This window comes from Clupea harengus, chromosome 6 (genome assembly GCF_900700415.2).
Source record: "Clupea harengus chromosome 6, Ch_v2.0.2, whole genome shotgun sequence".
NCBI classification, from domain to species: domain Eukaryota; kingdom Metazoa; phylum Chordata; class Actinopteri; order Clupeiformes; family Clupeidae; genus Clupea; species Clupea harengus.
Window position 1 is genome coordinate 9,373,455 of NC_045157.1, and position 70,070 is coordinate 9,443,524.

Below are 70,070 nucleotides of genomic sequence, written 5' to 3' on the forward strand. Positions count from 1 at the left end.
TCGGTCTCTCTCTCTATCTCTCTCTCTCTCTCGGTCTCTCTCTCTCGGTCTCGGTCTCTCTCTCTCTATCTCTCTCGGTCTCTCTCTCTCTCTCTCTCTTTCGGTCTCGGTCTCTCTCTCTCTCTCTCTCTCACTCTCTCTCTCTCTCTCTTTCGGTCTCGATCTCTCTCTCTCTCTCTCTCTCTCTCTCGGTCTCTCTCTCTCTCTCTCTCTATCTCTCTCTCTCTCGGTCTCTCTCTCTCTCTATCTCTCTCTCTCTCTCTCTCTTTCTCTCTCTGAGTGTGTGTGTATGTGGACATGTCACAAAGATCCAAATAAAACCAGACATAAAGAAACAAGCAAAGAAATGAACAGTTGATTGATTGATTGATTGATTGATGGATTGGTTGGTTAGTTAGGTAATTGATTGATTGATACTCACTAATGTTTAGCATCTCATGCCTATTCTGATGTGTGTTCTTGTGTCTCACTTTTCCTTTTAGGTATTTAAGCTACAACAAGATTTCTGTTCTGATGCCTGAAGTGTTTCAGGACCTTCACAACCTGGAGTGGCTGTAAGTGTTCCCCCGGTGTCCTCCGCCTAACACGGCCACCAGATGATGATCAAAGGCAGCGCTAGTGGAAATGATATGCATGGCGCTCTCCTGCCTTAATTACAGTCTCCTCGAGGGGGAAGTGAGCGTGTGAGAGTGCTTGAGTGTGCTGCTGTATCTCTGGTCTTAAATGAGTGTCCGCTTACATCTGTAGGATTCTGGAGAACAACCGCCTCCAGCGGGTCACCTCGACCACCTTCCTTGGCCTGCACTCACTGGTGTTGCTGTGAGTTCTGTTCTTTGATAACATCACCTAAAATGAGCCTTGCCTTTGTGTAGATGACTTCACACTCTGTATACAGGCCATTGAAATACACATTTGTGTGTGTGTGTGTGTGTGTGTGTCTGTGTGTGTGTGTGTGTGTGTGTGTGTGTGTGTGTGTGTGTGTGTGTGTGTGTGTGTGTGTGTGTGTGTGTGTGTGTGTGTGTGTGTGTGTGTGTGTGTGTGTGCCTGTGTTTGTTTGTGTGTTTGATCCTCAGGGTTTTATTGAACAATAATCTGTCTCGGCTGGATGACATCTGCCAGGAGATGCCCAGACTCAACTGGCTGTGAGTTCTGTGACTAGTTGTTGAATAATTGTTACTGTTGGCTTTGTTACTGTTAGTCTCACTAATGTTATCATTAATGTTAGCCTTGTTACTGTTACTCTCATTAATGTTAGCCTCATTAATGTTAACATTACTGTTAGCTGTGTCCTTTGTAGATGTAAGTGCTGTATGAGATGAAGGTTGTCACATGTAATTCAAATGAATTACATGTGACAAATCAAATGCTAAAACAGGCCAGTGCAGCAGCTATAGAATTCATATGATGTGGCTTTAAACCTAACTGGTTGTTCTCTCTCAAGTTCTCTCTTTCCCTTCAGCCCTCCCTTTATATCTGTGTGTGTTTCTTTTTTCCCTCACCCTCTCTCTCTTTCCTTGTGTCTGTCTCAATCTATCTGTGTGTGTGTGTTTCTTTTTTTCCATCACTCTCTCTCTTTCCTTGCGTCTGTCTCTATTTATGTATGTGTGTGTGTGTGTGTGTGTGTTTCTTTTTTCGCCTCACTCTCTCTCTTTCCTTGCGTCTGTCTCTCTATATATGTGTTTGTGTGTGTTTCTTTTTATCACTCTGCCTCTTGTTCACTCTCTCTTTCTCTCATTTTCTTCTTGCAGGGACCTGGAGGGCAATCAGATTGAGCGGGTGGGAAATTTGACCTTCCGTTCCTGCAGTATGCTAACTGTGCTGTGAGTCGCCATGCTATTGCCCCCTCCCCCCCCCCATCTGAGTTGAATTTAGGACATATTTTTGCGCGTGAAGCAAGCACTCAAGTTGGAGAGTGTTTATTTTAGCCGAAGGAGAGAGAGACCAGTGGCCTGTTTTTGTGAGCATTTCTTCTGCAAATTGACTTGTGTTTTGGTGTTTCTTTTCTAATCTGCATTCATATTTTTGTGTCACTTCAGTTTAATTCAATTCCATTTTCTGTCGCACCCCAGCAATGAATAGCAATGAACCGGCTGCATCATTCAAAATGGGGGTTTTGGCCGTTATTGGGCAGTGTTCAAGGATGCAATCTAATAAATAATACATACTCTCAAGACCACCACCCACCCATCCAGAAATAAATCAATGACAAACAAGATCGTGTTTTTATCTTGAAAGCATAGCTGTGGTGTTAAATTTGTTGATGTCCCCATACAGAATTTATTCTAAAAAGGCAAATATGTCAAATGTCTAAAATCAATATTTGGGTGAAGCATGGCTTTTCATCTCTGCATAATGTGTGTGTGTGTGTGTGTGTGTGTGTGTGTGTGTGTGTGTGTGTGTGTGTGTGTGTGTGTGTGTGTGTGTGTGTGTGTGTGTGTGTGTGTGTGTGTGTGTGTGTGTGTGTGTGTGTGTGTTTTCATGTGTTTCTTGCAGTGTGTTACAGCGGAACAGAATTAGTCATCTTCATGATCAGGCTTTTTCTCCTCTTCACAAACTTGGCGAGTTGTGAGTTTGACTCTTTCTGAAATCTCATCCCCTTTCACTGAAACCCTTTTAACATTCCAGAAAAACAAATTGCCATTTATTTTGACCTAATTTTATTAGCCGTCACTAATGATAAACCCCATACTCCAATTAAAAACTTAATTTATCTGTAAAGCAGCACTTCCAGCAAAAACAAATATACCATTCTGGGAGGGGCAGATCTGAGCAAATATACCATCGCAGAACGGAAATGTGTCTCTTGAGTGTGATCTGGTGGGGCTGCAATGCAAATGACTTCATGTGTTCCTGTCAGTAAAGGGTCTGTGTTTTTTTGGCAGGGATCTGTCCAGTAACAGCATCACTGCTTTCCCCTCTCACTTCTTTGTACAGCTGGTAGATTTGCTTCAACTGTAAGTGTACACAATTTCCCTTTGATCTGGAGGTTGACCTCTTTGCCTCATTATTTTGCTATTCATACCCAGTCCCAGGAGCCTTTCATCTTTTTTAATGGAATATCGAATATTTCCAGAAATGTGATGGTTGTGAATGACATATTAATGCCTTTCTCTCTCTTTCTCTCTGCAGGAATATATCCTACAACCCCATTCTTGACCTGGAAGTGGATCATTTCGACAACCTGCATAAACTGAAATCACTGTGAGTGATCTGCTCACCTCTACAAATTTCCAGGAGTGCAGATTTGGGCTGACACACATTTAGAACAGTAGATCCATTATGTAGATCCATCCGTCCTTTTTACTGAGGGAAAGACGGACGAGGTGAATAACATTTGATGATTTGATGAAGATTTTACACAAGTTTGCTTAAGGATCCAATTGCTGATACACCTATAGTAACAAAACAAAAGCAAAGACTTCATAATCCCCTAAATTCAGTTAGAATACCAGGGGCGTGCTGTCCTACCTCACCATTCAGCTGTCAGAGAAGCACAGGGAACCCTCATAATAAAGAGAGAGAGAGAGAGAGAGAGAGACAGAGAGAGAGAGAGAGATGTTGATGTTTGAAATAGTACGTTCTTGAATGGGCTCCTGTATCATTGCTGAACACAATCTCCCAGCCCACATGAAACAGCGTAGACAGAGAGGTTGTTTTTGAAAATAAGGCATCCTGAACGGGCTCTTCTGATTTAGCCTCAGCGTGCTCCTGTAGGGACATCTCATTTTAGGGCACACATCAAAGCACTTCCCTGAGAAGAGTGTGTCTGGAAGCACATGTCTGCGCTCTGAAAGGAAGGCAAAGTAAAGAGAAAGGGAGGCATAAGAGAAAGAGTGGCTGCTCTGCAAATGGCTCTTTGTCTTTCATAGCGTGTGCAGCTCCGGGACTAATGCAGTGTTCTTTCTACAGGGTCATCGAGGGAATCGAGATTGGGAACATCCAGAGTCGCATGTTTGAGCCCCTCAGAAATCTCACACACATGTAAGTCTCATGTGTCTAAGTGCCGGACACCTCTGTACTCATTCACATAACTACGTCCCTGGGTGAGCTAGGCAGGTTTAAAGCAACACCATGCAACATTTTGCCACTTTTTTATGGGCTACTTTTTATGGGCTGCTACTGGTATCATCTTCAATTTCATTTGGATGGAATATGGTCATGTATAGGACAGGCAAACATACCTCTGTTCCTACTAGCCGCCCAGACTACGCACTATGTAGTTATGTGGTTGGGGTCGGAACACCCAGCAAAAATGTAAGAAAATCCTTCACAGCACGACATCGCCAATAATAGAGAGGTCCATAATTTATCAGCACCTCACTTTGCAATACGCCATCACACTCACACTAAAATCTGTGAGGTTGCTTGCATTAAAGGTGTATTGCAATTTTATGATTAATGCCCCAATCTCCCATTTGTTCTTATGTCTCTAGTGCGGAGACTCAGCTCTCGACTGTTCTTAGAACCTGTTCTCTGTTGTTCTCAGAACCTGTTTTCTGTTGTTCTCAGAACCTGTTTTCTGTTGGTCTGAACCTGTTTGGTTCTTTCCTCTACTCCTCAGATACTTCAAAAAGTTCCAGTATTGCGGCTACGCTCCACACGTGCGCAGCTGTAAGCCCAACACCGACGGCATCTCCTCTCTCGAGGATATGCTGGCCAACATCGTGCTCCGCGTCTTCGTCTGGGTCGTCTCGGCAACCACCTGCTTCGGCAACATCTTCGTCATCTGCATGCGCTCCTACATCCGCTCCGAGAACAAGCTCCACGCCATGTGCATCATCTCACTCTGCTGTAAGCTCCAGACGTGTTTACTTTTAGTGGTTTGTACCGTAATCTCATATTAATATACTTTTAGTGGTTTATACAGTAATCTCATAATAATATACTTTTAGTGGTTTGTACAGTAATCTCATATTAATAGGAGTAATGAGGCATCTCACTCTGCTGCAAGCTCCAGACGTGTTTACTTTTAGTGGTTTGTACAGTAATCTCATATTAATATGAGTAATGTGCAAGGTTCTGCACCAGACTGTGCTACCAGATCCATACCATCTGCAGTCCTTTGGCAGGTCGATAATATATCTATAATTATATAATGTATATATATAATTTATATATAATATAATATATAATTATATAATATAAATAATATAATTATAATATATAATACAATATTGTGTGTATGTGTATGTACAACCACAGTAACAGTATGCGCACGTCAGAGATATCTTTTTTTTATTTCGAATAATGCCTTTCTGGTTTAGCCATGTTCCCCACTGGTCCGCCGTCCCTCCACACTCACTCCCTTACCTTCAGATCAGCTCCCTTGTGTCCCTATAGCTTCTACTCCTCTGCCCTCGTGTCCTTACAGCTTCTCCTCCTCTGCCCTCGTGTCATAGCTTCTACTCCTCTGCCCTCGTGTCCTTACAGCTTCTCCTCCTCTGCCCTCGTGTCATAGCTTCTCCTCCTCTTCCTTGTGTCCCTATAGCTTCTCCTCCTCTCCCTTGTGTCCCTATAGCTTCTACTCCTCTGCCCTTGTGTCCCTATAGCTTCTACTCCTCTGCCCTTGTGTCCCTATAGCTTCTACTCCTCTGCCCTTGTGTCCTTATAGCTTCTCCTCCTCTCCCTTGTGTCCCTATAGCTTCTCCTCATCTCACTTCCTCAAACTCCTCTCAAGTTTCCTCTTGGCCCGGTGGATTCCCAAAAGGATCCCCCAGTCAGCTTCTTTGCTCAATCCCTCCACCTCCTCTCCTCTGAGCGCGGTCGACTCCTCTGGGAACGGGGCCATTTCTTACGCTAGGAAAGTTGCCATTTCATATAGCTTTGATATAGTATGGATCTTTGGACTTCAAAGACGCAATGTTGTGGAGGTCCTCTGCATGATGTATGTAAAGTCCGGGTTAGCGCGTTTGATGCTGTTTTGAAACGTATGTAGTGTAGACCATTCCCCCATTTGAGTTTGGTTTAAAGGAAGCGCTAACGTATTCAGCTTTGATGTTACAATGTGGTGCCAAAGCGAGACGTCAAATTGAATTTATCACTAATTTATTTAGCTTCTGATGAGTCCAATCTGCGCTAATCTTGCATGTTGCTGAGCTGTCAGGTTGCTTTAATCTCGCAGAGAAATATCAAGGCCCGCGGACACCACCTCTGATGTCACTGATGAAGTTTGTGTTTGTATGATGGATGGCCTGGTTGCTATACCAACACAGGCTCTTGACACCTGTCACTCACACCTCTGCCACATCAGCTGGTTCCCCGATACTGTCAGCTCACAGTAAACACAAGACAAGATCCGTTCTGATTGAAGCGCTGTCTGTGTGTGTAGGCTATTTAGACCCCAGTCAGACTCTAAGCTGCTGTCGAATAGTCTTTTTTGCTTAGGAAGGTTCCCAATTGAGTGAAATGAACCAGAAGCATCTGAGTGGCAACCATGATGACAGCTGGTCAAATTCTCTAAATGCTGAAGGAAAGGTGCTTCAATGCTTCCTTTCTTATCTCCTTTAGCATAGGGTACACTGGACCATCCTTTCTTATCTCCTTTAGCACAGGGTACACTGGATCATCCTTTATGAAAGGAAACCGATCAAAAGGACTAGTCAATAACATCCACCGTCACATAATTACGTAATCCACTGTAGGTGGAGTCGGATTCTCTTAGCACCGTGGTTGTCTTTTCCTAAGCCCTTATGAATTCTTATTAATTCTTCTTAACATCTTTCCTTGACCTCATGACATTTTCCAGTTCAAGGAAAAGTGGTCAGAAAAGGACATAGGATGGAATTCTCTTTGAATATTCCACCACAGCCTGCTCAATTGGAAAGGTCGTCACCCATCGCTCTCTGCTTGTCTGGGTAACCTCTAGAGCAGTAGACCAGACTGTCGTCTATAGACCTAGAGACCAGCAGGTGTCACCTTCAAACCTTTACAACAGCCTGTGTCATGTCTAACCTGTGTGTGAGTTATGGTAAATAACACACACAGTCAGACCTGTAGACCAGCCTGTGTCATATGTAATCTGTGTGTGAGTTATGGTAAATAACACACACAGTCAGACCTGTAGACCAGCCTGTGTCATATGTAATCTGTGTGTGAGTTATGGTAAATAACACACACAGTGACTGATTCCTCCTCCTGCAGGCGCCGACGGGCTCATGGGCGTATACCTATTCATGATTGGCGCGTACGACCTGAAGTTCCGTGGCGAGTACAACCGGCACGCGCAGGCGTGGATGGACAGCGCGGCGTGCCAGGTGGTGGGATCCCTGGCCATGCTGTCCACGGAGGTGAGCGTGCTGCTGCTGACCTACCTGACGCTGGAGAAATACATCTCCATCGTCTACCCCTTCCGCTACCTGACGCCGGGACGTCGTCGCACCGTCACCATCCTCGTGGCCATCTGGGTCCTCGGCTTCATCATCGCCTTCCTGCCGCTCGTCTGCAAAGGAGCCTTCCGGAACTTCTATGGGACCAACGGCGTGTGTTTCCCCCTGCACTCGGAGCAGAGGGAGACGGAGGGCGCGCAGATCTACTCCATCGTCATCTTTCTGGGTACGGTGGCCTGGTGGGGACAAGAGGGGGGGGGGGGGGGGTCTCTGCTAGAGGATTGTCTTTTATTTAATCCAGATCGACATATATAATTTTATGTTAGGGTTTGGTATTGACTCAAAACCAGCTATTGTTACTATTCCATTGGTACGATCAAATAGCAGTTGCACAGAAGAGAAAAGTTGTGTTTTTGATGTCGGGCCATAAATTGCACTGATTACGACTGATATCCAAACTTGCATCTGAATTTGTGTTAAATGTGTGTGTTTATTTCCCCTTTGCATAGGCCTGAATCTGGCAGCCTTCCTCATCATTGTGCTCTCATACGGCAGCATGTTCTACAACATACAGAGAACGGGCACGCAGACCACCAAGTACAGCAACCACATCAAGAAGGAGCTGACCATCGCCAAGCGCTTCTTCTCCATCGTCATCACAGACTCCCTCTGCTGGATCCCCATCTTCATCCTCAAGATCTTATCGCTCATGCAGGTTGAGATTCCAGGTAAAACAGGCAGCACTGAACACCAGCATATAGGACCAGCAGGTTAGCTGATTGGGTTAGAGACTCATAGGACTAGGTTAGAACAGTGTCAGATTAGGACCAGATTAGGGCAGATTAGGACCAGAAGAGAGTCAGTTTAGGACCAGAACAAACCAGATTAGGACCAAAACAGATCTAGACAAGATCTGATATCTGCATTATTATGCTTTGAACACCTGGGAAGAGCCTGATCCAAAAGCTCACCGTAATGCACAACACACTGCTGTGTGAGACTCATATCAGGAGACTGGAGTGTTATTACAAATTAAACTTTCCATTACATGGGGGGTTTAGTAAAAGCCTGTGTATACACTGAGAAACTCCTTTATGATCTCTGAAGAATATCAACCAATGGTAAAAAAAGATCAGATACATCCAGACAAGTCAGTGTGTTAGAACTGAAATAACTTTCACAGATTAAGCGTGTGAAAAGTGAAGAAGTGAAGTTTGAATTTTAAACTCATTCACATAAGAGTCCTCTGAAATGTTCTGCCAATAATGAGCGAGTATGAGCTTGTGCTTGGACATTGGAATACATTTCCCACTCTGACAAACTTTGAGCCATTAGGTCAGAGGTTAGATCCTCAGTGACGGGAGGACAGGTAACTCTCAATAACTACAATTCTTCTCTTTCTCTCTCCCCTCCTTTTCTCTCTCCCTCACTCTCTCCTGTGTGTTGTAAATAATAATTTACATCAGGGTCATATGATTTGCACAATCTAGCATGGAGGCATTGTGGTGTGGTGTGGTGTACAGTACTTTAGAGTGCTGTAATCAGTTGAGCACAGCTTTTGCCATAATACGATTAGTTCAACCCCTTCACACATTAAAAACTGGTACTGGTTGCTGAAATGACAAAGTATTTGCTATGACAGCCACAGTCATTTAACATCGTTTTCCTCTCTTTCCCACTTTTCTTTGCTCTTCTCTCTTCTGAACCTTCTCTCCTCTTTTCCTCTCCTTTTTTTGCCTTCTACTTTTCTCATTTTCTCTCCTCTCCCCTCCTCCTTTTTCTCTCCTATTCTCTCCTCTCCTCTCCTCTCCTTTCCCTTCCCCTGATTTCTCTCCTCCCCTCTCCCCTCCCCTCCTCTCCTCTCTTCTCCTCTTCTCTTCTCTTCTCTCTTCCTCTCTCCCTCAGGATCCATCAGTTCGTGGGTGGTGATCTTCATCCTGCCCATCAACAGTGCCCTGAACCCCATCCTGTACACACTGACCACACGGCCCTTTAAGGAGACACTGGTGCAGGTGTGGGCCAACTACAGGCAGCGGCGCCCCCTGCTGGGCAGCCGCCCCGCGCACCTACACCCCTTTACCTGGCTGGAGATCGCACCCCTGCAGGAGGGAAGCCAGGCCACCACGCTCGCTCTCACCTCCCCAGACTTCCAGCCGCACCCCACATCCTGCGCCTCCTGAACCACCTCCCAGCTGCTTCCTACAGCCAGGGCCAATGAGACGTGAGATACTAGTGACCCCACCCCCCCTAAGGGCCAATGAGATGTGAGATACTAGTGGGCACACCCCCCCCCCCCCAAGGGCCAATAAGACGTTAAATGTCATCGCCCCTCACCCCCACCGCCATACAACTATACTACTTATCTCACCTCAAGGACCACCGAGCGTCTGCCAGTCCTTTGCTGTTTACACTGGCTGAGTTCATTAGGCATATGTTGTGTGTTTGTTGACGTTCACATTCCACGCTCACGTTCGGAGACAGGGTATCAAAGCATCTCTACACGAGTGGGGTGAATGATTTTGATGATTGATGCGGATCAGCATTTGATTGACAGGTTTTACCCACTCAGGCATCAACCTAAAGGGACCCAGCACCACCGATTTACTGTATTTATTTTCTTCCTCGAGGGGACGACTGGGAGTTATGTAAGCTTGAAAAGCTTAATTGGGTGTTTTGAAAGACAGCATCAATGATGAGACACACGGCCCTGTGAAATGGAACGAACTGTGCCTCTTAAAAGCTGCCTCAAGACTGGAGCTCAATCAAGCCATTCCACATCCCAGTGGCCATCAGGCTGCCATCTGTCACTGAGATTCTCTGTGGCGTTAGTCAAAGTTCAGTGCGTTACTCAGTGCAATATTCAGTGCGTTTGTGCCACTGAAATGTGCCGGAGGAAAGGCTCCCTTTGTGTGTCTCTCCACATCCATTAATTGACTGATGCCTTCTTTTATGTTTATTGGTGGATCAAAGACACCAGCTGGTTGTCTGATTTTTGCAGTGCTTGATCTGAGAAACCTGCTAAAAAAAAAAAGACAAACAAACAAAACAAAAACAAAAACAGCTGAGTCTGATCCTGATTCGGCCCACATCCACTGGGTCGGTACCAGAACTGGTCTACAGTCAGCTGATATCTGGAAACCAATACACTGTGATAGAGCTTATCTATGCTTGTGTGTGTGTGTGTGTGTGTGTGTGTGTTGGGGGTAACTGAGTCTGTATCTGTCTTTGTGTGTGGGGGATGGGGGGGGGGTGGGGGGGGGGGGTTCAGGGGATGTGACGCTGTGTGTGTGCAGGAGGGTGAGGGTGAGGTTGCTAGTGGTAGGCTTGAGCTAGCTATGGGGATTTGGCATCCACACTTTGTGGTGACTCACAGTGACTCCAACTTGAAAGCAGTTTGGGATAAGAGCACACCGTGGTTTCAGTCATAGAACACACACACACAGAGAGAGAGAGAAGTTTGGGATAAGGACAAACCAGTCATAGTGGGGATATCTGGATAGTGGCGCCTTCTCTTCTCACACTCTCTCTCTCACACACACACACACACACACACACACACACACACACACACAGAGAGAGAAGGACAATTTTAATGTTCTGTAACCCATCCTTTGATGACAGTTCTATTATCTGTGCCATTTTATGATAATTGTTAAAGCCATTAGTGCTGTCGTTAGAAGATCTCTGTCTCATGAACTCTCAAATGCGTCTCTCTTTTACAGGCGTATCCACAACCAAATGTGCTGTTTGCCAATCCACAGTCCTCTTGCACAAAAATATATTGAACCGAAAATATTGACCATCGTTTTTTAAATCTTAATAAGTTGTATATTTAGCAGCACAGTCTTTGTTGTCTTTGCTGGAGAATGATGATTGTTGTTTTTGAAGTTCTCCTTATTTGTGAAGTTTGATGTGAAAATAAGGCTTGAGGGTTTGTTCATGGGGTGACAAATACACTTTATATGCCAGTAATGAACTTACTCTGTCAACACACTGTTTTCAACTGATATCTTCTCAGTCCTTCTGTTCCAATTTGTTTTTGTCTGAAGAAAACCGAACAATACACATTCCCATTTTCGAGACTGATAAGAATTTACCAGATATATGAAAACATATCTTGCAAAGATCAAGATTGTATTTTTTTGCAGTGTGAGTGTATTTCATCCATGCACCTGACATGGACCATGCAGTGAGTTTTTCTTTGATTCAGTGGGTACCCTGTATAGAATAAAAGTCTTTGAAAAGAAATAATGCTTCAGAGTGTCCTGGCTGAGTCTTCTCCCTCGAAGCAGGAGGTGTGTAAATAACTGAGATTCGTAAATAGGGAGGGTCAACCTGTGATTCTGCAGGTCTCAGAAAGTCGAACAACAGAGCATCCTCTGGAAAACACACACCAGACAACAAGTCCTGTTTACTTTAACTTTTCCCCTTCTTTCTGTAGGATAAATATTGAATGAATCATACATGAACTCCAGTGTTTCCCCTACCGTTATATTAGGGGGGCGCCCCGCCCCCCCAACGGCACCCCCCGCCCCCCCTGGAAGGTCAAGTTAATTTTGTTCAATTTTATTTTCTATAAAGCGCCAGATCACAACGGAAGTAATTTAAGGTTACCTTTCCTATAGAACAGGTCTATAGCTTGTTCTTTTATTAAGCAAAATAAATAGCCTTATGTTATTTACATGGTCTACATGGTCGCGCGTTTACAATTATCTGCTCTCTGTATCGCGCATGGCAGTTCCGCCGCGATGCGCACAAACACACACACGTGCGCACACACACAGGTGAGCACGCTCCCACCAGCGGACAGAATTGGGCTTAAGAATCAGTGCACAGCTACGGACACTTTTAAGCTTTAAAAAACTAATATCCAGGCGTTTATGAATCCGGCAGAGATCTTTTCCTAGGTAGGGTCGACAATGAGGCCCAATGAGAATGGCTACAACAGACGTGGAAACAGAACGTACGTACAGAATGTCCGCACCGAAAATTCAGAAATAGATCTGGCTTCCATTTTTTATCATTTTCCGCGAGTTGTGCGTGGCCCTTTTTACATAGACTCTGGTAATAAATCTATGAAATGTAACGAAAATTATTTATTTTGCTGTGAATAATGAAGGAAGCAATAAATCCGATTATTTGCCAAACCCTGTTGCCATGGAGATTTAACGTTACTTTCTGTTTGAAGACAAGGTAGCAGCTAGTGTTGAAGAATGGATGACTTGAAATTGGACGACTTTAAATTAATATGTGAAATTGAACATCAACACCTATACGGATAAAATAAATAAACAAGGATAGCAAAACAGATTGATAAGCAATGAGAACGGCAGAAACACAGGCAGGACGTCAGATGACGAGACAGATCATAGTGACACAGGCTGTTTTTTTTTTTTTTTTCGTCATATGAAGGCTGAGACATTCATAACATTTTATTCAGTCGTACTGGTCCTTTTGTAATGCCAACATGTGCACTTCGTTGTGGATAAGTAAAGCCTATTTTGCTACATTTTTGTAGTCCTGGTAATCTTTTGTTTGGCATATTGGTGAGGTTATTAAGAGGACCATTTCTCAATCGTTTTGTTCTTGATGAATTAATGTTTGTTTATTAATCAATTATTTTCAACAAATAACTCAATTATAATTACAAAGAGGACAATTCATAACTTTTTATCGCAACTTTCACTTGTTTCGCCAATTTCATTGCAACAAAAACCTAAAAATCAAAACTTTCATCGCAACTTTTTGGAAAAGCTCCTGCGAAATCAGGAATTTTAGGCCGCAAATATCTTAAAAATGTTTCTTCCAGAAGCCCAGAAAGATACACCGGTGCAGCGACAAAAGCTGCACACTTTGTGGATAATTGTCATAAAAAGACATGTTCCGATGTTTAGTTGTTATATTGACTGCTGTCATTAAAAGAAACACATGAACACCATGATTCCTTTAAGCGTTTGTGTCGGTGGCCACGCCACGCCGCGCCGCGCACCGTGCAGCGTGCCGCAGCCCCCCCCCCCCCCCCCAAAGCTGTAAACCTATCCCTCAACAGCGACTGGGGTTACTATACAAATATGCACACCACATTCCCACAAGTCGATCGTTATTAGGTGTACATGATTAATATGGCTTCATATTGATCATGATGCATATGGCTTAATATTGATCATGATTCATAAACATGGTGATTTACATGTTCCAGTACAGTGTTTATGAGAACCCTTATCAGGGGATAATGTTACTGCCACCCTTCCTGTGACGTTAATGATTCGATCTGCTGATCTGTCCCTGACATACTATTTTCACATACAGTATACAGTGGGGAAAATAAGTATTTGAACCCCTGCCGATTTCGCAAGTTTGGCCACTTGCAAAGAAATGTGTGATCTATAATTGTAATGGTAGGTGTAGCTTAACAGTGAGAAATAGAATATCAACAAACAAATTCAGAAAACTGCATTTTATAACATTTATGACTTTATTTGTATTTGATGCAGAAAATAAGTATTTGAACCCCCAAGCAAACAGCAAGAATTCTGGCTCCCAATGACCAGTTTTGTGCCCAAGAAGCACACAGATTAGTCCTCATTAGACCTAACAAGGTACACCTGATCTCAAGCGGTATCGGTGATCATCCGAAAGGTGCAGAATAACCCCAGAACTACACAGGGGGAGCTAGTAAATTATCTCAAGGCAGCTGGGACCACAGTCACCAAGAAAACCATTGGCAACACACTACGCCGTAATGGTTTGAAGTACTGCAGCACTCGCAAGGTCCCCCTGCTCAAGGAAGCACATGTACAGGGCCGTCTGAAGTTTGCCAATGAACACATGAATGATTCTAAGGAGGATTGGGAGACAGGATGTGGTCAGATGAGACCAAAATCAAGCTCTTTGGCATCAACTCGACTTGCCGCGTTTGGAGGGGGAAGAATGCTGAATATGACACCATCCCCACCGTCAAGCATGGAGGTGGAAACATTATGCTTTGGGGCTGTGTTTCTGCAAAGGGTACAGGACGACTCCACTGCATCGAGGGGACTATGGATGGGGCCATGTAATGTGGAATATTGAGCTTGAACCGCATTCCCTCATTCCCTCCCATTGAAAACGCAACCTTAAGGATTTGGAGAGGATCTGCAAAGAGGAGTGGACCAAAATCCCTCCTGAGATGTGTGTAAACCTGGTGACCAACTACAAGAAAAGTCTGACGTCTGTGCTTGCCAACAAGGGTTATTCCACCAAGTACTAAGTCATGTTTTGCTAGGGGTTCAAATACTTATTTTCTGCATCAAATGCAAATTAAGTCATAAATGTTATAAAATGCAGTTTTCTGGATTTTTTTGTTGATATTTCTTTGTAAGTGGCCAAACTTGCGAAATCGGCAGGGGTTCAAATACTTATTTTCCCCACTGTATGTCACACAAGAAAGATGATATACACCGAGTTTGAAATGTGTTACATTTCTTCACAAATAATAAAAAACAGCCTGGTAAGGCCTGTTGTACACAAGACTCAAGTTAATACAAAACAACTAAAAAGTGGTGCAGTCACATAGAGTGATATAATTCACCTGTGATGTGTGAAAACAAACACACAGTTAACACAGTAATAATAAACACATCTGTCAAATATAGTACATATTAACCACCCACGGTTATGTGCTCTTTCTGAGGCCATTCGAATGTGTGTATAACACTTGCTATCTGTCATATACCCTTAAAATACAGTGCAATCAGTTGACCGAATAAAATAAATAAAATGTTCAATGAACATGCAGCATTTCCCCTAAGGGTTGGTTTGTGTGTGTGTGTTTGTGTGTGTATGTGTGTTTATGTATTACATATACTGTAAATGCATCCCTGCCGTAAATACAAACATACATTTTTCCCCTGTTGCTAGCACACAGTATATGCAGCTGCTGGCAGACGGACATGGTCCTTGTCGCTATCTGGTCGAGTGTTGGAGGTTCTGGAGTGCAGGAATCTGTATTCCCTGAAGGCAGTCGCTGGGTGAGTCACCGACCTTGCACTAGAGGAAACTGAGCTGCTCCGAGGTGTAGACGGTGGCGGGGAGCACCTCCGTGCTCAGGAAGTCAAGCGAGTCTCCGTTCCCCCTCGTGGGCTGGAAGGCGGGTGCCGCGTCCGATGAGGGTGAAAGGTTGGAGGTGATGGGGTACAGTGGAGTGCCCCCCACCTGCACATCTGGAGCCTGAGGGAGGACGGAGGAAGAACGACAGGAGTTTAAGAGTTGGGGTAAAGGTCAGGTTTGTTGTCATGTTTTTGCCTTCTTCTCTCCAATTTATCACCTCAGTCTGTCAGTGACTGGTGAGCCATTGTCAAAACACCTGTTGCCAGAAGTACAACTGAGTTGAGGCACACACAGATGTCAGAGACACAGTCCAAAGTCAGAGACACTTTGTCTGAGAGGTAAGAAAAGAAAAGCAGCAGTGATATGATCAGGGATTATAAGGTCTCAAGCTGGATGAATGCATTGTCTGTTTGTGTACTTTCACAGTTGATCTAAGGCATCACAGGTTCACTGTACTGATATTCTACTACCTCAGTGAGCAGAGCCTTTCAGAGTCTGTCTCTAAACATCGATTCCTCTTTTTTTAGAGAGGGCATTTTTCACGTAGGACTTTGAACGTTGTTCTGGTGTTCTAGAGGGCAAACAAACACACACCATTGCAAAAATGTTTCCTGATTCTTCCAGCACTACTAGAGACCAGGACATGGTTTCCCTGCTCAAAGAGCCCCGAGCCACTCGGCCCCCTGAGCCACTAGGCCTCCTGAGCCGGCCACTGCTGCGTTCAGATCTCAGCACGAGGTCCACTCCAGCTCGTGTGTGTAAACTATCCATCCTACACACTCCTTCACGCTTCATCCCTCCGCCAACAACGAGATTAGCACAGTCAACACAGGCGTGTGAAGAGCCCTCAAACACATGCCGTGCCTGGAAGCAAGGCTGACGCTTCATATGAAGTACATGTTTTTGTTAGATCTCACACACACGACACACACACACACACACACATTTGTAAAGCCCGAAATAACAGAAACATCACAGTAAAATTACTGCTATGGCGCCTTCCCAAACAAGCATTTCAGTCACGCCACAAGGGCAGATTGAATTATAGGAATCTAGGGTGGACAGGGAGGGAAAAACTAAGAGCCAAAACCGAACCTAATCCAGTACAGAATACTAGCAGGACTAATTACGTGCAATCTGCTCGGTTTACTTCCTGACAGATCAGTAAACATACGGAAGGAAAGACATTAATGGAAATATATCTATACTGCCATCTATTAAAACCATCTTTCCAAATTGACTCACACCAATTACTAAATTGTGATATTAGGTCATATATCTGACCATATATCCAGTATGCAGTGAGAGTGTTTTTAATACATGTACTGCATAGGGAGAATGAAGGTGAAAGAGAGAGAGAGACTATGATAACAGACTCTAATCTTGAATGTGACGGTCATATGCATAAGGGAGACAAAGTGCGGGGCGCATGCCTCAATGCACCAGTCAGTTCCTATAGGAGCGCCAGCTTCATCTCTTTCCCAGATCACCGGCATGAACGGATAAAGACATCTCAGTAATAGGCACAATAGAAAGCGAATAGAAAGTGCCTTTGTGCTGGTTACCTACCTCGTACAGGCCTGAGACGGAGAGAGGCGGTAGAGAGAGAGAAGGTAGAGAGAAAGAAGGTACACCATAAGAAAGCCTGAGAGGATTCTGTGCAGGGGCATCAATTAGGGAACTCCGCGGCACCTCGGAACGACCCTCTGAGTCAGCTACCTGCAAAAGCATACGAGGCAGTATTAATGAGTGACAACCTCTGGTCAGTCATTCTGAAGACATGACAGCTTATTTTCATAATCATCCCAAATATGACTACAGTGGTAACACCGGGGACCGCATTGCCTTTGAGAATAAAGCAGCCCTGTTATGTATGTGTGATAACACACAGCCATGTGGCCTCACACACCAGAAGCTCCTTAGACTTTTCTCTTTGAAAATGTACATGGTCTGCCCTAATACATCATGCGCTGGTGCGTGCATCTGTGACGATCATATGCATAAGGAAGACAAAGTGTGGGGCGCATGCATTAATGCACCAGTCAGTTCCTATAGGAGCGCCAGCTTCATCTCTTTCCCAGATCACCGGCATGAACGGATAATGTAAAAGACACAATAGGAAGCGCTCTGCCCTCGTGCTGGTTACCTACCTCGTACAGGCCTGGGCTTTGCTTGGGGGTGCCGGCTGCTTTAGATGACTGGCTGCACCTCCTACAGCAGCACTTGCATACACAGCAGCATATGACAAGGCAGAGAAAAACAGCAGCCACTATATAATATTTTAAAAAGGATAAAGGGCTTTCTGCAAAGGAAAGGACAACAAAGAGAAGATAATGGAAAGATCAGAAGAATTGCCTTTACTGTGACTTTTGTTCAACATAGTAGAGGACATACTTGATAACACTATTAAATCTCTGTACTGCGTTTCAATATTAGGAGGCTTGCGTATTAGGTAGACATTGGTTCCAAACTTCAAGCATTCTATTGAATTGGAGCTGAGGGTAAAACTGGGACTGGGTCTGAATCCTGCTTCAGAGGAGCCCATGCTATGGCTGCAACCTCTTCTGAGGCCCTCTCTTTTTTATTTTTTATTTCATGCCTTTAATTGATAGATCAGTGAAGAGTGGTACAGGAAGTGAGAGGGAGAAGAGGTGGGGAGTGGACAGGAGAAATGACATCGGGCTGGATTCGAACCCGTGTCCTCCATGGGCGTCAAGCCCGAATGTGGTCGGGGTTACTGTTTGCACCACAGTGCCCCCTGAGGCCCTCTCTTTAATGGCTGGGAGAGCTTGACACCTGACTCTGAAGGAGTCACAGCAGCAGCACTGGAAATCACTGGTACACGTATGAATGACTACACCTCACCTTGACTCTCCAGGGTGGCAATAACGACCAGATGGCCATGCGAGTCTCGGACCTCATAGGTTCCTGCATCGCTTGGTCTCAAGTCTTCGATCCGGACACTAGAACCTGAGGGGTGGTCCTGCAGTGAGACCCGACCGTCAAGATGCAGACTATAGAGCACATCGACGCTCTCAATACCCATCTGGTAAAGCACATGCTCCATGCCGGACTGGTCTGTGAAGCTGATGACTGACTTGGATGTGGGGATGGGGAAGCGGATGATCAGACTCCCCTCTCCTTCAACACTGACTTCCATAGTTTTAGCTGATGAGAGATGGAGAAGTTCATGAAAGAACAGAGAACCTAAAGTAAAGTTAATAAATATAATAACTTAATTCTAGTCTTGTTAAACTACAGTAATATCATACCCTTTTTTCTTTTTCTGGATTTATTCATGATATATTTATGAGCCAAACTATTTAAGGCTCTCTCTCTCTCTATCTCTATCTCTCTCTCTCTCTCTCTCTCTCTCTCTCTCTCTCACTACATCTGTCTCTCTCTTTTTATCCATTCTTTGCCCCTTGACATAATCCCTCCAACTCGTCTTCCCTGTTTGCGTACCAATCACAGTGACGCGTATCTTCCGCAGCTCCACCCCGAGGCGACCTCGTAAGGTGTAGTTGCCCTGTTGGTCTGAGGTGACGACATCTGCAGACCACCGCCTGCTAGTCTGGCCCGGTCTCCACAGTATCTGTGTGTCTGATGGCCCCAGAAGGGGAGAGAACTCCAGCACCATAGCACGTTTCATCGGGAAAATCTCCAACTGGTTTCCGTAGTACACCTCCATTTCCTCAGTGCAGTCTGAAAGAGCGACAACGTAGCGGAAATAAATTATAGAGCTCATAAATAATGTGGTTTTTACACTTTTTTTTCAGTCGCTTTGGTATATTTCTCAAATCATCCTTTTTCAAAACAGTCATTTCCTTTCTTGAAATGAAAATTCGAGAAAAACAGCAGCACTCGATGGATCACCTGCAAAAGCCAGTAACTCTCTCCAAATGCTACGTTTATGTCTCAAAAGTAAATAATTATGTAAAAGAATATGTCAGTGCAATGCAATGCAAGTCCTTTTGTCATAGACAGTGTCAATATAAAGAAGCATATTCCTTTTTGAAACCCCTCCATTTCTCATGAAAACATGACTGAACACATTGATGTCTGCTATAGAGTCACACTGATACTGGACTTTCCCTCATGCTGGCCTGGCTCATCCACTCTGGCTTGGTGGCCTATGAGGTTTTACACAAATGTTTTACCTTTCAACAAATTGAATCACTCCTCATCAATCACATTTAAACAATTACACGTTACGTACATGTTAAATTACAGTTAAACTAGCAAACATTCCAAAACTACCATGTGAAACTAATGAAGCATATATGTTTGACACATAATGACAACTGATACAACTCATTTGCATGTAATGACTTACTAGATGTTTTAGAGTTAGACGATTGCACATAGCCTTTCGCATGAATGTGCAAAAGCCTTTGCAAAATGTTCAAAAGAATGAGAAGTTGCTGTTATGATGTGGAGGTTGAACTAACATTTTTGAGAATTTTTATTCAGACCTGAGAAATGTACCAAAGTGACCAAGAAAAAATGCAATCATTTGATATTATTACCATAATGTAATATTATAAAAATAAGAAATATCTTTTCCAATGCATTAATATTTATGTTTAAAATAATCACCATAACAATGCCAGTGCACCAGCACATGCCATGGTCCAAAATGGGTGTTCTAGTCATGGTTGTGCTGTGGGCAAATGTAACTTTTTAGGCACTGTGTGTGGTGTTGGTCTAGCACCCTGTTCAACCCCTTCACTCATTTTGATGGCAGTGTCCCTGCAGCTGACCAAGATAGCCAGAGAGCCTGTGTAAGATCTTTGTCAGAGCACCTGCAGGCTTCAGGTTGAAGAGCCCATGCCCAAGTCTATTATCTGGCTGACTCATCCTCCACTTCATAGAAAAATTAAATCTACTCTCGTGCCAAGACTGACTGCCATATGTATATGGAGGGATATACAAATTGAATTTAACACTGGATTAAACATCGATACATGGAACAAATAGTCTGCTTTAACTACACCAAAATAACTTTGTGGATATAATCCTGATCTGGGAGCAATAAGTGGAATATTTCAATTTAATCAGATCAGTCCTACTCTATTCTTTTATGTTTATTGTGAAAACAATGAAATATTTAAAACAAACAGAGCAAATCAAATCAGTCTCACCTTTCATTATAAGTTTAAGAAAGTCAGTAGATTTTTTGGAATTATGACGTGACCATGAAAAAATCCCCTGGTCTCTGTCTGTCAACTCCGATATGAAGACCGTTTCATGCTTATACTTATAGTGTGGGTCCAGGGACTGGAAAAGATTTGCATGCACAAACACTGTGTTAGGTTTCTTAGAAAAAATATAGATAGAAAAATAAAGAGAAAGAGAGAGAGAGACAATTAAAGGAGAGAGACATAAAGACATATCCAATTGACCACGATGGTGGGGTGGAGCTCTTTTCTCAACAGTTAGCCTATCTCCCCATATTTCATACCTGAGTCACATTCATCACCATCCGTGTTTTGGCCTCTGGAGTGATGGGTGTGAAATATATGTAAGAGCCGAGAGGGGCACGTGACATGATGTGGTCTGGGATGAAAAACTTCTTCCCAGAGCAGAATTCAAACACCTTCAACCCATCTGAAAATGAGAGTAAGAAAACCAATACCTTACAACGGACTTGATCTGTGAGAGATTATAGAATCTTGGTGAAACTGTGTTGTGATTTTTTTGGGGGGACTGCCCAGTGTTCCGAAAGCCCGATATTCCGAAATCTCAATATTCCGAAAAATAGTCCGAAATATCTTTACTCCGACCAAATTAAACCCTCTGTTCCGAAATGCCATTTTTCCGACCAGTGGTGCCGGATTCATGTTTGTGGTGGGGTGGCAAAAAGTGCGTGTGCAAGGTGAAGAATGCAAGAGTCCAGCTCACCGGCGTGTTTGCTGCAGTCCGTGGGAGGAATTTTCATGTTTTACACATAGGCCTATACAGGGATGCTGGAAGTGCAGGCTCACGAGTTTAATGACTGTTTTGTGACGGCATTGCACCCTCCCCTGGCATAACTTAGAAATATTTGAAGTGGCACAAAACACACACAGCATTTAGTTTGCGCAGCGGAGCGGAGACGCTCACCGGGCTATCACGCATATAACTTTCCTAGGCAATATTTGTTAACTTAGCCTACTCTGGTTTTGAATATAGGGTATCACTCGTGCGAAGGAAATCACCGGTAGATTGTCGCAGGACATTACGCAGATCTTGTCAAGCACTGACAGGCCTATTATTATTATTATTATTATTATTATGATGATGATTATAAACCTAGGCTATTTGGAATGATGCCGGTTTTTTGCTCTGAAAGTTGGCTATCATAAAAGCTTTTTTTTATCATCGCGATGCAAATGCAATGTGTGTATAATAATATTCTGAATTAAAGTTCATGGTTGTGAAATAAATGCATTTATATGTTTATGATTGTGGAATCAATTCATTGGGATGTGCATGTGGGCTATAGGCTAGTGGTTCACGTTGCTGTGCTCACAATTTCGGAACAGCTGTCGGACTAATGATTTTTGTGTTGTCGGGGAAGGCTATACCATAACTTTGGTATCTGGACAAATTAGCATATTTTCGGAATACCGAGTTTTCGGAAGACTGGGCTTTCGGAACATTGACATGGCACCATATTTTTTTAATATATCAAGCAATGTATGATGTTCTGTGGAATATATACCACTGCTTTCTACAAGTAGCAAGGAAATTACTACACAGCCCTAAGCACATAAAATAAATAGAACTAATACAATGCTCAACGGGGGATTCAGCCTACGAGAGGAGAGCTACAGTTTACTGACCGGAAGTGTGAATAGCTCCGATCACAATCCACCACAACATGACCTAAATAGAGAACATAATTGGTGATATATTGTATATGTATTTAAATATGTATTTCAATTACGCAACCATGATAACAGTAGTTTGCTTTGAGACACGGATGGCAATGGAGGCATATTCTTTGCAAATCACGTCATCAAACGTCAAACAACACCACTACAACGTGAATTCTGATGTTACGTAAGACTTAAAGACTAGTTAACATAAGACTAATAACTACATGTGAGAGTAAGGCCTCTCGATTACTTTTACCACAAAGTTAAGTAAAAATGGCCTTACCCGCAATAGTTTGTGTAGTCCCATAACACTTTTCTTACTGTTTTACTTCGGGGGCGGTTCCATAAACTCGGGAGGACATGTGTAAATGTCAACCCTACAGTCTGAAATTAGGTACTGCATTTAGTGGGAGGTGGTCGTCTAGCAGTACTTGGCAATGATTGCAAAAATAATAATGACTAATAATGACTCAGTAGAGCGCATACCTCCGCTAAGGGTAAATGCCATATCTCGCAACATTAGCGTAAGTGAAACTAAATTTGTGCTGGCAATTCGTGAGTCAGATCTTCTCCATAAGTAAGTAAGTAAGTTATCTTTATTTGATCAAGAGGGACAGTCTACATTCATGAACATTAAAATGTAAATGCACCCAATTATAGCCAAAAGGCTAGTTCCCATTGGCAGTCCCCCTGCCAGAGTGAAAAAAGGCTATACAACCTAAAAAAAGGCATTAAGTGACAATATATCAAACACAAAATCCCAATACACAAGCTCCACTTAGTCCTTAACCATGGGTAGAAGGGAAGGGACAATGGGTATAAAAACAAGTGGTAAACAAAAATGATTCTACTGCTTACCCACTAATGATCACATTTTTGGTTATTTATCAACCATGTTTTGAGATTTTTTTTAAAGCAGTTGAATGAGGTTGATTCTCTAATGTTCTGTGGGAGATGGTTTCATTCCTGGGCTGACCTAACTGAGAAAACTGACTGTCCAAATACACTTTTTTAAAAGGCATTACACAGTCTCCTCTTGCTGCCCCTCGAGTAGCACTGGTTGCTGCTTTTCTAAACTTGACTAGGCTGCATAGTGGTGGGGGGGCTAGGTCAAACCAGATTTTGAACATTAAACAGCAGTTCTTAAATGTGAAAAGTCTGTACTTATGGAGGACTGAACAGTGATGGTGTGATTTAGGTTTTTTGTCAAGTATTTTGAGAGCCTTTTTGTAAAGAGACATGACTGGTTTAAGGGTAGTGGAGTTGGCAGTAGACCAGGTGGGTAAGCAGTAGTTAGTGTGAGATAAAATCAGAAAAAACATGTACATTTTAGCCGCTTCCGTGGACATGTGATTTCTAAGATGCCTAAAGTTGAATTTTACATTTTTGCATATTTTTTTAACATGTTTTTTAAAAGTAAGTCTATTATCAAACAAGATACCAATATATTTGTATTCCTTCACAATCTTGATTCTTTGATCAGAAATAAAAACATCGGGTTCAGTGTGAGATAGCAACGGTTTTGGAAGTGTTAAGCTGAAGACAACATTTGTTTAACCAGTCAGACACATCAACCATGACCTTTGTAAGCCTAGCAGCGACCTCTACGTTATTCTTACCCCACCCAAAGATCACAGTGTCATCTGTGTACATCAGAACCTCACAGTCTTGGCATACGGATGGTAAATTGTTAATGTAAAGACTGAAAAAAAGTGGACCCAGGATTGAACCTTGGGGAACACCTGTAGACAGATTTTTTAAGTCGGATAATAAATTGTTTATTTTAACACACTGAGTTTGAGTTGATAAGTATGATTTGAACCAGTTGGATGCACAAGAAGAAAAGTTAAACTGATCAAACTTAGAGTGAAGTATGTTGTGGTTGACCGTAGAAATACTGCACCCACAACTCCTCCTCTATCCATAAGGGACTTGACCCTTTCAATAAAATAGACCGTTGCAGTCTCGGTGGAGTGATTTGATCTAAAACCATGCTGCATGGGGTGTAAAAGCTGATTAGAGTTAAGATGATAAATTAGTTGCTCTACTGCTAATTTTTCCAAAACTTTGGACATTATGGGAAGTATACTAATAGGTCTGTAATTGGCTGCTGAGTGAGGATCACCATTTTTAAAGATAGGAACTATAACTGCAGGTTTCCAGTGTTCTGGAAAACACCCATGTTCTTGAGAGAATGGCAGGTTAGCAATATGGGTAGTAGGCTTTTTAAACAAAAGGGCAAAGGTCTTTAACCATGGCAAAGTCCATCTCATAGATGTCCTTTGACTCTTTGGGTTTGAATGATTCAATGATGTTCTCTACTTGTTCTTCAGATACCCTTTCAAGGTTAAATATGGGCACAGTTGGATTAGGAGAAATGCCACCATACTGCTGGTGTGAGGGGAACATTGTTTTGTCCAATTCATTTCTTTATTTGTTGCCATATTTGTTTAGAGTCACCTTTAGAATTTACGATTATTTCAAGGAAATAATTCGCCTCGGCTTTCCTAAGTTCTCTTGTCACCTTGTTTCTTAATGCTGTAAAAATGTGCCTATCAGTTATCCGTTTGGACTTCAGGGATGTTTTAAGGGCTCGACACCTTTCTCTCATCATTTCAATAACATTTTCATTTATCTATGGCAGATAACTCCTTTTATGTTTCTTTCTTGAATCCTTTGAGAAATCTTTGATCGTCTTATGTATTGTTTCAGTAAAGCATTGGCTAGTAAAGCTCACATCATTTGAATCAAGTATCTCATCCCAACTAATCTTCTGGATAGCATTCTTGAAATCTTCCTTTTTGTTCTCTGGTATCCTCATGGGAGTTTGTGTCAGACCATTAATGGAACGCTTTACACCATTCACTTCTCTCGACATTAAGATCAAATTGTGATCAGACAGTCCAGTGATAAGATTATATGATTTTGTTATTCTGTCTGTTCTGTTGCTAAATATTAAATCTATCTGGGTGGAGGAAGTATTAGTAATACAAGTTGGTCTATCATTAAGTTAAATTAAAGCTGTCAGTAACCTGTTTAAGAAGTTTTCTTGAGGATTTATCTGCCCAGTTGGCATTGATGTCGCCACAGATTATTATCTCTTTTTTAGAATCACATTGTTGTAATAGGTCTCTGAATTTATCATAAAAGCTAACAGTTGCTGAGGGAGGCCGGTATATTACAATTAGGGTGAAAGACATTTCTGGAGACAGAACCATATTAAGACCCAGACACTCCAAATCACAGTTTGTGAATAATATCTCATTGCAGCTAATTTAATCCTTTACATAACACAAAACGCCACCACCTTTACCATGTTTTCGATCATTTTTAAAAATGTTGAAACCAGGCACAGTTATCGCTTCATTTTGTGAATTTTCATGTAACCATGATTCCGACATCGCTAAATAATCAATATTTGACTCGTGTAAGAGATGCTGAACTTGTTCACATTTAGAGATAATACTTCTAATGTTTATATGACAACCTAAGAGTCCTTTGGGTTTGCTACTAGCATCCCAAATAAGTTTACAGTCATTGACAGTCTTAAAGATATTCCATTTGCGTTGCTTGATTTTAGCTCTATTTATGCAACTGTTAACTAATGTAGGCCTAGAACAGTGAACTGCGGGTTTATCAGTTTCATCGAAATGATCCCACCGCTCCGGGAATACCGTTTAGCAGCGAAAGTAGAGCTGCTTCAGTTCTCTGTCCATTGTCGCTCCCTGGATCTCTCGCCGCGTTGACAGCCGTCTCCTCTCCGGGACCACTCCACCAGCTCTGGCCTCCAACGCTGACAGTCACCGCCTCCCCAGGATCAGGACTCCTCTCCAGACTCCCTGGCTTGATGGGTACGCAGACTGCAGCCACCCGACCACTCTCCTCGCTCCCCACGGCTCTCCGATTACTCGCCTGAGAAACGGTGTGGCCGTCGTTGATGTCGGATACAAGATTTCTTTGCAGGCTTCCAAACATGTCAACCCCTTCACTTGTGGAAATCAGGCCGGGGCACTGATTGGATGAGTGGAGCCAGGTCTCCGTTATCAGCATAATGCAACAGTCCTGGACGAGTCTGTTCTGTAGTGTATAATGTAGTGGGTTCTTCCTTGGCCCATGTACCATACACTTTTGCACACCCCCACCCCACCCCAGCACGCTACACGGCCCCCCTCCCCCTCAAGTAGTTAGCTGTCCCCAGGAACCACAACAAAGTCCCCGAGGTGTCACCCAGTCACCCAGAGCACCACCACAAGCCTCGGCAAGTCTTGGCTGGCTGCATAGGTTGGCGGTGGCTTGGACGGCGGGCTGGGCCACCGGGGCTTTGAGTCACTGAGGCTCAGCACTGGTGAGACAGCAGTTGCTTGGCAACTGGTTGGTCCTTGGGTCTATTCTTCTTCCCTTGAATGAACTGGATGGTCCAAAACATTAACATGAGCTCCCCAGCGGGTCAGCAGGTCCAGGCCGATGATGCATGGGTACCAGATGTTGGTGGGCCAGAACTTGAGGACTAGCTCCTGGTCTCCAGACTGGACTCGCAGTTGCTTCCTCCCTCTCATGCCAGCCTTTTCTCCAGTCGTCAGCTGAGTGTTGGCTGGCTGTTCAGATACAGTCCTAGAGTAGTGTGACCCAGGTGGCCAACCAGCATGTTTCAGCCTCAGAGGGGAGCTCTGGCTTTCGGCACTGGTGCTGGACAATTGCAGGCTATGTGACCAGACTCGCCACACTGGTAACACCGGTTGGTCAGCCTACGTGGATGTCGTCTGGATGGTGGAGGCCATTGCTGAGATCCTTGTGCTGGGCAGGCCACAGAAAGAGCACCACTTAGACCTATTCGGCTTTGTGGAGAGCCTCGCTGAGGGACAAGACAAACATGCTGGCAAAGCTGTGAGTCCCTGCAGGAAAGTGTGGAAGGCCAGCTCCTCTTGGGCAGATGCGTAGAACTGCATGGCGGTGGTGGCTGGCAGCGGTGACTGGCCAGCTGCTCCCGGTACTGATCAGTGAAGAGTCATCGCCCTGGAGGTCCAGCTGCTCCCGGTACTGATCAGTGAAGAGTCATCGCCCTGGAGGTCCAGCTGCTCCCGGTACTGATCAGTGAAGAGTCATCGCCCTGGAGGTCCAGCTGATCTGTGATCTGTGATCTGCTAGTACCCCCCCCCACACTACGATAATAATAGTCATTGTCATCAATCAGCAATATTACTGACAGGGAAAATAATAGCAACAATAACAACAACAAAATTGATACAAAATAGACAAGTAAATAAACAACTAAAATGGGAGGGGGTGGGGTGGGGAGGAATTGGACATTAATTGGAGTCTAAGATGGCCTGCCATGCCCTGTAGTATTTCTTAGAGGAGCATCTAATGCAGAACATGAATTCCTCTAGTTTAAGGTCTGTGTACCATGATATCCTTAACCCAGTTGCCATGCCAGTGTGTCCTTCCAATTGAAAGACGCAACGGATGAGGCTTGCGACTGACTGTTTGAGAGGGTTGGGACAACTCCAGAGATGGCAGTCATGGGGTTTGGTGTATTTCTTTGACCACACAGAGTGAGTGTCAAATACAGAGGACCTATGGGAAACACATATGGGCTTCTGCAAAGATGCAAACGGTGTGGGAATTTAAAGAGAAGTAACCCATGTCTCACACAGATTGAGGACTTGTGTATTCTCTCAGTTTTCTGACTGCCAGGTTTCATCTGAAATATCTAATTGTAACTCTTCTCCTGATGCATTTTTAACATGACTAAGAGAGGGGTTCCTTCATGAAAAAAAATCAGCAATGCATTTCAGTCCAACCAGTGGAACCATAGGAGGAATACCAGATCTAGTTGAGCAGGCTTCAAATTAGGGTTACGGACTGTAGAGATAAATGGGACATGGTGTGCTTGTAACCTAAATTAATTCTAAACTGTGTCCATATAGGAAGGGAGCTGCTAAGAACAGGATTCCTTGAGTGGCATTTCCTACTGAGTGGCACTGGGGAATAAAGTGGGGACAATCTCCTGTTGTACTCTTCAGATCCTCTCAATTCAGTTCCTTTTGCTCTAATTATGTCGTCATATCGTTAGCAGGCAGTATTAACTCCGTAAAGATGGTTTTTATGCCAAGACTGTTACAGTGCTGTCACACAATCCCTACTTTCATAAAAGCCTTTTTTTTAAAGAACTAAATAAAAATATTAACACGTACACACGTTTTCATTTTTAGACAAATCGAAATTAGAGGGTAGCCTTGCACTACATAATTTCCTAGTACTGGGCTGCTAATATTCATAAAGTCACATCCTGGATGTCTTCGATGGGAACTGACCTGCAGCATGGAACAACAATCATGTGAACTATAATTAATATTATTATTAATAATAATAATAATAAGAAGAAGAAGAAGAAGAAGAACAATGATGATGACGATGATAGACTATTAATAATAAATGAATTGTTAATGGAATAATTTGGTTTCCAAAACCATCCTGAGAGTTAAACGATTCTGAATGATTTGATTTATGAAAAATTACATGGTTGTTACATGTTGTTGATCTGGTGTTTTGTAACTCCAACCCAAGACAGTCCAAATCTGTAACAGATTAGGGGATCCAGCAGACTGGCTGGTGGTCTATCCTTTGTTATATATATCTGCAATTTTGCGCATGTCTAGTGATGTCCACTCCTGTTACAAAATCATAACACACCCCTGCGCAGTTCGCAACGCAAGCTTTTTACCCTTTAAACGGGCATGGTTATGAGACGAGTTTTGTAAGGGTTCCACGGGGTGAAATCTGTTGTGCTGAGCACCTGGCAAACAATCCGCTGACGGGGAACTTAACTGTGTACATATCATAAGACTCAGAGAGAGGATTTGTATTAGTTAGCTAGAGGGCTAACTAGCTGATTCACTCGATGTTTCCAGCAAGCAAGTATTCACTTCAAGGTAATGACAGCCTTTTGCAATTTTCCATCTCGTTGGCTAGCAACCTATGATAAGTGAGATGTTTGCATTGGACCTCTGAGGTAAACATTAACATATGTCAGTCAGTTTAACTGTATGAACAATTAACTGTCACCCTCTGCATTCGACCACTGAACGTTACATACCTGGGAGTTTCTTTAACTTAAAGTTAGCTAGCTAGCGAGCCCACCAGCTAACAGGCTACAAAAGTAGGGTAAAGTTCACTGGGTCATTCAATCAAATACTATAGGGAAAAAAGAAGTAACGTTACATATTACGGTCTCTTAAACATTACCATACAATGTTTGAGTTTCTACTTATTTTCAGTGCGTTGACCAATAAAACTAGCTGTTTGTTAACCGGATGTGAACCTTTGCAGATAAATTGACAAGCTAACAGTCTCATTAGCTAGTAAACTAGCATAACAACGATATCGATAACAGTTATCCTAAGGGTTAACGTTAGGTTGAATTGTCAAAACATGTATCATTACTGAAATGTCACCCAATGTCCCTTCAGGCTATGGGATCATGACATTTAGACTGTTGTTCAGATTCGTTTGTATCTTAATGTCAACAATGAATCATAGAAGAGATTTCATGACAAACTGTCTGGACCAAGTTTGAATGGAAGAAAAACACGATTATGGCTAACGTAGTAATCTCGAGCTCTGGCTAGCGTGTTGAGGTAATTTACCTACTGTCCGTTCATAACGGTAGGATGTGTCAGTGAAAGGGAAAGTATACTTCTGCGGGACACCGTAGCTAGCATGTCCTTCCAGTGATACAAGGAGCTTCAGTAGGTCAAGTTGTTTTTGATGACCAATTTCAGGACATTTGCACTTTAAATAAAATTAGTAGACGGATGCGATTAGTTACATTAAATGAAAATGCATCTTAGTTTCATTAAGCAAACAGTTATCGGTAGGTACCTTGCTTCCAGTCGTTTACGCATAACGTTAAACCGAAATAGTCAACCTTTGCTAGCTAAATTTAAACTACTCTGTGCTTGAGACTCTGTTTGTTAAACGTATGCCTTTGGTGGGTAACGTCAAAACATACTCTGCCAACTGAGTTTACGTTCAATGTATTGTAGAGGTTAATGTTTAGTTGTGCCACACTGTCAAGGTAAATGGGTCAAAGTTGGCTATCAGGTTCACTCCCAGTCTAATCTGGAATCCGCTTGTTTTGTTTCAGCCCGGCGGTGTGTGCGGGCATTGAAAACCCTTCAGACTCGTGAGCACGTGTTATCGCAAGGGTACACAGCGCGATGGTGCAGCTCGGACCTGTCCGTGCCCAAAATCACTTCACACTACACAATCTACCCGAGGGACAAGGATCCGCGATGGGAGGGTAGGTGCTGTCTCTACCGGCTACAACCTTTATAATCCTTATGTCAGTGGCCATATGTTAATGTGAAAGCAAAGCACATGGCATTGCCATTTGACCCGTCTTATCAATATCTAACCTTTGAGTCTCTTTGCTGAGGCACTCCTTGCATGTACACAAACATGATCTCATTCACCGTAACAGGCTTAATTTGGGAATCATCAACTCTAATGGTCTCGGGCTAACTTCTTTGCAGGCGTGGACATGGAGCGTTTTGCAGACGAGGCGGATGTCCTGATTGTGGGAGGCGGCCCGGCAGGGTTGGCAGCTGCCATCAGGCTGAAGCAGTTGGCCAATGAGCAGGAGAAAGAGCTGCGTGTGTGTCTGGTGGAGAAGGCCTCACAGATCGGGGCACACACACTCTCGGGAGCGTGCTTAGAACCCAGCGCGCTCAATGAACTCATCCCCGACTGGAAGGAGCGTGGGGTAAACACACTTCCCCTAAAGCCTATTCACACTTTAACAAAAAACTCCTGTGTGCACTTAATGAATGGAAATACACAGGCATTTCCATCCAGTACACACACACACACACAAGCTAATTTCCACTCTAACTGTATATATTTCTCTGAGAAAATACATACACCCATCTATTACACACACACAGTACACACTGATACAAGCACAGACTTCTTAATGCTCTTCTTGGACACACTTCCCATACTTATTACTCTGAGCACATCTGTTCTGATTAGAGAGTGAGTGGATATTAGCCAGACCTCTCAGTGCCGACAAACACTCTATGGGATCACACTTTGAAGCAGCACAAGCAATCATGGTCTACTCTACAGTGCCTTAGTCTGTATAGTGTGTGTGTAGTGGAAATGTGATCATAATCTGACGACCACTTTAATATTCATTAAAATGTTGAGATTCTGCAGCATAATTATACTGTTTGTGTTTGTGTGAGTGTGTTCTTTAGGCCCCTATGAACACCCCAGTGACTGAAGACAAGTTTGGCATGTTAACAGAAAAGTACAGAATACCCATACCTATCCTGCCAGGTATGCTTACAAGAGCATGTTGCTGCCAGTGCATCACACTGTGTTTACATTCAGATTGGATTGGATCTCAGTTTCAGCATTCTTCTTCCTCTGCCCCCAGGCCTGCCCATGAATAACCATGGCAACTACATTGTGCGTCTGGGGCACTTCGTGCGATGGCTCGGGGAACAGGCGGAGGAGCTGGGGGTGGAGCTGTATCCTGGATACGCTGCTTCTGAGGTCAGGGGTCACTGGCACACGTGTGTGTTTTATTTCTTTTATTTCTTTTCTTTGTTTATTTTGTATTTTGTATTATTTTTACATTAGGGTGATCGTGTGTGTGTCTGTGTGTTTAATGGCAGGTACTGTTTCATGAGGATGGAAGTGTAAAGGGAATTGCAACAAATGATGTCGGCATCGCAAAAGACGGTTCTCCAAAGGTGAGTTTGTAAGAGAGGTGTGTGGATATTTGCACGGTCATGAGTTTCAAGTTTTTAAATCCCCTTGTCTGTGTTTTGCTTCGGGGCTACTGTGAGGTGTGACAGATGTCTTCCATAATAAGGCAAAGTCTGATAAAGTAATCCAGGTCCATGTGACGTACGACCTGCAGAGTGTTTGAGAGAGGGATAGAGAAACTGTGAAGAATCGGGTTTCGAATTGCCTTGAATTTTTCCAGTCTGAAAAAGTCACCTCTTCTCTTCTTGTCTCTCTCCCTCGCTTCTCCCTGACCTTCAGGATGTGTTTGAGAGAGGGATGGAGCTGCACGCCAAGGTCACCATGTTTGCAGAGGGTTGCCATGGACACCTGGCCAAGCAGCTATACAAGCATTACAACCTGCGGGAGAACTGCGAGCCACAGACCTACGCCATCGGACTCAAAGAGGTGACCCGCTGTCTCTCTCACTTTCGTGCCTTCCTCCTTCATCCCTCTGTCTGTTGAGGCATTTCTCTGTGGCTTTCCCAGTCCCTATGTCTGTGGGGGCAGGATGGCACAGTACCAGCTTCCTTGTGTTGCTACGTCTGAGGTGGTTATCCGCTTCTTTTCACTGTAGCAGACAGCAGAGGACCAGAATATGTGCAGAGGAGGGGCACACTATGGTGCTTGGATAACCTGGTCAAGAAACACAACTCTCGTCTTTTAAGTGTGTCCGAGGGTTTCTGTGCCTGCGCGGGTGTGTGTGTGTGTTTGTGTTCATTCTGGGGTGTTTATATTGCTGTAAGACTTTTTCATTCATTCCAAACACCCAGGAAGACTTCACAGCTGTAACGTAAGCAGTAACTATTGTGAGAAGACGAGTATTGCTTGTGAAGTGTGTGTGTGTGTTTGAGGTCAGTAAACCTGTTGGTGTGTTTTGTGGTGCAGGTGTGGACGATAGATGAGAAGAAATGGCGTCCTGGTCGCGTGGAGCACACTGTGGGCTGGCCTCTCAACAGGAACACATACGGCGGCTCCTTCCTGTACCACCTCAACGAGGGAGAGCCACTGGTCGCACTGGGGTTTGTGGTGAGCAACAACACACACACACACACACACAAACACACACCCTTACTTTTATACAAACGTTGTTCATCTTGTATTACCCCAGTTAGAGAGAAGGACCCTTTCAGACAAATGATTTTGTATTGTGACACACACACACACACACACACACACACACACACACACACATACACGCTCTCTAGCACAGACGCACGCTCGATAGCACACACTTTTATAGAATCAGGTTCCTGGATCATCTCACTGCAGGAGAGGTATTAATCCTGACATGTCACACACACACACACACACACACACACACACACAGACACGCAAAATATCCTTACCTTTCCACCTCAAAGAGGGACAGCAGTGCTTAGGAAAAGGTGTTGGGTTGGATTGACATTAACTGTTGAGAAAATGACAGGTTGTCTTGATCAGCTAGACAAATGATCTGTGACGAGTGCTGATGGTTCACAGATGACTGATGATACCTCACTCTGTCATAACACGTTTTTTTTTTTGTGCCATATTTGAAAAATGGGAAATAGTCTCAGTTAAATGGAAAAATTAGATTAGATGTGGAATGAAATCACAGGGGTGATTTGAGGAGGTTTTCAGGATTTTCTGTGTGTGTGCCCCTGTGTGTAGGTGGGGCTGGACTACACAAACCCATACCTGAGCCCGTTCCGAGAGTTCCAGCGGTGGAAGCACCATCCGTCTGTGTCTCCCACGCTGGAGGGGGGAACCCGCATCGCATATGGAGCCAGAGCCCTCAACGAGGGAGGCATGCAGGTGTGTGTCTGTGTGTGTGTCTGTCTGTGTGTGTGTGTGTGTGTGTGTGTGTGTGTGGTGAGTTTGTGTATCAAGTCAAGTCATACTAAAAGTAAGTCTCAGTTTGTACAACTCTCTTTGCGTTAGTTAAAGGTGTCTTCATTTATCTCTCTCTTTCTCTCTATCTCTCTCTCTCTCCTCCTTCTGCAGTCCCTGCCTAAGCTGACGTTTCCTGGAGGGCTCCTGATTGGTTGCAGCCCTGGCTTCATGAATGTCCCTAAGATCAAAGGCACACACACGGCCATGAAGAGTGGGATGCTGGCCGCAGAGGCCACCTTCGCCAAGATCGCTGATGAGAACCTGGCGTCTGACACCGCAGGTGAGACGACCCCACCACACACACCTGTGACACACCCCCCACCACAAACACCTGTGACGCACCCCCCACCACACACACACAGCTGTCTCACTCACAGGTGAACTTTGTCCTCTGAAGTTATAGTGTCTTATATATTCAGTCTGTCTATTTAGAATGTATCAACTTTGTGTAGTACCATTCAGTTTACACTATGTTGGCTTTATATTTTCAATGACAAAATGAAAAAAGCAAAACTTTTCAAGAAGCAAACCTACCTGAACACCCACCGGCAACTGAGAATTGCAGTTATCATACATTTTTAAATTAATATTTATTCATCTTGAGTGAACCGTTCAACCACGGTGGTTAGACACAGGCATTTTCGAGAAACGTATGCAGGAAGCTGATAGGCCGTGACGGGCTGTAATTAATAGAATATTGGGACACAAAATAAAACTCCTTACACTCATTTTGAGTTAGTTCTTCATTCTCAAGAATTATCAAGTGTGAGGCTGCTCTAGTACATGTGTAGGACTCATTTTTACCAACTACATTCTGCATTACGTCATTAACAAGGTTGTTGGAGCTATGGTGGTTTGAACGGCGGAAGTGGGTACTTGCGACGCCGCTACTGCAGTTCTGAGACACCGTCGTGAGTAGGTCGTATTTCAGTCAATGCTCCAGCGTACCACTGTCGTGTGTTGTATCTAGAAATATGAGTGTCTCAGTCTGCAAATCCATACTGCAGCAAATTAAGCATTGCTTTGGGAGTTGGACACGACCACCTCAATTTTCTCTTGAGTGAGTGGAATAAAGTAGGATGTTAATTAGTAGTGTAATTCAAACTGCCATGTAGTAAAGCGCTAGGAGAAGACCAGTGACCAGAGGGCTGTGAAGACCAAAGAGCTGTGATGAAACATCGTATGTCATCTTATGTTCTTCAGATTCCTTGGTGGCCAAGTGAAATCACTGGCTCTTTTATAGGATATCTATCCCTTGAAGGCAAAGCTTTGAAGCTTATGTCAAAAACTTGAAGTACTTCCCATTGGACTCCATATCGAGTCCAACCCATGATGTTCAAAGCCTTGTTTAATGGCTGCTTCAAGAAAAGGTTCAATTTTTGCGCAACGCTTTCACTATTTCTCTCAAATGCATGGGTTATTGTCAGTGTTTGAGGTAGATGAGATTTTGTGATAATGTCATATTGATTGAGATGGAGTTAGCAACGTGTAGAACTCTAACTTGATTTCTCCAGCTTGTCGACTATGATTTCTATGAAATATAACATGAGCCTAATTATCATGGTGTAATCTCTGTTGTCACGGATCATTTCGCAACGTCTGATGTCAAATGTCTTCCACTATGTCCATTTTTAAAGAATATTCAATGTCAAACACTCAGATGATTAATATTGTATTACATTATATTACATTTGGCCTATATTATGATATAAGCATTACTATAAAGAGACTAATACCTAGATCATACGTGACAGTTTCGATTTCATTACAAAATAACGCTGATCATAAGTACTTCAGAAGAACTATTTCTTTATTTGACATTACCTTCATGTGCTTGAATGTTAATGCATCAGGCCTTTACTAACCATAGGCTTCTGCACATCTCCGTGCTGTCACCGTGCCAAGAATTCTTCTTGGATTTTCATTGATCAAGTAGTGTCCCTAGAGTCTATTCAAAGCCTTGAGAAAGGAAGCGCTTTTCATGAAGCTTCATCTCGCCATCACTACCTCATGCCTACCAAGGCTTCAGTCAATTGGTTCACTGTTGTTTGTGGTCCATTTGATCCTCTTCAGCTGATGGGTGGTGGGTCTACTCTAGTTAGTAGTGGGAAAGCAGATGTTGCTGTGATGCGTAAAGTCCTGGGTGGCCAAACACACACATCTGGGTGTCCCTCTTGTTTTGACATCACATGCAGTGTTGTTTTACGATGAGCCTTGTCCCCGTCAGCCATGGCTGGAGTAGATAGCTTTGTGGTTGTTTATGACCTCATATCAGTTCAGTGGGTTAGACCAGGATTTATGTGCCTGGTATAACCCTGCCTAAGGTGAATGTCTACCAGCACAGTGTTGGCTGTAATGAACGCTGGAGAGTGAAAGGTCATCTCTCTCTCTCTGTGTGTGTGTGTGTGTGTGTGTGTGTGTGTGTGTGTGTGTGTGTGTGTGTGTGTGTGTGTGTGTGTGCGTGTGTGTGTGCGCGCGTGTGCACACCCCTCACACACGCTGCACGTCTGCGGTCTTGGCTTTGATGTGTAGATCCGGATGAAACCTAATAAGCGTGTCGTAATGGAGCCCAGCCTCCCCACACCGTAGTCTCATTGTGGCGCTGATTGGATTTTGGATCGAGCTCATCTCTTGGGAGAACTCTAGCCCGTAAGGTGTGAAACAGTCTTGTGTTTCACCTTTTAAACAGCCCCATGTTTGAATTGGCCTCTGCCACCAGCTTCAGTAAAAAGGATCTCTCTCTCTCTCTCTCTCTCTCTCTCTCTCTCTCTCTCTCTCTCTCTCTCTCTCTCTCTCTCACATCTACCCATTTGGACGAGGGGAAAAAAAAGAACATTCTATTTTTACCGTCCCACATTGGGCTTAGTAAATGAAAACGATATGTTGCGCTCTAAGATGTGCTTGTTTCTCCACAGGTATTCATGTGCACGAGTATGAGCAGAACCTGAGGGAATCGTGGATCTGGAAGGAGCTCAAGGCGGTCCGGAACATCCGGCCCTCCTTCCACAACTACTTCGGCCTCTACGGCGGGATCATCTACACCGGAATGTTCTACTGGATCGGCCGTGGGATGGAGCCTTGGACGCTCAAACATGCCGGTGAGAGACCAGGGTAGAGGCAGCACTGTGGTGATGTGATATCACATGTTTACTGCTCTCTCTTTCAGTGTTACACAGAAGACTTTTTGCATTAATGCTCCAAAGCCACACCCTAAAATCAATACCATCTGAAAGATCAACCATTGATCAACCATGAAAAGAAATTTGATCTTTACGAAATCTTAATTCTAAGTTGATGATTAATCAATGAGAATTTGTCCGCCATTCGTCTGTTTGCTTCGCCATTTAGCTGAAAAAAAAGGTGTTCTTTGTTTGTCCAGTGTTATCTAGAGTAACAGGGGTTGAATGGTTAGTAAACAGAGTAAATCTATGCTCTAACGACAGCTTCACTAGTGTCTGGTAACTCAGCCAAATGGAAATGCAAGCTAGTGAGCCTGTGTTTGGGTTTTATCTTCAGTCTGTGTCAGGGCTATTTCAAATCTATTCCAAACAAGTTTCTTTTATCTACTTGATGAACTGCAAAGTCATACTAGCGGGGTAAATATTGCTGAGATTGGCTGTCACTGGCTGGACACGCACGGCATGCACAGACAGACAGACAGACAGACAGACAGACAGACAGACAGACAGACAGACAGACAGACAGACAGACAGACAGACAGACAGACAGACAGACAGACAGACAGACAGACAGACAGACAGACAGACAGACAGACAGACAGACAGACAGACAGACAGACAGACAGACAGACAGACAGACAGACAGACAGACAGACAGACAGACAGACAGACAGACAGACAGACAGACAGACAGACAGACAGACAGACAGACAGAGAGAGAGAGAGAGAGAGAGAGAGAGAGAGAGAGAGAGAGAGAGAGAGAGAGAGAGAGAGAGAGAGAGAGAGAGAGAGAGAGAGAGAGAGAGAGAGAGAGAGAGAGAGAGAGAGAGAGAGAGAGAGAGAGAGAGAGAGAGAGAAATATGAAATGAAATCTCCTCCACTTTTGGCTGAGAAGGGACGAATCAGAGACTAATCAGGGATTCCGAGTGCTCTGAAAACAGTTTTCAAAACCCTAACAGGTATGAGTGCTTTAATGATGACTCATACGCACACACTCTCTCTCTCTCATACAAACACAACTACACAGGTCTGGACTCTGAGCAGCTGAAGCCAGCTAAGGAGTGCACCCCCATTGAGTACCCCAAACCGGACGGGAAAATCAGCTTTGACCTGCTGTCGTCGGTGGCACTGAGCGGGACCAATCACGAGGGAGATCAGCCTCCCCACCTCACACTGAAGAATGACTGTGTACCTGTAGCCAATAACCTCGCCATCTACGATGGACCAGAGCAGAGGTTCTGCCCAGCAGGTACACACACACACACTAACAAACAAAACAAAAAAAAACTTAGAGACACACACACACACACACACCTCATCTGTCTCAGGCATATCCTCCTGAGGTTGAGGATGTTATCTGCACACACACACGCACACACTTCACATAGGTGGCGCCCATATCAAGGGTTGCTCTACAGAGTCTCCGGCTGGCTAGAGCTGAGGTTTCCCCCTGCAGGTAAACACAATCACAGAAGGAACACTTCAGATTATTGGTATGACTCAGCTGAATGCTGATGTGATTTAATAGTTGTTCTGCCTTTTTCAGTGCAGAAACTAATATCAAGGTTCAGTTGTCTGATAAGTTCTTATTAAAATGTCTCTCGTGCAGTTCTGAGAGCAGGTATGTTTAAAGGCAACTTAAATTAGTTAATTCAAATGTAAATGATTCATATCCCTGAGTGAGTCTCTTGTTGACCCCAAATGTAGGGGCACTCATGTGTTGAATGAGCACGTGCAGAATACTGAGTGTATATTAGTTCTGCTTAAAGTAGTAATGGTTTTGGATGAAGGGAATTAACCCTTTGAGGAGTACGATCACAAATGTTCTTAGAATGTTAGCAACTGTTAATGTCAATTCTAGATCTGTACTGTATAATTCTGGAATGACTCCTCGAAGGGTTAATGCAAAAAAAAAAAAAAAAATCTTTCCTTTCCGTTTCTTCCTTCTGTTTCCAAACTGTAGAAGCAGCTTGTCGCATCATTAAAAGGCAAACACTAATAGCATCTTGTATCAGTTTGTTATACCCCTTTTGATAGTGTGAGGTACATAATAGGCTAATAAAGCGCCTTGAGACAATTGTATTGTTTTGGCGCTATATAAATCAAATTGAATTGAATTAATGTTCCTCTGTCCACACACACAGGTGTGTATGAGTACGTTCCCTTGGAGACGGGCGAGGGCATGAGGCTCCAGATCAACGCCACGAACTGCGTCCACTGCAAGACCTGTGACATCAAAGACCCCAGCCAGAACATCAACTGGGTGGTGCCGGAGGGTGGTGGTGGACCCGCCTACAACGGCATGTGATCAGCATGCCTTCCACGTCTGTTCCATTGGGCTTTTTTTATTATATTTTATGCAGGAATACATAGTGGGAGGGGTCCAGTTTTTATTATCTGCGGGGCCTTAGTATACGTACATACACACAACTGTGCTTACAGATTGGCAGTCAGGGCTCAGGGCTTACAGTTTCAGGAGCCTTGTTGAGGCTTCTGAAGTCTTTCCCCGTGTGCCTAAAAGTGGACTTCAGCGAGAGGGTCCTACGTGCCTCATGTGGCTTTGATGTAGAGGTGATGACTTAATTTAACAAATTATGTGGAAACACATCTTGAAGAAAAAGATTTCTACGTGTTGTATTTGTATTATTTTGTCAATATTGAGGTATTGGCCCAAAGAAAGTGTTTTATTTTTGTTGGTTTGTTGTTGTTTAACAAACGCACATGTGGATGCAAATCTAGAGGGCTTTGGGGAGGAAAGGTAAGTTTTTCACTGCAGATCTCAGTAATACAGATTAACTCTGTTCTGTACATAGACACAGATTGCCAGTTAACTGTGGAAATAAACTCTATTCTGCCTCATGCTGTCACACGTCTGGGGTGCCTTTTTAAAATACACACACAGGAAGAGAGAGACAGAGAGGTCTATCACATTTGTGTACACACAGGAAGAGAGAGGGGTCGATCACATTGTGTATCACATTTTATTGTGTTTTTTACAAAGGTCAACAGTGGTCTTCTGGCAAGCAAGTTAACACAAACCATTAACTTATGTGACACACAACCCCCAACCAAAAAATACGATTTCAAATTAAATAAATACATGAATGCACTTAAGGTCTGAATTGTTCAGAGGGTGGGTGTGCGTGCTTTGTTAGCTCAGTCAGTCTATTTTCATGTGTCAGAAAACCGAGCACGGAGCTGCTCTCTCCATAGTTACATATCGCTACACTCTGACGTATGCTAACCGATCAAAAGAAACTCATGAACAAGGTGTGGTTCAAGTCTGAGACGTTGGAGTGATGAGCAGCGAGTGAGCGAGAGTTCTACTCCCAGTTTCCTCAAGCGAACATCTTGGAGAACAGCTTCTTCTCTTTGTCCTTCTCATCCTTTACTCTCTGCTTGATGCGCTGCATCTCGTTGGAGATGGCTGCCGAGAGAGAGAGAGACACACACACACACACACACACACACGTCAGTGGCAGAACTACCCAGGGCCATAAGAGGAAGGGTAAAAAGCATAAACACGGCCCTCTGTGCTGCACTCTGGCACTGATGAAACACCACTTACCTTTGTCATTGGGAGCAATTTCCTGTGCTTTTTTCAAATCAGTCTGGAGATAGGGAGAAAAACAAAAACGTGAAAAGAGGCACACAGCATTTACAATGACCTAGGAATGAAAGTCTAGTGCTGGTAGATTCTTCAACAGACCTTTTTATAACCCCTATAGCCACAAACAAACTAGTGGGATGAGGGGCTTTGTCTGGACACTTTAGTGTGTGTGTGGGGTATTCTGTCTGGATCACATGATGTTACTGGTGCATGTAGTAGGTGTGTGTGTGCAGACAAAAGAATGATCACATGGTGAATTTGACATGGTGTACGACTATAGTGAAAGTCCTGTCTTTAAGGGACATGTATTTATGTGTTCCATTAATATCTCAAACTTAACTTGCCATTTGCTGATAAGGAAGTGTGTGTGTGTGTGTGTGTGTGTGTGTTTACCATGGCGTTGTTAAACTCCTTCAGGCTCTGCCAGGCTTGCGCTCTCCTGAACAGAGCTTTAGTGTTGGTCTCATCCAGCTCCAGAGCCTACATAAGGCAAAGCAGTAAACATTAGCAAGCAGCATTCTGAGCACAATCACACATTCACACACACACACACACACACCTGTGTTACATAGACTGGACATATCAGTCAGAGCGGCCCGTATCAAAACAGCATATGGCGTATTCATAACAATCTCCACTTCAGCCTGCCTGTCTGCTCACAAAGACAGATACTCAATTCACATTCCACTAGAGATGGACGATCACACAGTGCCTGTGGATGCTGGATCTCCTGCTGATGCTGCACTGGTGTGTGTGTGTGGCCAGTCTACCCATCGACATTTTTACAGAATATTTCTTTACATTTTGGCATCACCAGTCATAGCATTGCTATACATGACTGTACGTCAGTGGTAATATACATGACGAGCAGGGTTGGGAAGGTTACTTTTGAAAAGTAATAGGTCACTTGTACAGATACAGATCACTTGTTACTCTGTTAACAAATGTAATAAGCCATGTAACTATTTCAATTACTTCATTAAAGTAACTTATTACATTTGATTACTTTTACGGTTACTTTTTGAATAGCAGATGAAAGGCGGTGCACAAGAGAACCAATCAAAAACATCAAAACTTGAGTGCATACTGCCAAATGAATGGTGCCTACACAGCGAAAAGATGCAAAGCAACAGAATGAATGTTGTTGTCTACATTTAAGCTTTAAAGCTTTTTACAGAAAATAATACATTCAGATATAACCCCTTTGTAATAACTGCCATTTTGATTAGTAACTAATTGAATTAAATATATTTATCTAAGTAACTGTAACAGATTACAACTACATTTATTTAGTAACTTAATTTAGTAATGTAGTAGTAATGTAATTTAAGTTAGATGTAACTACTTCCTCCCAAAATCTGATTACGAGTGTCATCTGACCCATGGTTGTGCGATATGAGAATATATTTAGCCTTCCTGGTTGGGAAACGGAGCTTCATATACTAAGCCTGTGTCTTTTTTTACCCACTGCCCTAATGATAAAAGGACACCATTTTGGACCTGGGGTATCATGCCAGCCACCATTTTGGGTCTAGGGTTTCGTGTTGCCTGCCCTACCTCATTGCAGTTGTCTATTGCGTCCTGCCACTGCTCCAGCTTGAGCTGGCAGGCTGCGGTATTGAGCATGCAGCTCAGGGCCGTGGCCGTCAGATTCTTCTGGGGGCCCGTGTCCTCACACACCTCCAGGTACCTGGGGCACAAATCAGCACCATTCCCAGCAGGGGTCAGCCTCACCAAGATCAGCATATCACTCAGAACTCAAAAATAAACTAAGAAACCAATCCTTCAGTCTCTTACCAATCCTGAACATATTTTATGTTAGACTCAATTACCTTTTTTTTTTTTTTTTTAAATTGTGTTTTAATTGTGTGTCATTTATAGTTACTTTAAGAAACAATTATACTAAAAATCAGGAAGAAATCAGCCGAGCTTTCAGAGAAATCCTGAACATTTTCCTCTCTCCGCATCTCCACAAGGCTAAATATCTGCCAGTAATGTTCCCTCTGCATACCTAAACAAACATACCACAGGAACAAGACTTGCAGACACACACAGACTACTAATAGCAGTCTACTCAGCTTCAAGTAGTACAGCTATATATTACTACTATACTGATAGTCGCCAAGATGAATTCTCAAGTGGCAAAGAGAGAGAGCACTGATAATGCTTCACCTGAGCGCTTTGGAGTACTTCTTCATGGCAGACTCCCACTTCTGGGTTTTGAAGAAGTTGTTTCCGATGTTCTTCACGTCTTCAGCTACGGCATGGACTTTTTCAGCCTTATTTGAAAGAAAACTGAGCCTTAGCATTGCTACCACGAATATCAAGAAATTACAGTCAAAATGTTTGCAAACTGATCAACTCAAATTCCAAACCCTTGGTAAAATCCTAAACCCCATAACAATCTTTACCCAGTGGTTTAGAAAGTTCACATCTATATTTCATCGAGGGCTATGAACAGGGTTCTGACAGACACAAAGAGAAGAGACGGCACGTACATCTTTAAAGTCCACATCAGAATCTTCCGGAAAGTCTGGGTGGGCATCTCCAGAGCCGTCGTTCGGAGCGACTCCCCAGCCGTCCCCCTCCTTGTGCTCCCCACAATCACCAATAACGCACGGCTGCGGACGGATCAGACACGGCAACTCATCACATCACACAGAGCATCAGAGCACACAGCCACACACTCTCCACATCTCATTACATCAAACCAGGCCAGACATAGACATCTCAATAAATAAAAAAGAATTGTTTTGACATAGAAATGTAGATATATTCGAGAAAGCAATAATAATTAAAAAAAAAAGCAAAACAAATGCGCTCATTCATCATAAATATCATTATGCATCTTAGTCAAGTTTGCTCTTCCTCAGTTCTTTTCAGGGCCACTGCTGGCCATTTGGGAATTGCCAACTTGATACCATTTTATTATGTAGTGATCAATGGTGTATTGTCACTAAGATACTTAGTTTAGACTAGGCCTACGTTTTCATATTTTAACTGTTTACTAAGATGATAAAAGGGAGGACCATTTTCGCTGTGTATGGTTTGGACATAGCTGAAGTGATGTAAACCTGATAGGCTAAAAGAATGTCTATTAAATACTGCACTAAAACAATGTGTATTAAATACTGCACTAAAAGAATGTGTATTAAATACTGCACTAAAAGAATGTGTATTAAATACTGCACTAAAAGAATGTGTATTAAATACTGCACTAAAAGAATGTCTATTAAATACTGCACTAAAAGAATGTCTATTAAATACTGCACTAAAAGAATGTGTATTAAATACTGCACTAAAAGAATGTGTATTAAATACTGCACTAAAAGAATGTGTATTAAATACTGCACTAAAAGAATGTGTATTAAATACTGCACTAAAAGAATGTCTATTAAATACTGCACTAAAAGAATGTGTATTAAATACTGCACTAAAAGAATGTCTATTAAATACTGCACTAAAAGAATGTCTATTAAATACTGCACTAAAAGAATGTGTATTAAATACTGCACTAAAAGAAATGGAGCTGTGTCTTTGTTGGGTTTAGGAGTGCTACAAGTAATGCTAAACTTTGAATGACAGATCAGATGAGATGCACAAATTTAAATTTCTAAGCCCTGTGCACATTGTTACCTGCACACCTCTGAAGCTACCTCACCCTTCAGTCCTGCCTGTGCATGTCGCGGGCCTCACCTTGACCGGAGCGTCCTCCACGGTGTCCACCAATTCCAGCATCTTCACCAAGCCAAACCCCTTCAGCACCTGGCCAAACACCACGTGCTTGTTGTCCAGGTGCGGTGTGGCCACTGTCGTCACGAAGAACTGGGAGCCGTTGGTGTTGGGGCCAGCGTTGGCCATGCTAAGAAGCCCAGGTTTGTCATGCTGAGGTAGAGAGCAGCAACTTAGTTTAGAAACCTCCACATTAGATTTCTGTGCAAGAATGTCAAAATACTATCCTATGGTTTACCTGGAGAACATGCAATCTGATGCAATAAAGCCCTTGTGCCATCTTGTCTTTTAATCACATTTTGTTTTCATGACATAACATTACATTACACTGTTGAACTTTCTTTAACATGGTTTTGTGTAGCCACCCAAAAAATAAATAGACTGGGGGGCACTGTGGCGCGAGCCAATAAGCCCCCCCCCATTTACGGGCTAAAATGCCCGCGGGGACACAGGTTCGATTCCGGCCTGCTGTCGTTTCCCGATCCTCTCCCCACCTCTTCACTCCTCCTCACTTCCTGTCCAATTACTTCACTGTCCTATCCAAATAAAGGCTAAAAAGCCCATAAATAAATCTTTAAAAAAAATACAAATAAATAAATAAATAAAAATAGACAATAATGAATGGAGTCTGGGCAGGAAACTGATGACTGGCGATACATATTAGATGTTCTCATGAGCCCCTCTACCTCACCTCCTGCTGCTGAGACACATTATGGCTCACCATATTCCTGTCTTAAATCAATTCGCTCATACCAGTAATTGCCACAATGGCAGCCTATATTGCAGTGTATGCCAAAGGTCTGTATGCTAGCACCAGTTAGCATGAAGGAGTTAAATAATAACAAATCCCAAATCGCTCTGCTCGTGTAGACAAAACAATCTTCCCCAAATGTGCTATCGATCAAGAGCTCACAGTCTGTAACTAATTTGCCAATTTCAAGAGCTACTGCTTCTCCAGTCATGTTTAAATTTGATACCCGTTAAAATAAAAAGATTAAAAAAATAGGCCTTCTCCCTAGCAGATGTCAGTCTCCTGCCCCAGCCTACTGAGCGTCTGCGGATGACTCCGAAACCTCCATGAAACCTGACCAAATTATACAACTACCTAAGATAGAAGCTTGTCTGACAGATGTCAAAGCATGGATGACCAACAATTCCCAGCTCCTTAACACAGATAAAGCTGAAGTTATGAAGGCCCTAAGCATTTTGGAATGATACTATCCAGCCGTCTACTCAATTGTCTCTCACGAACATCCAACACAAGTGTCAAAGATCTCCGTGTAATTATCTACCAACACCTCTCTCACATATAAAGCAGATCTCAGACATAATTTTTTTTATGTACGTAATATTACAAAATCATTCAAGTCCTATCCCTTCAAGATTCAGAAACGAATGAATGCTTTACTACTAGACTACTGCAGCGCTCTCCGTTCAGATTTAGCACCAACTCCACCTCCAGAACCTCCAACTAATACAGAATTGTGCTGCTCACACACGTACACACGTACTAGAACTAAAAAATGAACACATCTCACCTGTACTTGCCTCTGTGCACTGGCTCCCTATCAAAGGTAGAACTGATTTCAAAGTATTCCTTCTAACACACAAGGCTCTAACTGGCCTTGCTCCAAATCACCTCAAGGAATGAATTGTCCCCCACTTTCCACCAAGACACCTTGATTCCCAGGGTGCAGGTCTTCTTGTAATACCAAGAGTATCAAAACGCACTAAAGGAAGTAGAGCCTTCTGCTATCAAGCCCTCGTCCTGTGGAATAATCTTCCTGTCTCCATCTGAGAAGTGGACACCCTTTCCATCTTTAAGTCTAGACTAAAAGCATCCCTCTTTAGTGCATCGTAAGTGCCTTTGGTGTAACCCCCCCCCCCACACACACACACACGCACGCACACGCACAAACTTCCCATCCCTTACCCTGGATAGCCTGTAGCATGTCATAGTATAATGAAATTGGTGCATTGTTTTTTGTCTGTCTGTCTCTGTTCACTACCATATAGAAGGGCCTTGCTGCTAGCAGTGATAACATTGTTCCTCATTACTGTAGCCTATATATAAGGCAAACTAGCTCTGTGCACCCCCTTTGTCTCTTTTCTTCCTCTCCTACTCTAGACTATCTCCACTGTGGGATGCTACTGCAGTCTTTCACCCTGATCCACCTGCAAAACCCTCCTCCTCTGTAACCAATTCCCACCTAACGCTTATGCACAAATTCTGTTCTAGGCTATTTACCCATAATAAATGAATGTCATCATTGACATATTATAATAGTAACCTTATGAGGGAGGACACTGTATACCCATTAAGCTGTTCTACAACCAATACTTTGAATGCTGGCTCCCTCCATTTCATCCACTATTGATTGTGTATGTATCATGTATACACCTTCCACTTGTCAGACTCACGTATGTATTATGTACATAGGTTGTATGTATGCTTACATGTTTTATCTTCTGATACATGTATGAATCCAACTGCTTCCTTCTGATTCTCTCCTCCCTTCACCACCCCTCCCCCTGCCCCTCTATCTCCACCCCTCCCCCTCTATCTCCACCCGTCCCCCTGCCCCTCTATCTCCACCCCTCCCCCTCTATCTCCACCCGTCCCCCTGCCCCTCTATCTCCACCCCTCCCCCTGCCCCTCTATCTCCACCCCTCCACCCGGCTCGCCCCAAGCCGATGGGTCCCCCCTTTGAGCTGAGGTTCTGCTCAAGGTTTCTCCCCGCTAAAAGCCTTAGTGCTTCCTCTAGACCGTTTTTATTAATGTAGACACAAATATAACCTTCCTCCCATTTGCTATTTACAGGAGACCTCCATGATGCTGGCCTATCGTATTCCACCCCTATCCATGAGACAGACCTGCAGTCCAGCACTGAGTTAAGAGTAAGAAGAGATTGTGTATCCTCACCTGGTAGTGGAAGTTTTCATCCTCAAACTTTTCTCCATAGATGCTCTCTCCGCCAGTGCCGTCCTGGTTGGAGAAGTCTCCTCCCTGGATCATGAACTTCTTGATGACTGGGAGGGGTGTTAACAGACAGGCTCAGTGAGTCAGAGACTGGGGGGGTGTAGCACAGCTGAAATACTACTGCATGAAGCACTGAGTACTGCTCTAATGCTGCACAGGTTGGTACACCTTATTCACTGGCACAACAGAGACAGAGAGACAAAAGACAGAGTAGTAACACAACTCAGTGTGTTCATGGAATCCATATCCGACGAAAGACAGTACAGCAAATCACCACAGGATCAACAAACCAGATGCTTCAAAGCTCAGCTGTGCTCGTCCAGTAGTTATTGTTGCTTAATTATGGCAGAATGTAATATGCCTTTTATAAGGGAAGAAGAGGAAAGAACCATTGTTCCACAGAATTCGTCATGTTTGAATATGTATACCAACAATACTCACTCCGGTGAAACGGACATCCTTTGAAATGCAGAGGCTTCCCGGTGCTTGTGCCACTACCTTTCTCACCAGTGCACAGAGCGCGGAAGTTTTCGGCAGTCTTAGGAACGATGTCGGCGAAGACCTCGAAAACGATTCGACCAACTAGGAAAATGAATTAAATTAATAAGGAAATATCTATTGATCTTTATTATGTGCACTGAGATGAATCAACAAGCATGTAACGGTCATATGTCAAACATGTCTAAATTGAAATTAAATCACATGAACATGATCAACACACGTGGCTTACATTGGGAATGGAATGAAATAAATCGCTAGCTATCTAGCTCTATTAGCTACACATATCAGCTAGCTAGGTTATCTTACGCTATTAACATGGGTTACGGTTGTATGTAAGAAAAGCAAAATGATTGTGTCTAGGGTTATCATACACATACATTGCAAATTAATATAACAAGTCAGCTTAACGTTACTAGCTCAACCCGAATACCACTAGCTTTGTTATACCTAGCTAGAAAGAGCTGTCTAATGTTAGCGATTCACAACAAGCTATAGCCGTGTTGTACGCGTTTTATTGAATGAAATTCTGACCTCGTTCGCCACCGATATCTACATCAAAGAAAACCCGAGGGTTGTCTGGGTTCGAAGGCCTGTTATCGGGTGCTGGGTTTGACATTATTGTTAGTTTATCTTAAAATACTGGAAGGAGCGTTGGAAGGAGTCGACAAACCGGCTTGACTGCAGACTTCTACTTGGGTAGTTTCTGGAACTTTACTGGCAGACCTTAATGTGTATGTTCCGCCACCTATGGGACTGGAGTTCAAAATATTGCTATGCATTATTGGACCAGACTACACCCGTCATTGTGTTTTTATATTTTGTATTCACTCTCACTACCCATTTACGGATTTCATGCATGCTTTGATAATTCATTTGCATGTTATTTGTTTGAAAAAAAAAAATAGAAAGACAGCATCATTTTAAATATGGTTTAACAGGTCGAGATGCACATTTCAGTTGACATGAGAACTTTCTCGATTTTCTGAACTGGTGAGACCTGTACGCTATGTCAGCGGAGATTAGGCTCAATGTTGTGCGTTTTGTTTACCCTGCCAGGCTGATGAATGGAACGCCGTTGCCTGAAGGCTTGCCCATCGTGCAAGGAGATAAGACCTAATATTTTCCTCAGAAAATAGATGCTCTTATTGATGCAAATGGATTGTTTCAATGTGACAATACTCACGATGTGTTTATGCCCTGGAATATATGACATCATTCCTTCTCAGTCACTGTCTCCATCACCTTGGTAGGTAGCCTAATGTATATTTATTTATGTATTTAGATTTGTATTTTATGTAGGCTATCAAGAAGCATTTATCTAATTTCCACAAATGTCTATTGGTGGCACTGTGTGTTGGTTGAATGGTAAATCCAAAGTTCATGAATTTTGAAACTGAATACTGAATCACTGTCAGCTAAAATCTTCTCATAGGCCTATCTATCTCCTTTATTTAAACCCTAATAGCTGTAGCCCAGTGGGTTGTGACTGTGCAGATGTGTGTGTGTGTCTCTCTCTCTCTGTGTATGTATCTCTGTGGTTTAGCAATGGTGCAAGTGGAAAGCTTCAGTAGGCTATTGACCTACCCCACCTGTAGCTATATCTGCAGTCACATCACTGCAGCCTACTGCAGACTTCAGACCTCTCAGACAACATTGTCATTTGATCTAAGACTGAAACTACCCTACAGGCAGCAGATACAGACAATGCTTGTGCAATATTTCCACGGTTGTCTCCATGCGAGTATGTTAACGTATGACTGCCTAAGTGAAACTAGACTCGGATTGCTTCATGTGATACCAGAGTGAGAAGCAAGCTCAGGAGATGTGGGTGCTTGTGGTATGATGGGTTTGTGTTAGTTGTCGTCATCATCTGCACCTGTGAACCTCTAATTGACTGCTGTGTCTCTGGGGAAAGGTTTTTCTGTCTATGTTTTCTGTCTATGTTTTTGTTTCTACTGTGATTGGCTGTCAGAGTGAGAATGTGACCAGCTGTACCAAAAGTGTGTTTTTTTTTTTGCCATCCTGCTTAAAATTGCAAGCATTGGTGTTGTGTCATCAGTGAGAGAGGGACATTCATGTTTTGCATCAGCAGATGGGGCAGGTACACATCATCTTTAGGGTGAGAAAAGTTACTCTGAGCACAGTAATACTCTCAAAGGTCCTCTCAAGGATAAACATGATAAATAGGTATGGTATATAATCACTAACACAGTCCAGATAGTGGATGTAGGGGAAAAAAAACAGAATTGGTATGAAATGTACCATTGGTGACCAATTTTGTGTTCTGAAACTTCATAACACACAATATGTGTATACCTGGCTATACAATTTTTTTATATAGCCTACAAAATGCAATCACTTTCTGTCTGGTGTGTGTCTGGGCCACGCTACTCATTCGTGGGAATTTCTGATTTGAGAGTCTCTTCATCGCAGAAAAAAGGAGGAATTGAAAAAGGGAGTTGAATGCTGACTTAAACTGACTTAAACTCTTGTATGGGTGTGTTTGAAAGCTAGCTGTACGGGAAGATACGCCTTGCCTCCCATTCTCCTCTTTAGAAAGCACAATTATATACATGGCCTGTTCTACCACATACACAGTTTGACTGTCGCACTTTTGTGTCTTCATTTGGCTGGTTGCATCCAGCGTTAGCAGAGATGGTCTGAGGGTGGATCTCACACCTGAGGTGCCTGCACCAGAGTGCAATCTGTGCCGGATGCGGGCAGCGATCTGCTTCTGTAGCATCCAGCTGCTTCGAGTCTAGCGAGAGTCCAGCAAAGAGAGCGCCGTGACCACATATCTGACCGCAATGAGTGCAGAAAGGCCACCTGGCTGCACACTGCTCAGAGCTGCAGAGCAAGCATGAACGGGGACTGGTGCCACAGAGCAGATTAGAGGGGACGTTTGAATCTGTCCACTCAAACAGAAGTAAAAACAATTCTGGAACACTTGATGCTGTTTTTACTGGCTTTTGTAAGAGTATACTGAGTTTTGAAATAAACGATACCCTAAAATGCTATTCAAATCTTGTATGGATCATTCTGATGATCCTTCTGCAGAAGACCAATAAACATATTACTAATATCTAATAGTATTACTATAAGACTGATCTCACTTTAGACTGGTTATTCAGACACATTTCCAGTAGAGTTTTATGTTAAAAGGTTCCATGAGTTCCATGAATGCACGTATGTGTGCCTGCTTGAGTGGGTGTAAAGCCTTAGTTCCTGTTAACACGTGATTAGGCAACAGATCACATTAAACACAGCTTAAAACAGGAAGTGGGTTTCTGAGAGTTCAAGACTTTTGTCCGTTTGAAGAATAGGTGTTTCTGCTTGTCTCTTGTAAATTCCTAACTGCAGAGCCATTTGTCTGGACGCTTTTGTCTTGAGAGCCAAGCTGCCAGTGAAATGAAGGCTGCTAGTGCACTGCTGTTGCTGATTCCTTTAATCACCCAGGGTAAGAGTTTTAATTATGGAAGTCCTTTTTGTAAACGAATAAATAAATCATTTTTGTACAAAAATTGTTCCTAAGAATGTTTAAATCAGTGCATTCTAGAATACAAGGTCAGCAATCATTTTTTTGTGGTGACCTTGGTAAGAGAAATACATCAGCTTAGAGAGTCAAAATTATGTTGTTATTTTAGGTGGCATATGTAATCATATTGTATACTTTGTGTTACATGCACATTTTATCAGTCCAAAAATATTAGTTGTGAATTGTTTGTGCCTGTGAAAGGAAGTATTCAGAAACCAAAACGTGCATCTTCAGACCTACCAGAGGATAACTGTAAAATTAAATATATATTTTGCTTGTTTTGTTTCAAATGCAATGGTTTCAGCAAGCTCAAGAAATCTATTTAAAAATAAAAACAATAGTTAAATAAATTAGCACATTATTATTTATTGAATTCTTAATTTAAAGAGAATTATATTATATTATATTTAATTGACTTTTCTATATTTATACCTATTTAATAAATTATTGTTGCATGTTATAGATGTTTTTACAGCACATATTTTTTTGATATTTCAAAATGGCTGGAATGGAAAAACATCAATAGTTCCATGCTACTGAAATGATGATGGAGACCTACCACTGATCTGACAGACTTGATGTGTTTGCACCACTGGTGGAAAAACTGCAAAATGGTGCAGTCTTGCAGCCCAGTGCATGAGCATGAGGCCTGCATACTCTGCAGATTGCCGTCGGTTCTATGACACCTTTAGGCAGAGGTGTATTTTTTTTTAGATGAAGAGCAAAGTCAGAAACAATAGTTGGTGTTAACATTAACTACCTGCATAACATAAACCAGTTGATCTAGATGATATACAGAAAGGCCGTGAGCTTGGTGCTATGGTTGCATAACTATAGTACTAAATTACTTTTTAAAGAAATAGTACCTTAGGACAGACTTTACATTTCTTATCTGGGGATGTCATTTGAAATGCACTTAGTTTGTTGTGCCAACACAGACGTCATGTTAATCTGAATACAAATTAAGTTTGGTGACTTCATCATCAACATCTCAATATGATTTTACACAGTCTTATCTGATAACTGATGCTTGAATGTGTATTCAGTAAATTGCTGTGTAATTGGCGAATAAGGACCTATTAGAGCAACATGCTGTAATGTCATGTTGATGATCTTGCCTGATTAGAGGGTGTAGGACGATGGCGGAGCTTGCCTTTCCTGCTGATGGGTGCAATGACAAGAGTGAGTGGAACACTGGGTGTTCTTTTAATGCATACAGCATTCTGTTCATGATAGTCTGTAGGTTACCAAAGAAAACGTGTTTGTACACTGACATAGGCTATTTCTAGACCACAGCTGTTCTAACTAAGTCATAGTTTACACTGCAAAAATTCAGCTTTCAAAAACAAGATTTGACTTACCAAGATAAAAAAAAAAGAACCCAAATAGTGTGTAGTACTAGTGTGGCCAGACTACAAACTGGTACATTTGTCTTGATTCTGACTCTGACAAAGCAGTTTTTTACTTGTCAGTGGTGATCAAACTAGAATCAAACATTAACTTGTTCAGAGCCAGTAATACAATCTCAGTAACACGTATTAACGTATTAAGATAATTAAGGACTGAAACGCTTGAAGCAAGTGATATGTTCTAACATAACACATGCCTGGTAAGAAGAAATATCTTGTCAGACAAAAATCAAGCATATGTTGCCTTGATTTAAGATACATCATCTTACTAAGATTTCAATTTTTGTAGCGTAGCCTAGACTATTTGTTTGGAGGGAAATTAAATCAATGATCCACTAATTCAGTCAGGCAATCTTATAATTATAAAACATTATATATAGAAAGATTTTTAAATGTATTATGACCATCTGTTGCAGTGTGTGTGTGTTTTATTTTCTGCAAACATAATAAATACATGGCCTATTGCACACACACACACACACACACACACACACACACACACACACACACACACACACACACACACACACACACACACACACACACGCACGCACGCGCGCAGGCCGTAGCCATAATCATGCACCAAGCGCAAATACGTAGCAACTGAACTGTGGACTGTTTTATTTTTCAATATATTCTTGCTATTGTTTTAACAAAGTGCATGAAAGTGACATGTAGCTTGTGCTCGGTTTCCTGCAGGCTCTTTACATTGTGCATACCGCATACACACAGAGACACACACACACTCCGTACACACACACATACCGCATACACAGACACACACACACACACACTCAGATCCACGTACCGCAAGCACATAGAAAAACATATTCACCCTGTGTGATGACATCCACAAATTAATTGGCTACACAAATTCACTGCATACTGTAGTTCAACCCACTATATTTACTCAGTTTCTATCTGTGTGCATAAATTAGCATAGCTTGAAAGATCAGAAATGTCCGTGCTACTGGTATAGATATAATTAGACTGCATATCTATCTATTATCTGTAGGGATTTGTGGTTGATCTGCATTTCAATTGAATGGCTCAGAACTCAACAAAGGCTAAGTGCATCTAAGACCATTGAGTATCTGTATTCTATATTCACAGGAATGTTTCAAGTGGAAACCATCTGCAGTGTTAGGCGGGAGACACCTTGTTATAGGACACTGGGACACACAGTGCATCTACAACTGACAACGAGCACCAGCGGATACGCATTAAATTTAGATCACAATGACCAAAGGATTTTCAGATTCAGAAAATCCCAGGTTACATTTCTCAAGGACAGCGTCAAGGATAGATGGCAGTTCAGTCCTGAGAATGGGACTCTGAGAATAGGCCCAGCTGAGAGAAATGACTCTGGACTCTACAAAGCAGAGAGCTTTGATCAGTCAACAGGGAAGAGCATTGGGGGGTCAACAGTCCAACTAACAATCGAAGGTAAGCTTAAAACTTATCTCTAATCCCTACATTGGTACCACCTTGTTTACTTATGTAAGTCATAAATAATACTTGTACTTGTAATTTCATAATATTACATCTATGACCCTATTCCTAACCTAGAGTATATCTTATAACAACATGTGCCAACTGCCAAAAAAGTAATGTTGTACTTCCTAAATGCACTGTTCTTAATAACATGAATGACTCCTAACTCTGATGCTCACAGTGGCAAAGACTGCTGGGTGTGTGATGAGTCGTGTCTAATAAATGTCCCCTCTGACCAGCTCCTGTGGACAAGCCTGTGCTTACCCAGCACTGCAGCGATTGGATCAGGGCTGTGAACTGCTCCTCCAATGGGGACAGTCCTCAGTACATCTGGTCCCTGAACGGGAGGCCTCTGAGTGAAGCTGATGCTGATCTCAGAGCAGATAACCAGACTCTGCGGCTGAGTCGGAATGTGACTGGAGAACTCACCTGCAGCGTCTCAAACCACGTCAGCAGCAACAAGAACTCAGTGCTGCTGCATCCCTGCCACGGTTGAGTTTGATCTCTTTCTTTAAGGCGGCAGGTGGCAATGCATTATTAGACTAAATATATTATTAGACTAAATGCATTATTAGACTAAATGTATTATTAGGCTAAATGTATGTGGGAGAGTAGGACTGAACATGGGACACTGAGAACGTATGCACCCAGATACATCCTAAACATCTGGAATATTCCTTTCCATTTCTAAACACAATTGTACTGTCTGGTATGAGTCAGTTAATCGTAATTTTATTCGTAATTCGTAATTGCTATTGCATTTCCTCAGTTTCTTGATATTCTGATATTGTTCCATATTTAATCTGTATAATTGATTTCAGATTTATCATCCATACTTAATCAATTTAGATTTTAGGCCAATAGACTTCACTGCATTGTCAGTTGGCATGTAGAATGTAGACCTGTAGTAATGTTGTTTGTTTATTTGTTTGTTTGTTTGTGCAGACACCCAAACTGTGGCCACGACTCACAGGACTGATTCCGTGACAAACACCACCACCCCTTCTCGCAGTGTTGCTGATGTCATCATAGTGGACGTGGAGGAGCATTGGTGGATTTACTGTCAGTAGCCATTACCTGCAGACTATATACTCTGTATATTTATTTGGTATTTAATGAGTCAAAATATCTAGAACAGTAAATATATTTCTATGAGGATTGTTACTTAGGAACTTAAATGCTTTAGCAGGGAACATAGTGAACCTGAAGCTCAACTGGTAAGGCAAAAGGGGGTAACACCACCGAGTCGTGGGTTCCCTACCCAGGCGGCGCACACACTGATGAATGTCTCTATGTATCTGTACCATACTGGAAGTCGATTTGATTAAAGACATCTGCTCAATGAGTCAATGTAATGAACAGGAATGTTGACATGTATTTGGTCCACAGATGTCATCATACCCGTGTCTTTGGGGCTTCTGATTAGTCTGGCCGTGACTATATGCGTGTGCAGAAAGAAGAAGACTCATAGAACAGGTCAGACATTTTAACACAACTGCAATGATTTAATTACAACAGAAAGTTTGAACGCTTATTGTGGGTTGGATGTCCCAATATTTGAGATTATGTGAGAGACAACCAAGTCTCAGTTAGTGTCTGACTAACACCTACTGACACCTTAACACCCTCTCTTCTTCTCTCTTCTGCTCTCTCTCTCTCACTCTCTCTCTCTCTCTCTTTTTCCATAGTTAACGGCACAAACATGTGGTCCTCAAATCAGACAGAAGACAATTAAGAGAGAGATCAATTGGGATTCACATACCATTGATATCTGCTAAAGTTTGTATCACGCTGAGTTCATCATTTGTATGGTTAAAAAGCTTTCACTTTGGACAAAAGCATCTGCCAAATAATTTTCTCTGCCAAAAGCATTTCTACTAGCGACAGTGAAATGTATCATATTACTCACATTTCCACTGGTCACTTTATAGTGCCTGCTGTCAAATGTCTAGTGCCTGTTGTCATATTTCCAGTGCCTTTGTCATATTTCCAGTGCCTTTGTCATATTTTCAGTGCCTACTGTCATATTTCCAGTGCCTATTGTCATATTTCCAGTGCCTGCTGTTATGTTTCCAATGGGTCTGTTTCCACGGTGCTATTGGCCACAGGAGTTGTAGGTGCATTCACCAATCAGAGACAGTTATTTCACTGGAATCTTGTACACATATCTCAGTTCAGTTTCTGTAGTACATTTCAGAGATAATCTTTAACATCAGTGCTTGTACATTGCTTCGCTGTTCTGATAATGTAAAATAAATAGAATACTCTCTATAGGTCTGATATATATGCTGTATTCTCTTAGCCTCACATAGCCTATGCAATTTCTTAATTCTTTAGTAGACTTTATAGTTTGTTAGCAGAGAGAAAAACAAAAAAAATTTGTTCGCATGTTGTAAATAAAGAAGTCTATTTGTGTATATTTTGTGACACGGGGCAGGAAGTGGCCTTTCCAAGGTGTAGAGCGGAGCAGGTCTCGTCACAAACACGCCTCCCACATCCTGCGGTGTGCAGCACACACTCCGCTGTCTGTGCTGCAAGATAACCAGCTCCAACTCGCTGTCAGTTAAAAAGTGTTGTGTGTGTCAGTGACAGAAGTGACAACATTAAATCGCCTCCTCCTTGGCGAGTGAAGGTAAAAGCACAAAATGCTGAAGTCAAAGTCAAAGTCAAAGCCCCTGAGCATGACCTCAGAGGCTGCAAAAAGGGGAAGTGTGGTGTGGGAGAGACAATAAAGATGTGTGAAAAATATGTTCTCCTAACTTACCCACTGCTTCGTTCCTGTGTGACTCAGACCTTCAGAGATGGAACTCCGGAGTTGAGTGCTGCCGCCTTTTTCTTCCCCTTTGACTTCTTCACTGAGGCTTTCGTTTTGTGCTGCTAAAAGACATGAATGAACAAACTACTTCCTCTGTTGCACTCTTCTTCTGTAAACATCCACTTCATTAAGCCTCAGTAAGTCTTGTTTTGACTGTAATCATCTCAGGGTTTGGTGTACACCAAACATTCGCTGAGTCACACACCTTTCTTACCGGAGCCAGCTGGAGTTAGTAAACAGGCATGACTCTGCTCCACCTCTAGTGAGTGTGTGTGTTTGTGTGTGTCTTTCTAGGTGTGGAAGAGCTGCTGTGTTTGTGTGTGTGTCTATGATGAGTTGAATGTGTGTGTGTGTGTGTATGTGTGTGTGTGTGTGAGTGTGTGTGTGTGTGTGTGTCTGTGTGTGTGTGTGTTGTGGAGAAGTGACTAGTTACATACATACACATACACATTCATACATATACACGCACACGCACACACACATGTATGCATCACTTCAACTCACTCCCTCAGCTTTGTCTTTGTTCTGCATTTCCTGTCCATCCACACCAACAAGGGCTTCCTCTTTGGTCTTGACATCAGGACGCCCGTCTTCAGTCTTGCCCTGAAGGTCTCCCTCTTTGGACTTGTCCTCAAGGCGTCCCTCTTTGGCATTGTCCTGAGGGCGTCCCTCTTTGGCATTGTCCTCAAGGCGTCTCTCTTTGTCCTTGTCCTGAGGGCCTCCCGCTTTGCTCTTGTCCTCAGGTAGAAAGATCCTCCTGGCCCCCTCTTGGAGCACAGCCACAGCTTCGTCCACTAACTTCGACCACACGCCAGACTTGTTCAGCTGCTGAAAGCTCTGGGTCTTGGGCCTAGCAGCAGCAGCAGCAGCGGGAGGAGGAGGAACCCTGCGACAGATAGACTCTCTCAGGCTAAATGCTCTCTGTTATGGTGTAGATACGCTCTAATGCAACAGAGAGGACTTACTTTTCTTTATTAGTCATGGTACTTGCTTCCAAGACTGATTTCTCCACTGGTGTGATATTGGGCATAGGCTGTTCCAACAGAAAAAATAGACCATTAACTACTTATTACCTCATAGAGGAACAAATAAAGGGTGAATTAATTTATTCAAATCAAATAATTCCAACCATCACTTTTACTATCACTACAGCTGCTAGTATTACTGTGATCACAAAGCCTGGAAAGGATTCTATTACCATAATTACTAATGACAATGAAATGTAATCATCTGCTCCACAAGAGGACGTGTTGTTGTGCATGTCAAATACCTCTTCCCCGATTCTTGCGGTCCCCTTGGGCTGGCGTGATTCATCCTGCACGGTCTGTGTTGCATTCAAGGACTGGAGGAGAAGTTGCCTGTTGTTTCTGGCCAGCTGGATGGCCTTTTCAACGTCCTTTATCCCAGCCTAACCACAGAGGCAGCGGGATTAGCATTAGCATCAGATAGAGACTGAATGGATTTTACACCTCTCTCTCTCTCTCTCTCTCTCAGAGCCAGATTTTACAATAACCCCACGGATTATGTCAGAATATGCTAATATCACAAATTCCATTCATAACACGGGCTATGTGCTGATGGAAGCACAGCTTTAGACACAGTTTTAGGGAAATTACCATTTCTCTCTTGAGAAGTTCTGATAGCTCCTGTTCTCTTGCCTGTCTGTCACTCCTGCTGAGTCAAAACAGTGACAGGGTTTAGTGACACACACACACACACACCAGCGGTGCAGATGGGATTTTTGAACTGGGGGGGACCCTAACATCGCCTAATCAGCTGTGCAGAGTTATTAACTGATGATTGTCGCCTTACGTAGGGAGAGTGGTGGGGACGGATCGGGGTCACTATGAATCTGGGGGGGACATGTCCCCCCCGTCCCCAGTGCTATCTGCGCCCCTGACACACACACACACACACACACACACACACACACACACACACACACACACACACACACACATCTGTAGTGAAAGACTGTGGTGAGGTTCAGTGACACACACACACACACATCTGTAGTGAAAGACTGTGGTGAAGTTCAGTCACACACACACACACACACACACACACACACACACACACACACACACACACACACGTGCACATGTGATGAAGCACTGGCCTGCTGTTCTGTGAGAGCTTCTTCAGCTGGACGTCCGTCTGCACCTTCAGGGCCTCCTCCTTCTGCCTGAGCACGAAGCTGAAGCAGTCCGAGTGCACCTCCTCCTGGGAGAGGAGGTGCTGCATCATGTTCCGCGTGAATAGAGGGGACCCTATGGCTCCGAGGGGCTCGGCATTCTGGGGAACCTGCATGTAAGGAACACAGAAAAGAGAGGGCTGCAAGGTTTCACAGAGGTCTGACAGGACTGATAGAACTAACAGAACATTCAATTCAATTACATTTTATTTATATAGCGCCAAAACAATAACATTGTGTAAAAACAGAATACAATGCATGCAGAACATGCATTTTCATGTGCATGTCGAACAGCAGAAAGAGGATTGGTTTTACTTTGAGCACTAGGACTGAATTCTAAACAAGCCTCACCTTGTGCATCATGCCCTTGATCTGTCTCTCAAACTCAGCAGGGCTGGGGATGAGCCCGGAGGCTGAACCCAGTAAAAGGGCGGGCCCATGGGCTGGACCTGCAGAAATCCAGAAAAAGAAAAAAAGTCTACAAATGGACTTTGAACAAAAGCACCCGCCAAATATCATAACGACCAAACACTAAACACCAAACTGACACCAGACACAACCTAATTATTAATAATGATAACAATATTGATCATTGTTATCAATATGTGTAAATCACCTTTTATGTGAAATGTAAGTGCAAGGAGCAGCAATTACCAGAATTTAACTAGGATTGCATTTCCTGAAGGAAATACCAGGAGTCAGCAAACATGACAGTGAACCATAACAGACATTATTAAACAAAAAGTGAAAACAAACAACACTAGACAAGAACTAAGCAACAAGCAGCATAATAATACTTACATGTATACAGCAGCTTATCCATTGTCTACTAGCCCACTGTATTTATATAAGAAGTGTATGTTATGAAGTTATGAAAATAAGTATTCAATTTGGCTTAGCTTGGAGACATTTTTAAAGATAAACATAAACAAAAGTTGAACTATGTCTGGTTAGAATGACAAAGCAGAGTCTGTAACTAGAACTCTGAAATGTTCCATTCTGATGATGTCATAATGGCCATGACTGACTCCAGGGTCAGCTAATGCAGTGGAAAGCTGAATGGAATGATTCTTGCAGGTAGCCTAATCTTGGTCAGTTAAATGAAACTGCAAAGTAAACTTTTGGTTTTCACTTTCAGTTTACTGAGGCCTCACATTCAAAGATCCTGCATCTCATGCCATATATATATATATTAAAAAAAATCAACGTCATACTAAAACCATTTCTATTTATTATGAAAGCATGCAAAATAATAAGGGTAATATTTCAGTAATGAGGTTGTCCATGCTTTGCTAGCAATTCTGAGGCTTTACTGAACGGGAACTGCATGTCAACTGTTTAGTTACCAAACACCAAAAACACAAACAGACCTCACATGGGTCAGACTAACAACATACTTCCTTACATCATAAACCTTTAGGAATTTTGAGTGATAATAATCATTTCAACATCACATGTTTGACATGTTCAATACCATCACTTAGAACTAGCGCCCAACTTAGAACAAGCATGTTGGCTTCTATGGAAATCATCAGAAAACAAGAATCATAGTGGGGAATGGGGAGTCCACATCACAGCGTTAGCTTGTGTGTGTGTGTGTGTGCGAACACAAAGGTATAGCAGTGGGGATAACTCCCATATCCCCGTGTAAGCTTGTGTGTGTGTGTGTGTGTGTGTGTGTGTGTGCGATCACAAAGGTATAGCAGTGGGGATAACTCCCATATCCCAGTGAAAGCTTGTGTGTGTGTGTGTGTGTGTGTGTGTGTGTGTGTGTGTGTGTGTGTGTGTGTGTGCGATCACAAAGGTCTAGCAGTGGGGATAACTCCCATATCCCAGTGTAAGCTTGTGTGTGTGTGTGTGTGTGTGTGTGTGCGATCACAAAGGTATAGCAGTGGGGATAACTCCCATATCCCCGTGTAAGCTTGTGTGTGTGTGTGTGTGTGTGTGTGTGTGTGTGTGTGTGTGTGTGCGATCACAAAGGTCTAGCAGTGGGGATAACTCCCATATCCCAGTGTAAGCTTGTGTGTGTGTGTGTGTGTGTGTGTGTGTGTGTGTGTGTGTGTGCGATCACAAAGGTCTAGCAGTGGGGATAACTCCCATATCCCAGTGTTAGCATGCATGTGAGATCCAGTATCTTGTGTGTGTGAGAGATCACACAGGTCCAGAAGATGGATGATGTGTGTGTGTGTCCGTGGTGATAGAGGCTCAGCAGTGCAGATGACATGTCTCAGTGGTAGTTTGTGTGTGAAGTCCTGTATCGTGTGTGTGTGTGTGTGTGTGTGTGTGTCTGTGTGTGTATTCCTTCCATCCTCAGTTCAAGCCAGCAGCCTCCACTCCCACGGGCCGTCCCTGATGATTGGCAGTATGGTTGAGGGCGGGGCGGGGCCAGCGCTGGTCGAACTTGCTGAAGAAAAGCGGGTCGGTGAAGGGGCCGCCGTAGACGATGCTCTGCAGCAGGTACACCAGCGCCACCACCAGGCAGGAGATGAGCACAAACGGCAGGAAGGGCCGGAGGTGGCGCCAGCCCTCCGCCACCCAGAAGGACGGGCCGCCCTGGTTACCCGTGTGAGTCGTGCACCGCGTGGAGGGCGTGCCATCTTGCCGGCCACTGGAGAAGGAGGCCCGAGACAGGGAGTCCATGAGGAAGGAAGGAAGGAAGGAAGGAGAGAGAGAGAGAGAGAATAAGAGAAGAGATGAAGAGAAAGAATGAGAGAGGGAGAGAAGGGGATCAAACCAGATCTATTGCTTTCATCCAGGTTCCTCTTAGCCCGAGAGTAGAGTAGAATGCAGAGTGCAGAGGAGAAGAGATCAGTAGAGCTGAAATAGAAGCCAGAGTGAGATCAGGTGGCTCCAGGTGGCTGTTGGATTGCTTGTAGGATCCCCGACGACGTCTGAGTTCAAGTCCTCCACGTCCAAAGTTATTAAAAGCAGATGGGAATACCTTTGCTCCAAAGAAATTCTCCCCAACAAACTCCAAACCTCCAAGTGTTCTCAGAGCAAGTAGAGAGGAGTGTGTCATGAGAAAACACCCACACACACACACACACACGCACACACGCGTGAGCCCACATGGACCATGGACACAAGCACAGGAGTTTGAGCCTCGAAGGAAGAAATGTGACTGTGACTCGTCTGCTGTAAGTGAGCACTGAACCCCCCCACCCCACCCCACCCCACCCCACCCCCCTCATATTCTGCCTTCTTATAAACCACTACTCTGAAGTCAGGGAAATCTGACACTAACAGGAGAGAGAGAGGTAGAGGGAGGGAGAGAGGGACAGACAAGGAGAGGGGGTGAAGAGAGAGAGGGAGAGAGAGAGAGGGGGGGAGTAAATGAAGAAGTGTTAAGACTGGCAAATATATTTAGCACTAAGCTACAGGCAAGGAGAAGATACAGACGGAGAGAGAGAGAGAGAGAGAAGAGAAAGAGAGAGGGAGCGAGAGAGCAAACGAGAGAGAGAGAATGGACCTTGAGAGACAGAGAGACATGACGAAGGTATTGATTTATAGGTCTGAACTGACAGATGTCCTGTGCTTTAAACATGCAGTGTAACACCTCTATTTACTGGCACCGCGCCCAAGGGCATGTTTACCCAGACCAGTGCCTGTGAAAGTGTGAGCTGACCCCAGACCACCAGCTATGCCCTATGGTGCCACGTCTCGTCTGCCATTTCTTGCCCCCCTGCGGGAACTTTAGGAGAGGGTTGAAATCAGGCACTTACACAAGAGCTGCATCTCCCGACCCCTGTCATAATAAATTCCTCCTGCAAATACTTCACACGATGTGCTTCAACAGCGCCCTCTACCTTCTGATCGATGCACTACTCTTAAAGCACTAACCTGTGTTTAACCTGAGGTATATCAGCCCTCAGATATTGATTAAGCGAGTATTCCAGCGCAGTGTCAGAGGTGGTTCTCTAGTGTCACTATAGTCCCTGCTGGTACCACCTGCACTCCTGAGGACTGTGACGCAGGACTTTGGAGACATTGGAGACATTATTTATTTCTATGTCCTTACAGAACATTTCCACATTAAAAAAAATAGCTACAAAATTCTATGACCAAAGTTTTTTTAAAATATTTTTTTATGTGGCGTTTAGTACATTTTCTTGTGGTCAACAGAACACTGTGAGACATTTGACTTCTAGGATTGACTGAGGGAAGGGTTAAATGGGGGGGACAGTCCTGCCTTGAACCCTCTGGTCTTCGCTAGCTTAGTGAGGACTAGAGTCCCATGCTCTGTGCTCTTCTTTCAGGACCATGAGATCATGAAGGTGAAGAGATCTATTGCTCTGTGCTCTTCTTTCAGGACCATGAGATCATGAAGGTGAAGAGATCTATTGCTCTGTGCTCTTCTTTCAGGACCATGAGATCATGAAGGTGAATAGATCTATTGCTCTGTGCTCTTCTTTCAGGACCATGAGATCATGAAGGTGAAGAGATCTATTGCTCTGTGCTCTTCTTTCAGGACCATGAGATCATGAAGGTGAAGAGATCTATTGCTCTGTGCTCTTCTTTCAGGACCATGAGATCATGCAGGTGAAGAGATCTATTGCTCTGTGCTCTTCTTTCAGGACCATGAGATCATGCAGGTGAAGAGATCTATTACAGAGGTCTGAGTGACTCAGCCACTGAGAATGTTAAACACATAACTGATTTTCATTACTGATTTTTTTTTTAAACACATGACTGGTGAAATGCAACTCAAACTACGTACAGGCTAATCTTCTTCAGAACCGTGCTTTTTCATTCACTAGTACATAGGAACTACTCGACTGCTTTTAAAATACATGCACGTTTAACTTGAGATCAGTAACCCGTCAAGTATTCAGTTCTTTGACCCTGTATCATTAATCTGAACACTGCTGTCAAGATCAAGCTGCAGCCTGCAGCTGTTCGAGACAGATGTCCAGCACTTCCACATGTTAACCACAAGGGGGCAGTATTAACCCATCAGGCAGGCACAAATACAGTATATGCCTATATTCATAATTTCTGACATCAAGTGCCTTACTGTAATGTTTCATTCCAAGTCTGTTTCTTATCTATAAGTAAAAGCCATATCCTTAGGACTCGGACACACCGTCTACCCTGAAGCTATTGTTAAAGATTGTATCTTTCATGTTTATTTCAATTGATTTAATGTTACTTTTAATGCAATTGCAGTTCATACCGTGTATAACTTTACTGTATAAAAAGTAAAAAGATTATGAAACTTTAAAGGAATTTTTTTTTTTTTTTTTAAAGTCTGTTTTTTATTCCGGAGACAGGAAAACACAATCCATTGAACTTCAGAACAATGCAGTCTTTCTCTATGATGACAGTCAGACAGGGTTGGAGTGCACGATGGGAAATATCATGAGTAATTGAACTGCATCACTGCAAACACAAACTCAGTGAGCCACACGGAGTAACACTGTTACTTACAGGGACGTGCTTGTCTGTTTATCTGATTCTATGGGAGTATGATGGGAAATCATGTGACTGGATGTCATGTGACCAGTGGTGTTTCTCTGGAGACAGTTCTGGGTAAAGGCTGGGCAATCGCAATCACACCCCCCCCCCCAACCCATGTCTGTGCCTGTTGCCATGGTGATGCGGCACACTCAGAGAAAGTTAATACTTATTTCTGATGATGCCACCACAGAACAACACCTCCAGCTCAAAATGTGGTGCAGTGTGAGTTACCTTAAACGTCGCGCAGGTGTACAGCGCTACGAGTGAATCAGACAGTTTACTAGCCATCAGCGTGCAGACCTTTGCAACTGGTCATTAAGCAGTTTTACACAGAACTAGACTTTTGGTTTCTTTAGAAACAACACAAGGAAATGGATTCTGAAGAGCACAGCACTCACTTAAATGGACAGTTATGTTTTGCAGACTTGCAGACAGATTATAATATAAATCATACTTAAGACCCCTGCTTGCTAGCCACCACACACACACACACACACACACACACACACACACACACACACACACACACACACACACACACACACACACACACACACACACACACACGCACACACACACACGCGCACACACACACACAAAGTCACTCTTCAATGTCTGATCAAAGAAAGCCAGGACAATAAGGCAATCAATCACAGAAGCTACGCCCCAAAAGAAAGGCCCCAGCATCCCACTGAAAACACAGAGAAAGAGTGGGAATCGAACAGTGCGTTTAAGAAAGAAAGAAAAAATAATAAAAAGCAAATCACATCTCACTCAAATGTAAACTAGCCCAGGGAGGGAATGCATGGGTACAAAGATCAAACTGGAAGCAAAACAAACCAAAAGAAAACACAGAAATCAACTTGATTCACAGACAACGTGGGTTAGTCTGCATACATGTTCTGATCACATGTCACCTGATTCACTTCAAAGCCAAAAAAAAAAACGTTTCCTACCAATCAGGTTACTTTTTTCGGTGGAAAAATATCATTCAAACCATTTAGCAAACCTTCTGGAAGATTCTTAGCATCTCCTTGGTGTTTTCCTCCAGCTCACTGTAACAAACAAAGACAAACCGCTGTTTGTGTATCTCTTGGAGTCTTTTAAAAAATTCACATTGTTGTCCTGGCCGGAGCGGGGCGGGGCCCAGAGTCTGTGTGCCTCAGTAGAACCTCAGTAGAACCGCTTGTTCCTCTCCTGCCGTTTCTGGAAGACCACGGCGCCCACCACGGCACACACCACGATGCCCAACAGGGCACACAGCAGCAGCAGGAACACCTTCCATCCCGTCAGAGGAGTGCCGCGGAAGTTACCCGTCGGGTCGTCAATGTTGTCTGGGGAGGAAGAGGAGGGGCAACTTGGTGATTGTGGCAGTAATCGTTTCACGTCAGCAGTCATATAAAGATGCAATCCGTGATTCTGTTCCAAATGCTTTTGATATCTGAGCACAACAGCCACCCAAATTACATCCCTACTATACCTTTGGTACTCCTGAAGCAAGATGCAACATGCACTTTCACATTTATAGAGCTACGACTGTGTATGGACACCTGAGTGTGTTTGAGTGCACACACAGAACGGACAGCTAGAAGTCGGTGGGGAGCAATTACCTGAATTTGACCCAAAAATGTATTGTATTAGAATTGCGGACTGCACCTTTAAGAAAGCCTTTGTTATTACCCAAAGTGGTTTTATACTGTGTGATATTTTTCTGTGGATTTGATTGCAACCTACAAACTACACCTGACTGACATTCAAGGAACCTGGCAGAATAGGCAACAGCCAATGACTGTGTGTGTGTGTGTGTGTGTGTGTCTACACACATGTACACTTTATATAGAGAGTTTCTATTTACAATCTCTATTTACAGTCGCTGGCAACAGCCAAGCATTTCCTGATCCTTAAGTTACAGCACCAGCCCTTTTTCCTTTCCCACAATTCAGAAATGCTGCGTTCACTTTAGCTATTTTTCTCCATCTATGACTGCATTATCACAGTGTAGCTTCCTTCATTCAGAAATGCTGCGTTCACTTTAGCTATTTCCCCCCATCTATGACTGCATTATCACAGTGAAGCTTGTGGGCTGTTTCATAATAGCACAGGTTCTTGTCACCTAGCCAGCCATCTTCCAATGTCATCCAGGCAATAGTTAAAATGCTGCATTATGCTTGACTTAATTGTATTTATATATACTTATTTTTGTGGATAATCACCTTTCGGGGATTTGAGTAGGCTGACACTAGGCTCGATCTTCGTCCAGTCCAGATTCTCCTCCTCTTCTGTGTGCTCCACCATCAGCTGGTACATCTTCATCGAGATGATGTCATGATTATCTGCCAATGAGAGAAGGCCGAGAGGGTTACTGAGGGAACACCAGAGCAAAAAGCCAAAAGAACATTTACTTAGTGGATATCCATCTGAAATGGACGCCGGACGTCCGGCTTTTGCAGGAGGTACTGAATTAATAAAAGTTGTTCATATGGAAACATGACATTACATGATCAGCACTGACTGTAGAATTAGTCAACTAAGTCAACAATAACCGCGCCACTGTCATGCCGGTGTTGAGTCTGTCACCGCCATTGCCATCACAGCTTTTCCCCCTTATCTGAGAGTGCTGCAACCCTCATGTAGCGTGTGGCTTGGTCTGTGGCCTTGACTTTTTCTAATCAGTTTTGAAAAGGATCACGTCCGACGAATTTTTTTTACTTTTTTAGTTTTTAATCTCTCCACACGAGGAGGAGAAAACGATTCTGAGACGGCCAGACCTCTGCATTGCGCATACACACAACATTGAGCAAGCACATCATGTCACTGTAACCTTCTGGTTGACTGACCAATCAAATCAATCGAGAGGACTGACACTGAGGAAAAGCAGTTTGCTGCTTGCGAGTCTAGCGTTGTAAACTTGAGACAACTGCAACCGTTAACAAATAAGGTTAAGGAGACAAGACAGACCAGCCATGCAGAAACAGTCATTAGGCTTATTTTTTAACTCATTAAACAAATAATGTCAACTGAATGAATAATTAAACACAGGAGGGTTTGGTTGAGGTATTACAGAAAACTGCAGAGTGGCATTCTTTGATGGGTATTTGATAGGGGGGGTCAGAGAATATCGATACACTTGAGTATCGCAATATCATGTTTTGTGCTACTGTGCAAGATGAACACGGCGCTAGTATGATATGTATTTGTATGTATTGAGGATGATATGAATTTAAACCTTAGTATTTGAGGATACTATGTATTTAAACCCTAGTATTTGAGGATGCTATGTATTTAAACCCTAGTATTTGAGGATGCGTTGTATTTAAGCCCTAGTATTTGAGGATGCTGTGTATTTAAACCCTAGTATTTGAGGATGCTGTGTATTTAAGCCCTAGTATTTGAGGATGCTGTGTATTTAAGCCCTAGTATTTGAGGATGCTGTGTATTTAAACCCTAGTATTTGAGGATGCTGTGTATTTAAGCCCTAGTATTTGAGGATGGTGTTTTGGTGTCCGTACCAGAGAGATCTCCTGTGGCTGCTGAGGCTCCGAAGTAATACCCTGTAGGCAGACGCACCCCTCCAATGTCAATGCACTCCTTCCACTCGTTCTTGTCGTCAACATCCACCATCACCTGTCAAAACAACAGTGGGACGCAATCCATTAACTGGGTCAGAATCCATTAACTGGGTCAGAATCCATTAACTGGGCCAGAGTCCATTAACTGGGCCAGAGTCCATTAACCGGGCCAGAATCCATTAACCGGGCCAGAATCCATTCATCCACACATTCCTCTTCAATCTCAGCTGTAATATCCTAAACCAGAATGAAGAGCCGCTCAGAGATCAGATTATTCACAAAGCCACACGCAGAGGAGAACAGGAGCCATCAGGACCACACATAATATTAGATTATTCTTAATAAAAAAAAGGGCACCAATGCACCGATTTCTTCAGGCCATTTCTAAGGGGGTTTTATTTTCTTATATTATCTTGACTCAAATGGGTGAACTGTTTTTTTTTGCTTCCATCTGGAAAATGAGTGTCAAAGATAATTGTGTTTGTATCCCCCCCATTTCCTGCTGTGAAGTGCACTGTGTTGCCTCTTGGTATGAAATGTGCTATATAAATAAAGTTTGATTTGATTTGGTTTATCTTTTCCTGAACTGTCCTCTTGTATTGCCAAGTTGTGTGGCCAAGCTGTATGAAAGCAGTTATGGAGCCCTCCGTTCTTTCTAAGATCATATCATAATGTTTTTGTTGTGTGAAGAACATATGATGTAGATAGCAAGTGTCCATAAGAAGGGACTTTAAACAAGATCTTTTGAGATTCTTTAACAGGGCTCCAGCAAAGGCCTGTAGAGCCACACACAGCAATCGCCTTTTCTGTCCATCTATATATTTTCTACGACATTTGAAATGTGACTACTGCTGCACTGATATGAATCAGTCACTGGTTGTATTCCACACAGATGTGTCGTACCGTCAGCCTTCCTCTGGAGTAGCGGATGGCCAGATAGGTGTCATGGTCCTTGTTGCGGATTTCGGCAGAGCATCCTCCCAGCTCTGAGGATCGGCCATCTTTGCCGTGGTCGTAAGGCACCGTGCCGTTGCTCACCATGGCAGAAATGAAAGGAAACGAACGCTGAAGAGGAGGAGGAGGAGGAGGAGGAGGAGTAAGAGTTAGAGCAGGGGCTGCACAGCTCCCAGAGAATCTCCCGTGTACGTCGCTAAATGACTAAATGTAAATGACTAAATGTAAAATGGTCAAGGGATTCAAGCCAGTCCAACATCACATCAAAGGTGCCCATCACCAGAGTCCCATCACAGGCACTTTTGCCCACAAACATTACAGCTTTCTTGAAGTTGGTAACTAAACCACGTTGGCTATTTCACCACAGCGTATCTTCAGATACTGAGACCATGCAGTGAGGAGGGTCAGAGTTGGACATACTACAGTGCCCAGTGCAGATTTGGCTACTTGGTGTAGGGACTGCAGGTCTGGTAGGAGTACGTTGGTTGGTATAGGGACTGCAAATAAGGGACTCATGTCACTTATTAACATTTAATAGACACAGAGGATGGACCAGGCTGAAACAAACTGTACATAAACTGGATCATTGAGTGATGGGATTCAATAAAGTGTGATTTGACCAGGAAGAATCCATTACTAGCTTAGATGATCCCTCCTGGTCACATACACACCAACCAAATTAACTCAGCACGTAA

General features: G+C 43.2%; 6 protein-coding genes across 12 annotated transcripts in view; 3 read left to right on the top strand and 3 right to left on the bottom strand.

The window, feature by feature from the left end:
- Positions 1-9,800, top strand: part of rxfp1 (relaxin family peptide receptor 1) — a 56,944-nt gene extending 47,144 nt beyond the window's left edge. The window contains exons 7-18 of the mRNA XM_012834266.3: positions 483-554; positions 748-819; positions 1,074-1,142; positions 1,749-1,820; positions 2,494-2,565; positions 2,883-2,954; positions 3,130-3,201; positions 3,910-3,981; positions 4,562-4,791; positions 7,141-7,551; positions 7,835-8,053; positions 9,231-9,800. Of these exons, the coding sequence (XP_012689720.2) occupies positions 483-554; positions 748-819; positions 1,074-1,142; positions 1,749-1,820; positions 2,494-2,565; positions 2,883-2,954; positions 3,130-3,201; positions 3,910-3,981; positions 4,562-4,791; positions 7,141-7,551; positions 7,835-8,053; positions 9,231-9,505 (1,708 nt within the window). The 3' untranslated portion in view covers positions 9,506-9,800. The remainder of the gene's footprint in view (positions 1-482; positions 555-747; positions 820-1,073; positions 1,143-1,748; positions 1,821-2,493; positions 2,566-2,882; positions 2,955-3,129; positions 3,202-3,909; positions 3,982-4,561; positions 4,792-7,140; positions 7,552-7,834; positions 8,054-9,230) is intronic.
- Positions 9,801-14,769: 4,969 nt separating this feature from the next.
- LOC105906154 lies at positions 14,770-22,677 on the bottom strand. 3 transcript variants are annotated; one of them, XM_031568929.2, is made up of 9 exons: positions 22,560-22,677; positions 22,241-22,283; positions 20,878-21,023; positions 20,558-20,693; positions 18,879-19,118; positions 18,279-18,581; positions 17,564-17,715; positions 16,983-17,132; positions 14,770-15,533 (listed from the first exon to the last, which is right to left on the bottom strand). In XM_031568929.2, the coding sequence occupies exons 1-9, from the start codon at positions 22,581-22,583 to the stop codon at positions 15,354-15,356; spliced, it is 1,374 nt and encodes a 457-aa protein (XP_031424789.1). In that variant the 5' UTR covers positions 22,584-22,677; the 3' UTR covers positions 14,770-15,353. The 3 variants fall into 3 exon arrangements, with proteins under 3 accessions (XP_031424789.1, XP_012689719.2, XP_031424790.1); XM_012834265.3 differs by lacking the exon at positions 16,983-17,132; XM_031568930.2 differs by lacking the exon at positions 22,241-22,283 and having other exon boundaries at positions 22,560-22,640.
- A 6,313-nt stretch (positions 22,678-28,990) lies between these two features.
- Positions 28,991-39,989, top strand: etfdh (electron transfer flavoprotein dehydrogenase). 2 transcript variants are annotated; one of them, XM_012834285.3, is made up of 13 exons: positions 28,991-29,208; positions 30,423-30,578; positions 30,811-31,040; positions 31,537-31,618; positions 31,719-31,837; positions 31,960-32,037; positions 32,333-32,479; positions 32,960-33,100; positions 33,725-33,868; positions 34,058-34,226; positions 36,862-37,044; positions 38,153-38,374; positions 39,270-39,989. In XM_012834285.3, the coding sequence occupies exons 1-13, from the start codon at positions 29,178-29,180 to the stop codon at positions 39,431-39,433; spliced, it is 1,866 nt and encodes a 621-aa protein (XP_012689739.1). In that variant the 5' UTR covers positions 28,991-29,177; the 3' UTR covers positions 39,434-39,989. The 2 variants fall into 2 exon arrangements, with proteins under 2 accessions (XP_012689739.1, XP_031424791.1); XM_031568931.2 differs by lacking the exon at positions 28,991-29,208 and adding an exon at positions 29,893-30,149.
- A 98-nt stretch (positions 39,990-40,087) lies between these two features.
- Positions 40,088-48,659, bottom strand: ppid (peptidylprolyl isomerase D). The gene is made up of 10 exons (XM_012834287.3): positions 48,480-48,659; positions 47,889-48,029; positions 47,391-47,497; positions 44,432-44,620; positions 43,234-43,356; positions 42,908-43,014; positions 42,293-42,425; positions 41,129-41,215; positions 40,694-40,736; positions 40,088-40,552 (listed from the first exon to the last, which is right to left on the bottom strand). The coding sequence occupies exons 1-10, from the start codon at positions 48,562-48,564 to the stop codon at positions 40,464-40,466; spliced, it is 1,104 nt and encodes a 367-aa protein (XP_012689741.1). The 5' UTR covers positions 48,565-48,659; the 3' UTR covers positions 40,088-40,463.
- An 86-nt stretch (positions 48,660-48,745) lies between these two features.
- Positions 48,746-56,663, top strand: LOC116220762 (hepatocyte cell adhesion molecule-like). 2 transcript variants are annotated; one of them, XM_031568933.2, is made up of 6 exons: positions 48,746-49,194; positions 54,006-54,338; positions 54,626-54,877; positions 55,332-55,448; positions 55,776-55,862; positions 56,075-56,663. In XM_031568933.2, the coding sequence occupies exons 1-6, from the start codon at positions 49,155-49,157 to the stop codon at positions 56,119-56,121; spliced, it is 876 nt and encodes a 291-aa protein (XP_031424793.1). In that variant the 5' UTR covers positions 48,746-49,154; the 3' UTR covers positions 56,122-56,663. The 2 variants fall into 2 exon arrangements, with proteins under 2 accessions (XP_031424793.1, XP_042563949.1); XM_042708015.1 differs by lacking the exon at positions 48,746-49,194 and adding an exon at positions 51,143-51,405.
- Positions 56,664-65,400: 8,737 nt separating this feature from the next.
- The window catches only part of lman2 (lectin, mannose-binding 2), a 7,348-nt gene continuing 2,678 nt past the window's right edge, over positions 65,401-70,070 (bottom strand). For 2 of the 3 annotated variants that reach the window (XM_012834294.3, XM_031568934.2), the window contains exons 5-8: positions 69,325-69,486; positions 68,362-68,476; positions 67,066-67,185; positions 65,402-66,186 (exon numbers count right to left, since the gene is read on the bottom strand). In XM_012834294.3, the coding sequence (XP_012689748.2) occupies positions 66,026-66,186; positions 67,066-67,185; positions 68,362-68,476; positions 69,325-69,486 (558 nt within the window). In that variant the 3' untranslated portion in view covers positions 65,402-66,025. Of the gene's footprint in view, positions 66,187-67,065; positions 67,186-68,361; positions 68,477-69,324; positions 69,487-70,070 lie in introns of all 3 variants that reach the window. The other variant, XM_031568935.2, reaches the window with a different exon arrangement.

What these genes read in the sequence shown, in the direction of transcription:
- LOC105906154 (XM_031568929.2), bottom strand. Translation starts at nt 22,583, where the DNA reads ATGGGACTACACAAACTATTGCGG. An exon ending in GACTACACAAACTATTGCGG is followed by an intron (nt 22,284 to 22,559) that starts GTAAGGCCATTT and finishes TTCTCTATTTAG; the next exon opens with GTCATGTTGTGGTGGATTGT. An exon ending in TCTTAAACTTATAATGAAAG is followed by an intron (nt 19,119 to 20,557) that starts GTGAGACTGATT and finishes TCGCTCTTTCAG; the next exon opens with ACTGCACTGAGGAAATGGAG.
- etfdh (XM_031568931.2), top strand. Translation starts at nt 30,110, where the DNA reads ATGAAAATGCATCTTAGTTTCATTAAGCAAACAGTTATCG. An exon ending in CCTGGCGTCTGACACCGCAG is followed by an intron (nt 34,227 to 36,861) that starts GTGAGACGACCC and finishes GTTTCTCCACAG; the next exon opens with GTATTCATGTGCACGAGTAT. An exon ending in TTGGACGCTCAAACATGCCG is followed by an intron (nt 37,045 to 38,152) that starts GTGAGAGACCAG and finishes ACAACTACACAG; the next exon opens with GTCTGGACTCTGAGCAGCTG.
- ppid (XM_012834287.3), bottom strand. Translation starts at nt 48,564, where the DNA reads ATGTCAAACCCAGCACCCGATAACAGGCCTTCGAACCCAGACAACCCT. An exon ending in AAGTACTCCAAAGCGCTCAG is followed by an intron (nt 42,426 to 42,907) that starts GTGAAGCATTAT and finishes TTTGTGCCCCAG; the next exon opens with GTACCTGGAGGTGTGTGAGG. An exon ending in CAATAGACAACTGCAATGAG is followed by an intron (nt 41,216 to 42,292) that starts GTAGGGCAGGCA and finishes TGCCTTATGTAG; the next exon opens with GCTCTGGAGCTGGATGAGAC.
- LOC116220762 (XM_042708015.1), top strand. Translation starts at nt 51,357, where the DNA reads ATGAAGGCTGCTAGTGCACTGCTGTTGCTGATTCCTTTAATCACCCAG. An exon ending in AGTCCAACTAACAATCGAAG is followed by an intron (nt 54,339 to 54,625) that starts GTAAGCTTAAAA and finishes CCCTCTGACCAG; the next exon opens with CTCCTGTGGACAAGCCTGTG. An exon ending in GGAGCATTGGTGGATTTACT is followed by an intron (nt 55,449 to 55,775) that starts GTCAGTAGCCAT and finishes TTTGGTCCACAG; the next exon opens with ATGTCATCATACCCGTGTCT.